Consider the following 66,820-nt stretch of genomic DNA (forward strand, 5'->3'; position numbering starts at 1 on the left):
AAAAAAAAAATCGAGCTCGTTACTCTGAGGCAGTCCAGCGGACGCCATTTGAGAGAATCACGAGAAGTCTTGGGGATCCTGAAAGTGAGCGTGGTAAGTGTAGCGAGTGTCTGAGTGAAAGAAGGACCGGTCTGAGCGAATGCCATGAGATGTGGTGTGTGTGCTTGATAGCTGTGCTAATTGTCTTACTGGGGCGGGGGGGTCTGGTTTTGTATTTTTCTCTACACTCTCTATTTTAACCTTCCTTTCAGGAAGCCTGGGCCAGAATGAGCCATGAGGGGCTTTCTGGGGACCAGGGAATGGAGGTTTGCTCCAGTTTGCCAGGTGTGAGGGAGACAGAGACTAGACAAGTGGGGGAAGAGGGGATTATGTGGTCTTGACCTTAGCAACCTAGCCTGGAACCCTCATTCACAGCCTGCTTGCTGAACCCCCAAGGTCCACCAAGGTACTCTATAGCCTCATGAGTAGCATAGGCCAGACCCCTGGCACACAGCCAGCTCTCCAGGGACATGAATCTTGCTCTGGGGCATGGGAGTAGGACCTGGGTGTTCTGGCCCCTTCTAGGGCTAGAACATAACAAATTCAGCATGTGATTGAAGCAACACCAAGGCCCAACAGTAGCCAACAACTGAAGCCTGTGTTGGCCCCTACTTCACTCGTTTACTTCCTCTCCTCTCCACTTACACCTGGGTTATCTTCAGAAACTCTTCCTGGTTCTACTTGTCAAGGTCCTGTTGATTTCTTTGTGATCAAGCTGCAATTCCTGGATCTCGGGAGATTTTCCAGTGTTCCTATGAAGCCATATTCTCTCACTTTCCAGGCCCTTCCTTGTCATAGACTTGGCTGCTGACAAAGTGCCATCAGTTAGGAGGTTTGGACAACCCAGGCTGGCTCCTACCTCAGCCTCCAAGTAGCTGGGACTGCAGGTGTGCTCCACTGTGTAAGCACTTATCTCTCTCAAAGCTGAATATTGGAAACCCAAGGCCAGGGCACCAGCATGGTCACAGCCTGGCTTACAGATAACTGGCCCCCTCCCTGTCCCCTGTCCTTACACAGCCTTTCCTCAACATATATGCTGAGAGAGAAAAGTTCTCTTCTTCTTACAGACAGCGTAATCCCATCGTACATGACCTCATTTAAACCCTACTAGTCCCTAAAGACCCCACCACTAAATTCCATCATACTGGGGACTAGTGCTTCAGCATAGGAATTTGGGTCAGGGGAACCACACATTCATCCCCTAACAATTTGCTTCTTCTAGATTGGTCTTTCCTAAGGAGGCCCTGAATGGGCTGGTACCTAGGCTATGCCAGGGGATAGGGCATAATGTTGCCCTAGTAGCAGCTGGAGGGAGATTCTTAGCCTAGAGAAAGACCCCTTAAGAAAGAGGCTTGCCCCTCCTCCTAGCCCACAGTAGCCTGCGGTGTCTACAGAAATGGAAATGAAGGTGCTTCCCTCATAGGGTCCTGGGAACGGGTGGCAAGATGAACAGGAAGCTCTCAATGTGGAGCTTGTACCCACAAAAGCCTCAGCAATGGTGCCAGTAGCCCTGGAGAGGCCCCTGAGGCATGCTGTTTCATTTAATCCTCCAAAAAAATGCCACTGAACAGGTCCTTTTCTTCCTCTGTCTTATTTTTATTTATCTGTGGTGCTGGGATGGAACCCAGGTCCTGTGCATACTAGATAAGCACTCTGCCACTGAGCTACAATTCCAGCCTCTGCCCTGTTCCTCATCTTATTTTTAAAGAAACTGAGACAAAGAGACCAAGCAAAGTACTCAAGCCCATATGAAGGAGAAAGAAAAATGAGCTTCAGGCAGTGAATATGGGGGTGACCCTGGACCTCTTCATTCCTGGGACTTCTGGTCATGTGGACGTTCCCAGTCCCTTCCCATTGGTATTTCCCACCTGGATGTAGAGAAGCTCCCCAAAGAGAGTACTCCTCCATACACATGCATACCTTCCTTCCACTGCTCTGCCCCACAGCACAGGGACACAATCATCTGCATTGGGACTCCTGTGAATACACATGGAGAAGCCAGGACCCACACAACAACCACACACAGGAATATGCAAAGTCACAGGACCTCTCCCCTTCTCTCCCATACTCATACTCTTGCCCTCCCAAAAAGCAGGCCTCTCAGAGTTGCAGACTCTGAAATGTGGTGCTGTTCTTGTCCTGGGTCCATTAAAGTCCTGGCCCTTCCTGGGGGAGGGGGTGGGGACAGTTCACTGGGTGAGACTTAGAATCAATAGCTCTTCCCAGCCACATGACCTCATACTATCCTTAGGCCACTGTGAAGGCTCTTTGGAGGGGGACCTCAGCCTTGACCTTGCCTGTGTGCCCTGGAGGGTGGGGGCAAGATGAACTGGAAGTCACTGCTGTTCTTAGATGAGCATGATGAGTGCTTCTGAGTGAGGTGTGTCCTGGGCAGGGCAGGACTCTGGGCTCTTCCTTGGTGCCGTGTTGGCTGCCCCAGCCAAGCTTAACTGACCAGATTCTTCTGCACAGGAGCCAGGGTTCCAGGAAGGGCATGGAGGAGGCAGCAAAGAAGATGAATTTGCAGTCTGGAAGCTTCTTAGCTCCTTGTCAGAGGGACAAGGCAGGGCTCTGAGGCGCTCATGCCGAGTCATTGTTGGGTCACCATTCACTGCCTCTCCTCAGTCTTTCCTTATCACAAACTCCTGCCCAGGTTATCTGTCCTGGGCCTGTCTTTCCCCTTCCCTGAAATGTGTCTGTTTTTCAGGGGGAGAGATGGGGAGAAAGGGGACTGTCTTAGCCCTTTCCCACCACAGTGTGGAGCTTCTAGCTAGGCTCAGAACAGGGATGGACCCAGGCCCAGGCCTGGCTCACCTCCTGAGCAATGGAGGAGGCATCTGTCCAGAAGTCAGGGGTCTTAACGATAGGACAGGATGGGACTGCCAGCCTGAGACACTTGCCCAGGCCTGGTCAGTCCTCATCCTATAGAGCTGGCCCTGCACTCCCTCCTCTCCCTCTTGTCTTTGCCCACTGTATCCATTTATTCTGATTCCAGCCCTTCTGCAGGACTCAGGCTTCCTTCCTGGATGGGCCAATGTTATGTTTGGGAGCCCAGCTATTTTCCCAGGGCTAGGAGACCCTCCTTTCTGGCTGCTGGATGTTTCAGTTTGGATGGAGCAGCCAGTCCCCAGGGAGGGCTTAGAAGCCAGATCAGTTCTTCCTCATAAGGACAGCTCTGGCATCCCAGGAACATCCTGGTGAAAATGCTTTGACAAGCACCCCAGCTATGAGGGGCCTGTTTTTTTGCAGTCACTGACTATGCACTCCTGGAATAACTCTCATAGATAAGTTGCTTAGAGGTGGTGTTGAAAGGCCCCCATAGCTTTGGGACTTCTCTTAGAAAGGTACGGTTGATATTGACAGAGCAGGGGAAGCTAGAGAAGAGTTATGCATCTGTCATAATATCAAAGTACAGCTCGAGCCCCAGCCTTTTCAACCTCCTAGGCCTGCATAAGGTTCCTGGAGTAGTGCCCAGAGACTCCTGAGTATTGCTGAACTTAGGATGCCCTCTGCTGGTGATTACATGAGGTTCAGCTCTTTTGTGTGGAAAAAGCAGCTGTCTCCCCTTTACAGGTCTCTTGGTACCTGTGTCCCTGATGAGGAAGCATCAGTGTAGGCATTCCCTGCAGACCCCAGTATCCTAGGACCCGCTCTTTACACAGCAGTTTATGTACCCCAGTCTCCAGGACTTTGCCCTCCAGCACCACACCAGATTTCTTCAAATGAACACACTGTTTCTTGCATTTTGTGGCTGCCATTATTCAGAAGGCCATCTGCCCTGTGTAGGGGTTGTGTGTAAGTGATGCCAGGTCATGGTCTTAGCATGGTGGCAGGCTTCCTGCCCTCCACTATAGACACCAACAGCTCCTACATAAAATAATTGGCTGTCTTGTGTCAGCAGTCAGGTGAATGTAGTGCTGAGCTTCCTGTGATGATGACATGTAGTCTTCCTGCCTGGGGAGGGGGGCGTCCCAGGGGGTCTGACCCTGGCTGCACAAGCTTCTACTGAGCATGGGACATGGAAGCTGCATGTGCAGTGGAACTCTGCATACAGTATGGTCCCAGTCCACTGTGATGAGGGTAGGGGGCCTCCCTGCCTCTGGGGGAGCAGCTGCATCTCTTGCTGTGGGAGACAATAGCTTTCCATGCACTTTTTTTGTATGCATCTGACCCCAGATCCTTCCTAGATATCATAGTGTCAAGTGGAATCACCCTTTCTGGGAAGTCTTCCTGAAACCAGGTGCTCCCCGAGGCTTGTAGGCTCCTGGGGGCTCCTGAGAGACCATGAGTATACTGCTTGTTTGCTGTGCTGCTGTGGGGTGGCTGTTCTGAGCTTATCTGTGAAACGGGCATGGAGACCTGCAGCATGCTATGAGAATCAAATCAGATAATTTAGGCATTGTGCTTAAACAGCATACACTGGCATGCTCTGTGTCAATCTCTCATTCTGTATCCTCAGCATGGCACAACACCTAATCTACATGAGGTGCCTGACACTGTTTTTGAATGAATCAATGACTTAAATTAGTGTACTTGCTCAGCAACTCCTTGAGCTGTGCAAGTGAGATGTACCATCCCTTGACTTTCAGATGAACTACCAAGGTACAGAATGCCTCAAGACCTGAAGGAGATTTCACATTCCTCTGCTTGTTCTAGGTCTGCCCACTCATGTCACCTACCATGTGCTGCCCACCTGTATTCTCTGTTGACTTGGCTCTTAGGCAACAGGTATCGGGGCAGGTGTCAGAAGTGGGTCCAATCATGGTCCCACAGCTTCCTGAAGCCTTCAGTCCTAGGCCAAGCCCATACCCCCAGCACTGCCCCTTCTCAGAAGTCCTGGACCTATCATCTCCCTACTGATGTGCTATTCAGTTAGTCCCTGGAGTTCCAACCTCTTCTCTTCTATGCCTGAGCCTGGGGCAGTCTTGACAAGAATATCCCCTTATATGACTGGCTTCTTGCCAATTCTGGGTCTCAGGCCACCACCTTAGAGAAGCACTGGTCACCTTTTCTCACAGTAGGTCATTTGCTTGACCCAAGCTGATGGTCATCTCTGCCCCATCCACTGATACTTTTCTATAGGCTGAGCAACTAGGATGGACTTAGAAAAACTGGTTGAAAGAAAAAAAAAGTGAATGGCAGTACCCCATCAGTGAGCCAGCCAGTCAGATGAACAGAGCGTTTTAGAAAGCAGGTCTGTATGTAAATATGGAGGTAGTGAAAACTCCCAAGGGAAGGAGGTTTCCAGAAGGTCTACTGCTCCTCGTGGGCTGGGATGGCCCTCCTTCCCCCTCCACACCTGATCGTCCTGACTTGCCCCCCTGTACCTACCATGCCCACAGCACCGGCAGCTGCTGAAGGACAGCTTCATGGTGGAGCTGGTGGAAGGGGCCCGTAAGCTACGCCACATCTTCCTGTTCACCGACCTGCTTCTCTGCACCAAGCTCAAGAAGCAGAGTGGGGGGTGAGTAACGTTGGCAGTGACAGTGCTCCAGGAGGGTGGGTCTCCAAGGGTCATGAATAACAGTGTGGACAGGCCACTGCTCTTCACTTGTTTCCACCGGGATATGAGACCAGGCTTAAGGTCAAGGTTGTTAGTAACCATTTCTGGAAGTATCAGTGATTTGTCTTCATCTCCTGTAATGAGGGACAAACCTGATTGTGAGTCCTGTGTTGTTGGAAAACAGTCTTATAAATCACCTAAGAAGACTGAGTGTCACGGGGCTGCAGGACTGGGACAGGCTAGCCCTCCCCTGCCCTGAGTAGACCAACACTAGATGATTGATGCTCTTCTGTCTCCAAAGCTGGTGATGATTTCTTGTTTTTCTCAGCATAGGCACACACACAACACTCCCCTTCCCTCCTTCCCTCTGTCTGTCTCTGTCTCCATCCTTCTCTCCTTGTCTCTCTCCCTGTCTCTTTCTCTCTCTCTCTCTCTCTCTCTCTCTCTCTCTCTCTCTGTCTCTTTCTCTCTCTCTCTCTCTCTCTCTCTCTCTCTCTCTCTCTCTCTCTCTCTCTCTGCCTCTCTCTTCCAAAGATTTACCCACAGTACACCAGTTTGGAATGGAGCAAAGATAGTCATATTGGAGCAGACCAGAACTGGGTGGGCTAGCCTACACATTTCTACCAATTTTGTGCAAGTAAATTTAGTCAATCAATTCAGGAGAGCCTCCATTCCCCTATCTGTCAGGTAAAACAATTATTCCAGGTAGATTAGAAGCCCTCAATCCCTGCACCTCTGGACTTCAGTCCTGGTCTGTTACTGGGTGCTCTGCTGTGTTCCTATGTGAGCTGTAGCCATCAGAGTTATGACAGAAAATGAATCAGGCCTCCTCAGACACCTTGAGGCCTGGGGTCACATGAATGGAGTATGTTCCCAGAAGTCCTCAAGGCTGGGGCTGCCACTGTCTGTTGACCACCTTAGCTCAGCCTGTCACATTGTCCTGGTTTGTTTCTCCATTGCTGTGACAAAACATACTGACCACTATCAAGTTGGATAGGAAAGGGTTTATTCAGCTTACATTTCCTGGGTCACAATTCATCAGGGAGCCCAAGGAGCTAGAGCACAGGTCATGGAGGAACACTGCTTACTGGCTTGCTCCCCCTGCCCCTGCTCAGCCTGCTTTCTTATGCAGCACAGGCCCAACTGCCCAGGAGTGGCACCACCCACAGTGGGCTAGGCCCTCCCACATCACTCAACAATCAAGAAGATGCCCCTCAGACATGGCCACAGGCCAGTCCAATAGAGGCAATTCCCCAATTGAGGCTCCCTCAATGCAGATGTGTCAGTTTGACACTAAAGGTATCCAGCACACACGAAATACATGCTGGGTTTTAGGTCAGGTAAACAGCCCGGCTACAGACATAGGGCTCTCTGGCTCTCTAAAGCAGTGATATTAGCAAAGAAAAGTCATCACTTTGTAAATATTTTCCTCCCTCTCCTGCCCAGCAAAACCCAGCAGTATGACTGCAAATGGTACATTCCACTCACGGACCTCAGCTTCCAGATGGTGGATGAGTCAGAGGCAGTACCCAACATCCCCCTGGTGCCAGATGAGGAGCTGGATGCCTTGAAGATCAAGATCTCCCAGATCAAGAGTGATATCCAGAGAGAGAAGGTGCGGCCAGCTGGGAGAGGAAGTGTCAGTCTCTGAGAGGCCAGTAGGCCCTCATGCACAGGCCAAGCAGGTGCTTTCTCCACTGGGCGTCTGGCCCTACAGCTGGTCTCTAGGACCTGCTGGGACCTCTGTGAGCTCTGAGCTCCCAGAGTTCTGTTGTTTTGAGAGCCTCCAACTAAATTTGGGTTCTTAGACCAAAGCCACTAGCAACCTGGTGGAAAATGAGACCTACTGACGATGGTATTCACAGGGTGCTTACCTTGGGGTACTTTTTTACCTGAAAAATAGCTTAATGTCCAGTTGCCTGACCTGTGTCCAGAGACTCTCATATACAAGACTCGTGTGCACTCACAGGTGCCCTGTAGCTCTTTTTCTGACCAGGTTAAAAATCTGCCTGACCATCACTCTGGTATTAGGAGCCCAACCTTGTACCTCTTCTTTCCCATCCCCTCATCCTCTCCCTTGCCTCACCCTAGGGAAAGTCTAGCCTGGGCTAGCCTCTGATTCTTCTCATGGGAGATATAAATTTGATACACCACCACAATAGGAAGCAAGTTGAAAGATTATTACTTACAGATCCTGGGCAAGGATGGTATACTAGGCGGGGAGGGTAGCCCTACGTCCCCAAGTCACAAAGTAGAAATGAAAATTCAGGCAGAGAAAAAGTGTACATGGAGCAACTAGCAGGATTCTTTTGCTTCTGTTTTTTGTTTTGTTTTTTTTAAAGAGACAAGTTTTTGCTAAGTTGCTTAGGCAGTTCTCTTAGACTCAAGCAATCTTCCTGCCTTAGCCTCCTAAGTATTTGGGACTACAGGTGTGTGCCACTTCACCTGGTACAGCTAGCAGTTTATGTTAGGAATAGAGTATAGGTCACTTTGGGTGAACAGGCAAGTGATTGAATGCTCTGTTTAGGGAAAGTGGCTGGAAAAGCAGAGAGCCTGTTCTGCAAGGCAGGAGAGGGACTTGCAGAGGAAGAAAGTACCTGAATGCCTTTAAGTTCTTGCCTCTGGAACTCTGTGGATTCCATGTGGTATCCTCCTGTTATACAGGGGACATGCTGAATCACCTGTCAGGGGTTGGGGAAGGTGTCACATTTAGGCCATAGAAAGCTCAGGACAGTCTAGGATATAGGACTAGAGAGTGCAGCCCCTCTAGCTGCTCTGGACTGTAGGCCCCTGATTCTTTCTGGAGAAATTTTAGAAGGGGTGGAGAGTGAGAATGAGCCCCTAGTTAGTCCAGGCCAGAGTAGGCGCCTGGCATTGCTACAGACAAGTTGCATCATCAGAAGACGCCTCAGTCCAGGGACCCTGTTGAGGTAGACACAACAGGACTGGAATCCTCAGCCCTTACAGCCTTGCCCAGCCCCCCAATATGCATATTTGTGGGCATATAGGACATCCAGCACACCTAGACAAGGAAGACCTAAAACTAGGATAGACATTAGGTCATTTATTCATGGCCTCTGTGGTAGAGTATTTCTGAATGTATTACTTTTGTTGCTCTGACAAAATACCATGGCCAAAAGTGACAGAAGAGGTTTGTGTGGGGTTTTTTGTTTGTTTTGTTTTTTGTTATTGTGTTGGGGTGTTTTTGTTTTGTTTTGAAGACAGGGTTTTACTCTTTATCCCTGGCTGCTTGCCTAGAACTCACTGTGTAGACTAGACTGGCCTTGAACTCACAGAGATCTACCTACTTCTGCCTCTCAATAACTGAGACTAAGGGTGTGTGCTACCTTTCCTGGTAAGATACCATATCTTGATCTGCACACTTGAAGCAAAGACAGTAAAGTAGAAGTGGGGAGAGGCTATGAACTCTCAAAAAGCCAACCCCTAGTGACATACCTCCAGCAAGGCTGCACCTCCTGAAGATTCCATAACCTCCCTAAACAGCACAACCAGTTGGGGACCAAGTATTCAAATACGTGAGTCTATAGGAGGCTCGTCTCATTTAAACCACCACAGGCCCCAAGCAGAACCACTGCTGAATCCTCAGGGCTGCTAGGCCCTACTTACGACTGTTCCCTTCCCACATTATGCCCTTCACAGGAATTGGGGCCTGTGGTCCTAACTTATGAGAGGCAGCATAGTCCTCTTCAAAGAGCATAGTGGCTTCAGTAAGGCTCTGCACAATCCAGGACAGATAGGGTTTTTTCTGACCAGATCCTGGTGATATTTATTTGATTTTACTAGGACCCCCCCCCTCCCTTCTCAAACATCCCTGGGGCCTCATGCTGAATGTGCCCAGGTCAGAAAACAGGTAAGAAGTCCCCTAGGTCCCAGCAACCCCTGAACATTATCCAGGTTTGGAAAAGCTAAAGGCTTCTCCTCTGACCTTATAAGAAGAACTGATTCTTTCAGGGATGGCTTCATAAGCACATCCCCAGTTTATGCTGGGCCTTAATCCCAAGGAAAAGTGTTAACATCCTCAAAAGACCACCAGCAACAGCTGACCAAGGTCCTGGGCTATGCTGAGCAGACAGATGGGATTTCTACCCTCCAAGCCTGGCAAGGGGGACAGTTGGCCACAGCTGAGGGGGAACAGGTGGCACTAGCCCCAGGTGGAAAGGCAAGACCATTCTTTCTCTGCAGAGGGCGAACAAGGGCAGCAAGGCCATGGAGAGGCTGAGGAAAAAGCTGTCAGAGCAGGAATCCTTGCTGCTGCTGATGTCCCCCAGCATGGCCTTCAGGGTGCACAGCCGCAACGGCAAGGTGAGTGCCTGCGGTCCTCTGACTCACCCTGCAGATGTTCCCAGCCTGGGATGGACCCTTGATGAGCCAGCTGTAGTCCAGTCTCTGCCATCTGTTGTTTCCAGCTCTTGTATGCCTTTGGAACTACAGTCCTTTTGCTCTGGGGAGCATCCCTATGCCAAGAGAGATCTGTGCAGCAAAGCGCGTACAGACACACATCCCTGGGACTGGTGCTTTGGTGTAGTCCACACTTGAGTGGCAGCTGACACAGCTCCTACAGCTGGAAAGTGGCAAGGTCTCCAGGGAGGTAATAGGGCAGACAGCCTTACTAGATTTTACAGATGTGACCCCAGGTACCGGAGTGCTGCCTGGGAACCTCCAGGGCTAGAGGCATTCTCTTCTGGTCTTGCTCTTGATACCTTCTGCCTGGGCAGGGAAAGCAGTTGACAGGCTTTGTGGAACCTTGTCTCTCAGTCCTAGCATGGACTTACGCAGGAGGTTGGGTTGCCATCAGCCCTCGCCTTGAAGTCCTCCCTGTCCTTAAGCTGCAGCACTCCCTGCCAGTGTCATTCCCCGACCCAGGCATTTTGTGAGGTTTATGCTAGAGGCAAGCCCACACTGTGCTCAGACACCATGGCCCAAAGTACAGCAGAGTGTGCAGGAAGCAGTGAGCTGGTGGGGGACGTTGTGCTTCTCAGGCTGTGCCCCCAGGGTTTTCCGGGTGCTGGCTCAGCCAGGGTGGAGATAACTGTGGTATGCTCTTCTTTTCACCCATCGCAGAGCTACACATTCCTGATTTCCTCTGACTATGAGCGAGCTGAATGGAGAGAAAATATTCGAGAGCAGCAGAAGAAGTGTGAGTGACCTCTACACTCAGAGCTGGGCCAAGTCAAGGCTGGAGGAACATTTTGTGGACAATTCTTAATGTTCTGAGTCTTGTCTCCCTCCTTCCTCTGCTCTACTCTTCTTTTAACCAAGGATTTCAAAATGCAGTGTGCAGGCCTACCTAATTCAGCAAATGCCCTGGTCAGGAGCTCTCTATCCCCTTTGTGCCCTCCCACCCATCCTGCCCTTTACTCTTCCCCTGAGATTCCTTCCCCCAGTCCTTCCCAAATTCCTTATCTTTACTGACTGTTCCTTAGATCTGTTCACACACCCTCCACCTCGCTGATCCATCCAGGTCAAGCCTTTCTTGCATAATCTCCAGTCTTCTTGGGCCTCCCCCATTCACCTGCTATCATGTGATCCCCTGAGGCTCTGTTCTGCTACCCTTCACCCCAAGCAGGCACTGATGCCAAAAGAACCTTTGGCTGGACCCATCTAGCCAGTCGTACTGTGCTTGCCCACTGTCCTACACCTGGTCCACTTCTCAAGACAAGACGCTTAATCCTCACTGGAATGGCCCCTTTCTTCTCTAGGCACGTCCCTCAATTAGTGACTTTTTCCTTCTCTGGAACTACAAGCTGCACCCCTGGTCCTGGTACAGTGTTAGGGGCAGAAAGGCAGTCTTTATCCCAGGTCTGGGGACTGCAGCTCCCCAGCTCCCCATTGGCCTACTTATAAAACTATGTCCCCGAGGCCTGGTAACTCCATGGTGACAGACCTACTCTTATTGAAGCAGGAGTTTTGGTTCATTTTCTGCAGATCCAGCTGGGGGCTCTGCATGCCTCTGCCCCATTCCTAGCTACTCTCTCTCAGGCTCATCATCCATACTTAGGCTGAGCTAAGCTGACCATATCTTCCCTTTCAGTGCTACAGTGACCTGAGGGAGACCAAGAGGCTCTTGCCAGGGCTTATGTCCCAGGGCTTTCTGCCCTAACATGGGGATCCAAAACAAACCATCCAGTGTGGCATCTGTCCTTGCTCAGTGTACTCAGAAATAAGCCCCTTTTCTTCACCTGGCAGAGAGACATAGACCCACCTTAGCAGAATAAAGGGCAGAGCTACACTGGTATCTATCTGGAGAGACCTCCCCAGGAAATGCTTCCAGGCTGCCTTGTCATATTCAAACCTGCCCTGTGGGGCTCTGCTAGGTAGCAGGGACTGAGATGCTTCTCACCCGGTGGCCTAGGCTCTCCAGGGCCTTACCTTGCTCACCTGCCATACCAGCATTTCACTTGGAGCCATCAGGTCCCAGTTGGCCCTACCCCCATGTGTTGTAAGGGTCTGGTGGGAGGGTCATTGTGGAATGATCTGTTCCCATACCTTTTCTACTCCCTCAGGTTTCAAAAGCTTCTCTTTGACCTCTGTGGAGCTGCAAATGCTGACAAACTCGTGTGTAAAACTTCAGACCGTTCACCACATTCCACTGACCATCAACAAAGAAGGTGAGGCTGACCTCCCAGGCATCGAGCTGAGGGCTGATACTTCTTGTGAACAGGATCTTCATGGCTGTGAATTTTCCTTCAGAAGAAATACATGTGCTTGTTGTCTTCTCTAGAATGTTCAGAATCTGTTAGGAGCAGTTTTTCCCTGGTATTTACTAATGGGCAGTTGCAGAACCTAACCTATGGCTTTTGTCCCTAGTCATGAGGCCTGTGACAGCCAGTCAGACCATCAGTACACGATATGGTCCCATGGTTGACACTTTGAGTCATACCAAGTTTTGTGTTCATGGTTGTGAACCTGAACTCACATACATAAGCATGTGGTTAAACACATGAGCTTGTGCATAAATGCACAAGTACACTTACTCCACCTACATTCCACATCACCCCAGCCCCCTCTCCTTTCTTTGGAACTTGGCTTCCGTCTTGGTCATTGGTTTGCCCGTGTTTTGAACCCAGCTAGATCCTAAGATCCCAAACACAGAATCCAGAGTGGGTGCATAGTTTGTGCCACTGCCTTGCCCAGGGCTGGGTTGATGCTGAAGCAGAATCAGCCAATCACCTTGCCTACTTCTCCTGGTAGAACAGAAATTTACCTGTTTGTTCTCTTGCATAGATGATGAGTCTCCTGGGCTCTACGGCTTTCTGAATGTTATCGTCCACTCAGCAACTGGGTTTAAGCAGAGTTCAAGTAAGTGGCTTAGGGAAGAAAGTGGTGGGCCCTGAGACTAAGTTTTAACTGGGAAGGACTGTCAGGTGGGGTGTAGGCAGCCCAGGGAAGTTGTCCAAATGGCCACCTTTGGCTACTGGCCTCTGGTGCTTTGAGATGTCGTGCTGGTGAGACTGTTTTCTCTGCTCTTTTCCATGCTGGTCTCAAATTCTGCAAGGTAGTGAGCTGCCCCCTGCCAGCAGGACTTTTCATTGCAGAGTCTGGAGTTTGAGTCTGAAAGCCTGATAGCAGCAGGGTGCCAGAGAACCTCCCTGGAGCTATGGGCCACACACCCCTTAAGCCCCTCTGCACAGTAGATTTGGCTGTTGTCCTGAGCCAGATAGGTGATCCCCCTTCCACCCCCAGCTAGCTGCTCAAGCTGTCAGAGAACAAAGGTTGGCCACAGTGCAGTTTTACTGACATCCCAGCCTGGCTTCTCCTCTGCAGGTTTTAGGCCCATAGTAAAGGACAGACATTGTTCTGACCCTTCCCACAATTGCTACAGAACAAGAGACCTTCAGCAAGTCATGGGATGGGAGAAAATGATTTGTAATATATATGACAAGGGACTTGTCTAGACTATCAGAGCATTCTTACAACTAAATACCACCAAGAAGACAGTACAATTTAAAAAATGAGGGCTAGAGAGATAGAGATTGGCACAGTGGTTAAGAGCACTGACTGCTCTTGCAGAGGATCCAGGTTCAATTCCCAGTACCCTCATGATGGCTATGAACTGTCCATAACTCTAGTTCCAGGAGAATCCAACACCCTCTTATGACTTCGAGGCATTGCATGACACGGGTGCACTCACATACATGCAGGCAATGTACTCATACACAATAATAGAAATAATAAAATATATTTTTTTAAAATTTAAAAAATGAGTAGTGAGCCAGGCGTGGTGGTGCATGCCTTTAGTCCCAGCCCTTAGGAGGCAGAGACAGGAGGATCTCTGTGAAATCAAGGCTAGCTTGGTCTATATAGGGAGTTCCAGGGCAGCTGGGACCCTGTCTCAAAAAAGGGGGCAAGGCGGTGGGCTTGATGAGATGGCTCAGCAGTAGAAGTGTATCCCCAGGAGGCAGAGGCAGGTGGACCTCTGTGAGTTCAAGGCCACCCTGGTCTACATAGCGAGTTCCAGGCCAGCTGAACCTACAGGGAGACCCTGTCTCAAAAAAAAAGACAAAAAATATGTGTCCTGTGCGAGTCTGATGAACTAAATTCAGAATCCACAGTGGAGGAAGAGCACCAACTCCCAGAAGTTGTCCTCTGACCTTTGAAAAGATGCTTGTCATATTAGAACAATGAGAATTCAAATTGCATTGAAATATATGTTCATGGGCTGGATGGATAGCACAGCCGTTAAAGGCTAACAACCAAAAACATGAAATATATGTTCATGTCCTCTAGATCACTGATGATCAAAAAGATACACAGTAGGACTGAAGACGTAGCTCAGTGGTAGAGCCCTTGCCTGGCATGCACATCAAGGCCCTAAGTTCAAACCCCAATGCCGTTAAACAAAAGAAAAGTTGAACTGTAACAAATGTTGGTGAAGACATGGAAAAACAGGACACTCACATATCCCTATACCGCATATGTAGATGTTGCATGGCTCAGCCACCCCAGAAAACGTTGCACAGACTTTTTTGTTTGGTGCTGGGAATTAAACTCAGGGCTTTGTGCATGCTAAGCACATGTTGTCACTGAGGTACACCCCCATTGCACAGTTCTGTACTAAGTGAAATAAACTTCCCTTTATATATCCCACCAATCCCACTCTTAAGTATTCACTTTAGCGAAATTAAAACATCTGTCTACATAAAATCTAGTTCAGATACAATGTGGCACATCCATGCAGCAACCCATAAAAAAGCAATGAGCTGCTGATGGAGGCAGCAACTTAGTTGAACATAAAGTAAAAATACTGAACAAAGAAAACAAGATGCAGAAAACTACATGTTGTGTCATTCCATGTATGCTAAATTTGTAGAAAAGGCAAAAGATGGGGTCAGACAACCTATTTGAGGTGCGAGGGTAAAGGTAAGAATGAGACTTGGTTGCAGTTGGACCCAAGGAGAGCTTTCGAGGTGAAGGCAGTTTTCTGAAATGATTGTGCTGTTTGTACAAGTGTTTTAATTTATCAGAAATCATCAAGCAAAGCTGGACATGATACACACCTGTAATCCCAACATTCAGGAGGCAGGAGGCTTGTGAATTCTAGAAGATACTGGGCTATAAAGTGAGTTCTAGGGCAGCCTGGGCTGTAGAGTGAGGTCCTGTCTTGAAAAAAAGCAAAAAAAGAAATCATCAAAACATATAAAATAGTTGCAGTAGATAAGTTGTGTGGAACCTCCAAAGCTATCATGTCTGTTGTTCCCAAACCCTTCTTTCTTTGGCTGCCCTGTTATGTTGGTTTTTCCTGATTATATTAGTTTCTTATCTTCTTACTGTGACAAATACTTCAATAAAAGCAACTTAAGAAAGAAAGGCTTGACTCAGTTCCAGGCTGTAGTCCATTGTGACAGGGAAGTCATGGCAGTGGGAACTTGAGACAGTTGGTTGCCTTGCATCCCCAGTCAGGAAGCAGAGGGAGATGAGTGCTTGTGCTCAGCTCACTTTCTTCTTCATTCAGCCCGTGGAATAGTATCACCTGCATTTAGAGTGGGTCTTCCCACCTCTGTTAACCTCATCTAAATAATCCTCCATAGACATGGCCAGAGATTTGTTTCTATGGTAAATCTAATCACCACCAACTTGACAATCAAAATGAGCTATCATAGTTCAGCCAGGCATGGTGGCGCACGCCTTTAATCCCAGCACTTGGGAGGCAGAGACAAGTAGATATCTATGAGTTCAAGGCCAGCCTGGTCTACCTAGTGAGTTCCAGGACAGCTGGAACCCTGTCTCAAAAAGACCAAAAAAAAAAAAAAAAAAAAAAAAAAAAAAAAAGAAAAAGAAAGAGCTATCACAGTTCTACCCCTTGTCAACTAGCCACCCAAATATATCACTTTTAATCCATAAACTTCTACCCATTTTTCCCATGGGCTCATGATTGTCTCAAATGTAAAATATATCTAGTCCAATTTCAAAAGTCCCCATAGTCTTTAGCAACTTAAACCCTGCTTAAAAGTCCCAAGTCTCATTCAAGACTCAAGGCAATCTCTTTAACTGTGAGCTCCTATAAAATAAAAAACAAGTTATATATCTTGGCACAAAATAAACATTCTCATACCAAAAGGGGAGAATGGAGGCATAGCAAAGATTGTTAGAACCAAGGCAACACTGAAATCCAGCAGGGAAAACACTAAGTCCTGCAGCTCTATGTCTAGCATCTAGAGTTTGTGATGGAACTGGCTGAGCTCCAAAGGGATTGGAGAGCTTCTCCCCTCCAGCTCTCTCACCTGCAGCACACAGCCTCTCTCTTGAGTCAGCACCATTCTATAACTGCAGCTTTCCTTGGTGAATGTCCTGTGGTCCAGGAATCTCCAGCATCCTGAGTCCCCACTGCAACTTAGGCTTTACCTTCGTAGCTTTACCTATTGGCTTCTCAGGGCTTCCTCGAAGGGACTTCAACCCCAGCACATGTTGCCTGGCCTCAGTGACTCTCTGAAACCATCATGCAAGATTCTATAACCTCCTCAATCTTGGGTCTTTCATACCTACAAAACCAGTAGCATTTGGATATTGGTGTCGAGTTCTGCTGCCAACTTGAAGGAACCTGGCTCCTTGGATCATAGTTGCCAGACCTTCTGCCGGACCCTTGGGGAAACACTTCCCTAAGCAGTTGCTTCCCAGGAATGGGAAACCCCTTCAGTAACCTTTTCAATAGAGGCTCTTTCCTTTCAAATGAATTTGCATTTTCGCATTGGAGACTGATAGATGAGGCCTTGCCCTCAGGGCAACTTTCCTATTGTCCCAGGATACAGCATATAAGGTTTCTCTTTAACAAGTACATTTTGTTTTTTTACCATGGGCTTTGGCTGCAACTTTAAACTTGCTCAAATTCTTTTCTTCAACAAAACACATTTTTTTTTGTCTGAATAAGTAACAGTAAGGGATAGATAGCCATGCCACAGTCTGAATGTCATCTTTCCTTGAAATTTCCTCTGCAAAACAAATTATTCATACTTACTTAAATTCTCAGGACATGGGCAAAATATAGCCAGATTATTTGCCAGAATGTAACTGAATGGCCTCTAGTTCCTGATAGAGTCCCTGTTCCCCTCTGAAACCTCAGGAGCTAGGCCTCCACTGTGCAGAAATCTCTTGGTCTTCTGGTATTCCAGATTCCCATCTTCAGAATTGTCCATTAAGCTCTGCTCTCAGCATTTGAGGGTATTTCTAACCCAGAGTTCCAAACTCTCTTCCATGTTCGTCTCAGAACCAAAGGCATAGGAGTCACATGGTCACGTCTATCAGAGCAACAGCCCCACTTTCAGGACCCTTTTCCTGTAAATTGCTCCGCTTGTTGCTGTGATAAAAGCCCAACAAAGGTCATTTAAAGAAGGAAGGGTTAATTTTGGCTCACAGTTTCAGGGTGCAGTTTATCATGGTGGGAAAGTCACAGCCTCAGGAGCTCGAGGCAGCTGGTTACTTGGCATCCATAGTTAGGAAGCAGAGGGAGATTAATGCTTATGCTCAGCTTTCTGCTTTTAGTTCAGCCCATGAAATGGTACCACCCACATTTAGGGTGGGTCATACCATTTCAAACTAATTTAGATAATCTCTCACAGAGGTTTGTTTCCAAGGGATTCTAAATCCTATCAAGTTGATAAGATTAACCACAGGGGTGTTCCATAAGGACCTTCTTTCTGGCCACACCTACCCCCTGGACCCACACATCAATATGCAGATGACACCTCTCCATCTCTGTCTCACCTCTCCTGGTCTCTCACATCACATTCCCATCTGATGTCTTACTCTCTAAACTTCGCTTCCCCAGACCAGACTTAGCACCTGTTCCACTATCCTGTCCCCTGGCCCTGTCAATCAGATGTTTGCTCCCATCGAGGTACTTTATTATGTCGGGCTACATTCTTCTTGGTCCTTGGCATTGGCCTCCCTTATTCCTCATCCAGAGTTCTTCTAAAATGTAAAACTCAACCCCATCATTTACCACTTACAGCTGGCAGATTGCATACACATCCCAAATGATGGCCCCCCTCTTCTCTTCCTGTACCCCACACTGGCCTGGACTCCCTGTGCCTTAGCTCTTTGCCTGGTGAAATTCATATCAGGATCTACTTGGGTCCATAGGAGCTACCTCTTGTCACTCCCAGAATAGGAGACCTTTGCTGTAGCTTCACTGTACAGCACAGCACTCACCCCAGGTTGAGTGCCATGCTCACCACTCTCCTGCCCACTCAACATAGGGGCCTTAGCAGAGGATGGCTAAGTGATACAGAAGTGGGTGGGTGGTAGGTCCTGTTTCCCAGCTCCATAGGCAGTGCAGACAGGGACATTGCATGAGGTGCTGGTATTCACACCAGCCACTGTTTGGGTTCTTTAACACCTGCTTGTATGAAAAGACTGATGATGATGATATATCTGTGTGTGTGTGTTTGTGTGTGTGTGTGTGTATGGTGGTCACCATCTTCCTGTCACCATCCCACAGATCTGTACTGCACCCTAGAGGTGGATTCCTTTGGATATTTTGTGAATAAAGCAAAGACTCGAGTCTACAGGGACACAACTGAGCCAAACTGGAATGAGGTGAGGGGCCTGCTTCCGTCAGGATGTTTTCCACAGAATCTAAACCTCCAGGGGCTCTCCAAGGGCTTCCCCCGAAAAGCCACGCTACTGCCAACATTCCTGGAATCTCCTAGAAGTTGCTGGGGAGGAGAGCGTATGACACAGCCAAGAGATTTTATCTCCATGTTCTTGAGAAACTTACCCTCCCCACCCCCCACCCTGGAACAGAGAAGTAGCCTATTTTGAAAAGAATGCTTTAAAAGGCTTTTTGTCCTGCCATTGTCACATCCTAGTGTTTAGTTGGTAGGTTTCCATTTCGTTTTTCCTCAGAAGCTGAAAGGAGCTCCTGTGATTATTCTGGTACCAGAACTCTGGGATCCTGCCAATGGGGATTGTAGGCCTAGCTCCCTAGGCCTCACTGGTCTGAAGGGTCCTGTTTGTGGATCTTCAGGTATTAGGTGTGTGGAATCTGTTGGCTGTACTTCCTGACTTTGGAGAACTGTTGTCTGCCTCATTTTTGACCCTAAACCTTTGGAGTGGCGTGATGGCAAAGAGGCGTGAAGTTCATAGGCCCTTATGGTGCCCCTTCTGACCTCTGCAGTTGCCACAGCCCTCAAGAAACTTCTTCCTGGTGGTGCAAGTGAAGCAGCCAGGCTGCAGAGCTGCCTTCTACCCCTTGCCTTGCCAAAGAGTAAACCCAGAGCCAACAGGCAGCTTGGTCTACCTTGGTCATGTGGGTAGTTGTGACTTTGGGACCAAAATCCCAGATTTTGCTACATAGCTCTTCTGTCATTAGACATGCTGCCTCAGTAGCACAAGGATTCACGTAACCCAGTAGTTACCGCTCTGGACTTCCCAGTACAGTAGGCCAAATGTAAGTTATGATGGTAGCAAGGTGGAGGGGGTTGTCTAAACCATATGGCCTGTATCTGCAATCTCAGCACATGGGAGGCAGAGGCAGAATTGTCTGGGGTTCAAGACCAACCTGGTCCGTATAGTAAGTACCAAGCCAGCTGGACCTCAAAAAAACACACGAGGACCCATTGTAGGAGGCTTTGCAGAGAGCATGAGGGCGGTGACCCCATAGAGGCATCAAAAAGGGACTTTAGGTGGGCTGCAAAAGGTTCAGGTGGGAGTCATCAGCCACAGATCCAGGGAAGTATGAAGGCCTGGAGGGTCCAGGTCACTTCCTGTGCATATAGATCATCAAGGGGATTCACTCTTGACACATCCTCCCCCAAATAGCTGCTCCACTTACCTCCATTCCCCCCCCCACCAGGACCCATGCATGCCCAAGCATTGGTGGAAAATGCAAAATTCCTAGCAAGCACCATAGGGATGGTAGAGGGGCAAGTTAACACCATACTCAACAGCAGCGAAGCCCAGGGGACCATTGCAAGTCCTTCTGTCTGGCCCCTCCATGGATTACTTTTTTAAAAATAGAATTTATTGAGGTCTGGAGAGATGGCTCAGTGGTTAAGAGCACTTGCTGCTCTTGTAGAGGACCCAGGTTTGGTTCCCAGCACCCACATGGTGCTAACAGCCATTCGTAACTGCAATTCCAGGGGACCCAACACCCTCTCTGGCCTCCATGGGCACCAGGCATACATATACATACAGACAAGCACTCATATACATAAAAAATTAAATAAACCTAAAAAACTGGAAGTTATTTTAAATTTTGCATTATTTTATGGAGCTAGAGATTGAAGCCAGGGCCTTGCACATGCTATGACTATACACTGATTTATACTGCTAGTTTCAATTTTATTTTCCAGAGGAATTTTAGGTTCATGGCAGGATTAAGGGAAAGGACAGATTCCCATACACCCTCCCTACTATTAAAATCTTGTGTGACATTTTACAATCAGTAAATGTGTATCAACACATCATCAGTTGATTTTCACAAATCAATAATGGCATGTGTCTTCATAACAGTACCATCCAGAATACTTTCACTGCCCTAAAAATGAACCCACATTATAGGACATTGCCACCCAAAGTCATAGACTATCTGTATCTTTAACAAGCACTCTTGAGAGTCTGATACCAATGGTGCTGAGACCACTCTTTGGCAATGCTGGCTTACCAAGTTTAAATTAAGTTTGAGAGGGATTCAGAGCTTCCAGAAGTATTCAGGCAGAGTTACCGTGTAGTGACAGTGTTGTCCATAGAGAATGCTCCTGAAGGTCCCTGGATCAAGTGAGGAGAGTTGTGCAAGGCACAGGTCATTCTAGGGCAGTAGGGGCACCATTGTTGGTGAGTCATGGTTCAGACATGATGTTGAACTACCTGTTTATTTGTGGGCACTTTCTTTCTTTTGGGACCACAGGAGTTTGAGATAGAGCTGGAAGGCTCCCAGACTCTGCGGATACTGTGCTATGAAAAGTGTTACAACAAAATGAAGATTGCCAAGGAGGACGGCGAGAGTGCAGACAGGCTCATGGGGAAAGGCCAAGTCCAGGTGAGACTGCCTGGATGCTCCATGATCTTTCCCATGTAAGACTGCTGAGATGGCCTGGTTCTTGGGATGGGGTGGAGAGCCATGGGAAGCCTGGGCCAGCACCCTCATGAGTCCGTCTCCTCTGACTGTTGTATTTCATCCTGTTCTCCCTCCCATCCCCCAATTTCTGATAAACTTGTTCTTACAGCTGGGGCCTCAGAACCTCCATGGATACAATAGCCCCAAATCATAGTAGGTAGTGCCCTAGGCTGTAATTGGTAGTTATGGCAGCATCTCTTTTTGGAACAGTAGGAGTCCTACCCAGAGTCAACTCATCTCCCTTCTGGGATATAGATCCATCCTCCAGCTGCATACCTGAACAGGGTGCACGTGGGTCCCCCTCCTGGTATAGGAGAGCCATGGGAATGTGCCCATACAGGACCAGTGCGGGTTTTCCAGCCTGGAAATATCGCCAGAGTTTACTAATTCTAGGCAGACAGGAAGTAGCACTACCTGCCCTCATGACTCTGCCCAACAGTTCTACAGTGGTAGCTAGGAAAAAATCCGTTTGCAGTCGGGTGTAGTAGCACACACCTGTGATCACTCTGGGGGCTGAGGCAGGAGGATCTCGTGTTAGAGGCCAGTCTGAACTACATAGAGAAATCCAGTCTTAAAGAGGGAGTAGGGGGAGTCCCAGTATATATATGTATATATATTCCTTTTAGTGTATCTTTTTTTTTTTTTAAACTACATCGTAGAACATCTTCCATCTTGTTCATGGTCTTTTGTTTCTGCTGCTAGGCTATATACTCCAGATGAGCTGGACTGCAAGCTTCCAGGCAATTCTCCTGCCTCTCATTTTACTGTCCTTATGATGTATTTTATTAGACATAGCTCAGCCACTTGCATCTGGCCTCCTCCTGACCTGGAGGTGGGTCAGGTTTGGGGTATTGTGTTCCATTGCCTAGACCTTCCATCTTTGTGTAAGGCCACTAGGGGAAGAAGAAGGTTTGTCATCCTAGACCCCTATGAAAGCATAGGGTACACCCAAAAGCACCACCTTCCTTCCCCAGAAGCAGGAAGTAAAAATCACCTTGTGTTTTCCCTGAGTAATTTATGGCTTTGTGAGGAGAACCCATATTCCCCTCTCTCAGATTAGCAAGATCTTGCCCCGGCCTCGCCAGAGTCCTAGAATGTGCAGGCTACTAGCAGGTTTTCACTGTGGAAACTCCCTAGGGAACTCAGGGGCTTGGGGCCTTCTGGGACTCCCATACATTGAGAGTGGGCCTGAAAGCAAGTATGTTTCTCTGTTTCCTGCCCATGCCCCACCATGTAGCCTTTACCCTTCCTACCTTTGTATGGAGCCAGCCACATAGATTGACTGTATTCCCCTTGGACACCAAGGCAGTTCATAATATCCCATGTTACTAGTGTTGGTCTTTTTAAAGAACCAAGGTATTTTCACATCTACCAAGTAATAGTTATAGTTTGAATGATAGCCATAGTTAGGCCCTTGGTTGTGTGTCACATGGGTCCATTTTTCTGTACTATAACAAAATACCTGAAACATTACCTTTTTTTTTTTTAAGAGCTTTATTTATTTCAGTTTTGGTGGCTGAAAAGTCCACAATGGAGCAGCAGCCCATGGGTTCAGTCTCTGGTAAGGGTCTTCTCGGTTGAGAAGGCCATTGTAGTAGTAGTTCCGTGGAAAGATGAGATTTCATCTTGAAACAGGAAGCCAGGGAGAGTTTGGGGATCAGGCTTGATCTTACAACAATTTGACCTCACTAGAACTCAAGAGTCCCATGAGAACGTCTGTAATCCCTCCCAGAAGCAGCTCTTCAGTGACGTCAGGACCTTCCACTAGGCCCCGCTTCTGAAAGCTCCCACCATCTCAAGATTATCACTGAGGGCCTAAACTATGGCTACCATTCCTACTTTATGCACATAGGAACAAAATGTTTCTTGATGCATTTGCTTTTTTTTCAGATGGCCTGAGTGCCGTGCATCAGTCCAGGAAAAAGAAGAGAAAACCCAGAGCTGGAGGATAGTGAAGGCAGTAAAAACAGATCCTATTCAGGATAATTCCAATATGAAAGAGAGACCTTTGTATAGAACAGGGCTCAACTCCAGATACAGCGTAAAGTGGGAATTTACAACCAAGGAACAGGGTGAGAGTCAATGAATGGAAGATTACTAAGAGGAAATGTGAGGAGGGAGGATTCTGGCTAGACCAGCCTAATAGGATTCTTGCTGAAGGTAGGCCAGTTGAGCAGACATTACCTGGAGGAAGGTGGGAGATAGGGGCCTGATCAGATATCAAGGGTAGTGTTGCACACTTGTAGTAGTTCAAGCGCTTGGGAGGTAGAGACAAGAAATTCTGGAGTTCAGTTCTGACTACATACTGAATTTGAGACCAGCCTGGCCTTCATGAAATACTGTCTCAACAAAACTTGGAGCTGAATGAGATGGAGGCTAGCTCAGTTGGTAAAATGCTTGCCTTACAAACATGAGGACCTGAGTTCGATCTCCAGAACCCACATTTAAAAAAAATAAAAAGGGTCAATGAGATGGCTCAGTGGGTAAAGGCCCTTGCTACCAAGCCTAAAGATAGTTCAATCCTCAGGTCCAACATGGTGCAAGGAGAAAACTGACTCCTCCAAGTTATCCTCTGACCTCCACACACATGCTATGGAATGTGTGTATATATACTGGGTCTGGTGGTGCACATTTTTAGTCCTAGCATTCATGAGACAGAAGCAGTGGCAGGCAGACCTCTGTGAGATTGAGGCCAGTCTAGTCTATATAGGGAGTTCAGGTCAGCTGGGGCTACAGGGAGACCCTGTCAAAAAACAAAGCCCAGTGTCAGCTCAGTGCTGGAGAGGTTGATACAGGCAGGTTTCTAGGGTTCACTTGTCTAACCAGTCCAGCCTACTTGACAAGTTCTAGGCCAGTGGGAAATCCTGGCTCAAAAAAATGAAGAACAGCTGGGCGTGGTGGCGCACACCTTTAATCCCAGCACTCGGGAGGCAGAGGCAGGTGGATCTCTGTGAGTTCGAGGCCAGCCTGGTCTATATAGTGAGTTCCAGGACAGCTGGGGCTACAGGGAGACCCTGTCTCAAAAAGACCAAAAAAAAAAAAAAAATTGAAGATAGACAGCACCTGAGGAATAGCACCTGAGGTTGGCCTCTGGCCTCCAACACATGTGAACACACATACACACACACACACACACACACACACACACACACACACACACAAACACCCCTCCCCCAAAATATATCAGGATAGAAGTTTCTAATAAGACTGATCAGGTTTCTTGTTCAAACTGGGCTCTTGAGAGCATGCCCAGGGATGAGGCTCCATTGAATAGAGATCAGAGACTGTTTAGAGCTTAGTAAAGACAATCTTTGTCAGTTCCCTGGCCTTACCGTGCTGTGTGTGATCCAAGTGAGTCATTGCTACTCACCCCTGCCCAGCTTTGTTTTCTTACCTATAAGTTGGAGTGGGGGGACATAATGCAGTTTACACTCAGTGATGTGTCACTATCACTATTAGTGAAGAGGCAGTGGAAACAGCCAGATCCTGCTCTGAGCCCTGGGTACTGCTTTGGTCTCCAAGATGAATGGCCTCTGGAGCCTCATTAAACAGGAAGGAACCAGAGTGCCCTGTGAAGGGCTTGGTTGACTCATGTCGCCTACACAGTGCCTGGTCTGGCTCCTGGAGATCCAGGCTCCTAGCAACAAGGACTTGTTTGTGGGATCCCAGGAGGAAGGAAGCTGTAGGAGGAGCAGTGATGTTGATGATGCCCTGACACCCCCGTGTGGCTTCTTTCTCCTGCCTCCTGGCTTTTTCTCTCCTATAGATACCATTTTCTGGGTGGGATATACCTGGAAGAGGCATCCATGACTTGTTGGAGACAGCCTTCCTGAGCCTAGGCTTTCCCATTGACATCAGTGCTGACAGTGCTTGCTATGTGGGGTGTGTACCAAGCTGTCTGCTTCCAGCTACTGGGAGTCAATGGGGATGGTATAGCCTATGGCCATATACCTTTGTTAGGCATTACTGTGAGATGAGGCCATTACTGCCAAGGGCAAGAAGGCACAGTACCATGAAGTGTCCAAGGGAGGACAAGAAGTCCAGACCCAGCCAGGAGAGCAGGGCCCAAGGGAGGGACCAGGAGGAAAACTGAGTCTCTAGTGATGTTTCTCATATACATCTCCAGGCAGGAGGTGCCACCCACTTCGGGGTTTGAGGTCCTGACTCAGTATGCTTTTGCTTTTCTAAATGGTGCTGATAAACACAGTTTGGGAACCACAACCTGAGTCTTTGGTTTCTACTCCTACTCTTCAAATGACTGTCCCAGTTGAACTGTCAGATCCCCACTTTTCTTCCTGCAAGGTGGGAGCTCCATAAGAGAAAAATGGAGGGATCCTTTTTCCTGAACCTAGGAGGCATGAGAGCCATAGCCAGAGAGGCAGAGGGATGTGGTAGCCCTGACTGAGGACACAGATACCAGGATGGCACCAACTGTTCAGGGCGTCACTGGCAAAGAAAAAGTGAGCCCTTGCATGTAGGTCGGGACACAAGGCCTTCAGCAGTGCCCTTTCCGAAGGTGGCCCTAAGTGTGACCCACCCAGCAAAGACCTCATGCACAAGAGCCTGTTGTGCTGCCTTCATGACGGAGAAACTACTCTCCAGGCCCCAGGACTCCATAACAAGAAGACATTTATCTCAAAGCTTTGTAGTTCTCAGTGCAGAGAGCCCCGAAAAGGTAATTGCAGATGTGCCAAAAGCCAGGGCAGGCCCTGCTGCAGTTATCACAGGCTCCGACGGCACTGATGGCAAGGCAAGGTCAGCATTGAGAGACCTCAGGGAAGGAAACACTGGGTGTGTCTTCAGGAAGAGTTCTCAAGGTGAAGACATGTATACCCCAAGACCAGCAAGAGCACAGGATTTGTAGGGGTGCATGATGCATAGTGTATCTGGGAGGATGCTAGTCTGTAGCTTGGTGGGTGTGGGCAGGGCAGGGCCAGGGCCTGAAGGCACTGTCTGGTGCCCTATACATCCTAGGCTAGGATCGGCCCAAAGGAAATTACTAGAATCAGCAAAGCCCAAGACTCTTAGAGCCTTGTCACTGTTCATAATTTCCCCTGCCCTCTTTCCTTCTCTTAGTTAGGTCATAGAAATTTGTTTTTTCCTGTTTCTCCTTCCTTCTGTGCCTTTTTATTTATTTTATTTATTTAGTTTTTTGGTCTCCCTGTAGCCCCAGCTGGCCTGGAACTCACGATGCAGACCAGGCTGGCCTCAATCTCATAGAGATCCATCTACCCCTGCCTCCTGAGTGCTGGGATTAAAGGCATGCGCTACCATGCCCTGCTTCCTCTTGTACCATTTCTCCTATTTCGCATGTCCTGCTGGGCTTATGACTCAAGTGCCAACAGGGACATCAGGCTCATCTGGATTTTGTCCTTAGAGATCTGTCTATTCTGAACATTTCACATACCGATAGAATCGTACCAGAAGTGGTCTTTTATGACTGGTAATGTTTTTAAGAGTCATCCACTTGGTAATATCAATAGTTGCTAAAAACTGTGAGCACATGCTCATAGTCTATGTGAACAGTTGTTTTCCAGTCTTAGGTAGAAGAGGCTCCAAGTCCCATTCAATACCTGTCCCAGTTGGGCTTAGGCTTTCCCAGCTTGCCTTTCCCCAGCTTGTCCTGCAGTGTGCCTACTAGACAGTTTTCTAGGAAAACGGTCCACCAGACCCACTGAACACAACTGTTCTTCCAAGGCCCCTGCCTAGTCCAACCCCAAGGAGACAGCAGTGATAAAGACTGTCCTTCTGAGGTCACTGAGTGTGAGCAGCCAAATGTTGCCTGCCCAGTACCTGTGCAGAGCAAGCACATGCCCCACTGAGACCTTACAACCCAGAGAGGGCCCCTCAGTGGTACCCCAGTGTTTTAGCTTTTCCCTTGACTGCTGTTTCCCAGCCTCCCCTCAGTCATCGGTATTTTTCAAATCCCAGTCTCTTGTTTGTTTATCTCTCTGATGCTTTAAATAACTGCACATGAGAGTGTGCCAGCTTTGAATGCTGTTTGGGGTATAGTCCAACCTTCCTCGTCCTGCTGTTCTTTGTGCAGCTTCTACCCTGCTAAGCACACGCCGTTCTTTGAGGCAGAGCTAGTTTCAGGATAGCCTTTCTTGCTTGATCCACCTATTTAAGGATGCTGTGAGGGTTCAGTGCCCAGAGACCAAGTTAAGCTACAGATAGGGGCCTAATGGAGCGCTGACATGGCAGCATCAGCTCTAGGTGGGAGTAGGTAGCTGTCTGTGCTTGAGAGTGGACAATGTCTAGAACTCTGTACAGGGCCGCTCATTGCTCAGACAGCTTGCCTGCAGGGAGCAGGATCCATAGGCAGGGTGTCCTCTGCCCTGATTCCATTGTATATGCATGAGATTTGGAAGTACCAGCAGTCCTCAAAGCAGTTTTCAGGGCATTAAAAGCCTGAAGTGTACTGGCCAGTCACATACATGTTACTCAGTGTCTCCAAATTTGGACCACAGGAAACCAGCCACTTAGAAAGGAAGCTTAAGAGGAGACTGTGACATATTGGAATTCCCGTAACCAATAGGCTTGGGAGCAGGGAGGCTGTTTTTCCCATACACTGACAACAAAGTGGAATGTAAGGGTGATGGGAAACTGTGACCTTGGCTGGCCTAACTGTAGGGCGGAGCTTCCCTGGAAGCCTGTTCAAAAGGAGGCAGAGGCCAGGAGCTCACCACTGTTTTGCTATCCAGCCCTACAAGCCTCTTGCTATCTGACCCCCAGCACCATGCAGGGCCTCCTTCGGTATTTCCACCCCAGCCGGGCAGGCGGGAGCCGGATAACCTCTGCTGAAAAGCACCTGTGTGCCCGAGGTACTGCCCTGTGGACCCACATCCGATGTCTGGTGTGCAAGGGCAAGGTGGGCCAGTGAGTGGACTTTGGGCTCTGGGTGGGCTGGGAGCTGGGGGGGACCCTATCACCCAGATGTCTCAGATGACTGCTTTCCCACACCCTACTGCTAGCCCAGTCTTGACTGTTTGTCTGTGGCTTTTGCTGATTCTGGGTTTTTGAGGGAGGAGTTTATTACTGTCTTTGGAGGGAAAGAGGTTTGTCTTGCTCAATTTGTTTCTGAAGAAGGGGGGACATGATGCCCCATTCCTTGGACATGTAGGACATAGGTGGGCCCTGGAATCCCTACAGGGAAAAACCTCCTCAGACAACTGAGAAGGCAAGTAAGGGAGCTGTCCAATACCATAGACTCCCACCCTGAAAGGAGCTTAGTTCTTTGTAGGAAAAGCCCAGGAAAGTGGTATTCTTTATTTCTTATTTCTTTGGGTGCTAAAGATAAAAACTAGGGTCTAGTGGGTGCCAGGAAGAGCTCTATCATGGAGCCATACCTCTAGTCCTAGATAGTAGGTTTTGTTGTCGGTGGTAGTGGTGGTGGTGAACAAGGACACCCTCCCCTCAACCCCAGGTACTTATTCATCAGACCTAGCTGGTAGTCTTTTTGAAGTCTGTGATAATGAGTGCTCATCAGAAAGGGGAGGCAGAGCCTTCACCTACAGGGACAGCATGTGGTATCCATGAAGACTTGATTTAGATGACATTAAATGATAGTTTCCTATAGACCACCTGCTAGACAGTGTTCTATAGAGGCCAGAATTAGAGGGACTGCAGTAAGGCTGCCTTCTGCCCCTCAACTATGTGTTTAGGTGAGGTTCAGTATCCTTCTGGGCTTGACTAAGCCATAAGACTGACTTGACCAGAAGCCTCTCTTGACACATGCCAAACCACAACACAGGGGGAAAACAGGATTGGCTCTTGGATGTCGTGCCTCTAATAGTCACTACTGAAATGGGTCTTTATACTACCTGCTTACACTCCACTGAGCATCTTGCAGCACTTCTGACAAAGGGAATTAAAACTTTAGGCCACATCTGGGGTGAGCGGTATGAAGGGAGGTTCATGGCCTTGAGCTACCACACACTTACACTGTTAGGAAGCCCTGAGGTTCCAGGGCTTTCTAACAGGCCCTCTCCCTTCTGTGGCTACTCCTGGCCTCTGGATAGAGGTGCTGGCCACAGTGGGACTGCTTCCCATGTAGGCTATGATGGCCATTACCAGAACAGGGCCTCTGAACAGACCCAAGGGCCTCTTTTAATCATCCCTCTCTTTGCTTTCAGCTGGACCCCCAGACCCTGCAGAACAGAGACTGGCAACGGACTGTCATTGCCATGAATGGGGTATGTGCCTACAGGGCTCTCTTTGTGCCCATTTCCCACAAAAAGTTAGAGTGACTCCAGTTCTTTCCAAAACGAGTCAGAAGAAGGCTAAGCCTGAGACAGTGTCTGGAGAGGGGAGAGGCCCCCAGAGCAGTGTAGACAGGAACAAGGAAAACCACCAGAGCAAGAGTGTTGTGTGCAGGGCTGAGGAGAGACATCCCCCTGCCCCCCCCCCAAGAAGGAAGGAATCCTCCCGGTTTGGTGGTTGAAACAATCCCCAGCCAGACTGTGCACACCCTCTTGTGGTTCTAGAGGCCCAGAGGTCATCCCACAAAAACTGAGAGCCTTAGTCTTCAGCTACCTTGGGGCAATTTATAGAGGTTGATTGTTATCCAAAATGCTGAGGACCAGAAGCAGTTTTGGAGTGATTTTTGGGGGGGGGGTGGGGAGGTTATTTCCTTTTTTTTCCTCCTTCTGATTTTGAAATGTTTGTATATCCATAGGCAATCTTGGATATGAGACCCAAATATAAACACACAATTCACTAGTATTTAATATATACCTTATATGTATTTTTAACTCATTAACAGGAGGTCAGTCAGGTATGGAATTCTCCACATGCAGTGTCAGGTTGGCTTCCAATTTCTGAGAACTTTTAGATCATTTCAGACTTCTGATTTCCAGATTAGGATGCTTGGCCTGCTTGTTCTGTTATTGTGATGTTTCATTTGGAGTATTTGAGGGTTTTTGTTTATTTGTTTTGCGTTTAATGCTGGGGGATTGAATCTAGAACCTTGTACATACTAAGCATGTGTGCTACCACTGAGCTACACCCCATTCCCACCTACTTATTTTTTTTAACTTTTATTTAAGAAGAAAGTGAAACCATGAGGTTGTGGGAAGAGACTCTGGGCAAACTAGTCCTTGTCCAGTCTTCACCATTCCTGATTCTTAACTGGCTAGTCCAGGGGCTTCCTCTCCCTTACTCTGGAACATTGATCTGTCTGTCCTGTGGGTAGAAAGGTTTGTTGGGATCCCCGCTGAGACCTCAGGCTTTGAGAACCAGAGGGAGAAAGGTCTATGCCCTTTCTTTCTACTGCAGGTTGAAGTAAAACTTTCAGTCAAGTTCACAAGCAGAGAGTTCAGCTTGAAGAGAATGCCTTCCCGCAAACAGACAGGGGTCTTCGGGGTCAAGATTGCCGTGGTCACAAAGTGAGTCAGAGGGTGTGGGCTTGTTCACTGAGAGCATTCTGCAGGCATTTCCAAGGGAAGGAGCAGGTCTGTTCCCTTCTCCCAGTGCATAGCCCTGGTGGCTTTGTGGAGAGGTGTCCCTGCTCCGCTCCGGGGAGCACTGTGCTTGTTTAGCCACCTTCCGTGTTTATTGCAAAACCAGCTCTGGAATATCCTTACCTCCTTCCTTTGGCAACAACGGACTGGCTGCTGCCTGACTCCAGGAATTGCCCAAGTGCAGGGCTTGCTTCTCTCACTTAGAATTTATTATGATCCCAGGTTCCTGGTGAATGAATCCAACCCCTGCCCTTTTGTCATAAGTCTGTTGCTAGGAGAAGCCTGTTTGTTGGTTTGAGGGTAATTCTTGGAGATACAGGCCACTTCCTCACAGATTCCATTCCGTTCCCAGGATGGAGTCATACTGTGCCCACCACCACCACCACACCGCCCAGATTGTCTGGGATGAGGTGTATGTCATTCAACACCCAGACTTCCCCACTTGTGCAAACACCACTGCTGTCCCACAGCACTTTGGGGAGGAGGACACCACCCTCACCTCTCCCATATAACCATGTGAGAGGGGCTTGGGAAAGGACTTCACTGTGCTGAGTCCAGCTCTAAGTAAAGCTAAGTTCAGGCCTCCACATAGCACTGGCTCTTTCTGTGTTTAAAGTATTCTGGATCCAAAGTTCTACCAGGAGGGTCTGGGATTATCTGTTGGTACAATTCAGAAGAGAAAAGCAAGGCTGGAGAGGTGGCTCAGCAGTTAAAAAGCACTGGCTGTGCTCTTATAGAAGCCGGCGGGGGTTGGTTCCCAGGACCCTCCTAGGGGCTAACAACCATTCATAACTCCAGTTCCAGGGGTCCTGATGCTCTCTTCTGGCCCCTGAGCATTGCAAGCATGTGGTGCACTTACTTGCAGGAAAACACTCATACACATAAAATCTTTAAAATATTTTTTAAGGCAGAGAAAAGCATTTAGAATGGCAAGGTGCTTGGATAACCCTAAAGAGTTGAACACTCAGCAGATGCACAGTGCCTGATTTCCATAGGGCTTATCTCTAGAGCATCAAGGACTTCACTGCATAGCAGCCAGGTAGCTGGTCAAGATCCTATCCCATCTCCCGTCTTAGAGGCACAACTGCCTTTCAGGACGCTACACAGCTTTCTGTTACTTCACAGCCTGGTATCTTTTTTACCTGTACTTCCTATGACAGCTTCACCTAGAAAAGCCTCCTAGGTTGAGGATACAGCTAGAGTACTTGCCCAGCATATGTAAGGTATATCTGCGTTCTCTTCAACACTATAGAGGGAAAAAAAGTTTCTTGACCTTTTACAGAGGATCATGTGCAATTTGAAAGGTAATTGGCTGGTTCAGGCTCTTAGAAAGTCCCTGATAAAAATGTACGCATCGCTACCTATGAGATCACAGCAGGAAAGAAATCATGCCCAAGGTTATACGTGTAGCCCCCACCCTGCACACCTTTCTCACACACATCTCCAGGTATACAAAGAGCTGACAGGGCGCTGAGGACAGTTTCTCTCCCCACTACAGGAGAGAGAGGTCCAAAGTACCTTACATTGTGCGCCAGTGTGTGGAGGAGATTGAGCGCCGGGGCATGGAGGAGGTGGGCATCTACCGAGTATCTGGAGTGGCCACGGACATCCAGGCACTGAAGGCAGCTTTTGACGTCAGTGAGTATTGCCCAGGCAGTGTGGGATGGAGGTGGCTGGTAGCATCCATGTTGAGACTTCCAGAGAGCCTGTCACATCATTCTCGTTACCTTTTCCTTATTGTTTTATTATTTATGAATACAAGGTGAAAGCTGGACATGAAAGCATGAAAAAGCCTATAATCTAGCACTCAAGAGTATAAGGCAGGAGGATTGTAAGTTTGAGTCCAGCCTGGTCTACATAGTACATACCAGGCCAGCCTTAGCTACATAGTGAGACCCTATGTCAGATAGATACATGATAGATAATAGATAGACAGATGGGGCTGGAAAGATGACTCAGCTGTTAAGAGAACTGGTGGCTCTTGCAGAAGACCCAGGTTTAGGTCCCAGCACCCACGTGGCTAACAAACATCTGAAACTCCAGTTCCAGGGGACGTGACACCCTTATTCTGACCTCTGTGGGCATTGTACAACACAGGTACATTTACACACATGCCGGCAAAACACTCATACACATAAGAAAAAAGGATAATTAGATAGCACGTCTGTAATCCCAGCACTCATGAGACAGAGACAGAGAATTGATACAAGTTCAAGGCTCGCCAGGGTGAGATCCTGTCTCAAAATACAATAATAATAATAAAAATAAAGATGAAGCCAGGCGTGGTGGCACACGCCTTTAATCCCAGCACTTGGGAGGCAGAGGCAGGTGGATATCTGTGAGTTTAAGGCCAGCCTGGTCTACATAGTGAGTTATAGGACAGCTGGGGCTACAGGGAGACCCTGTCTCAAAAAGACCAAAAATAAATAAATAAAGATGAGACATAGTGTGAACTGGGCATGCTGATATCCACCTATATTACCAGCTTCTCAGGAGACAAAAGGATCACTTGAGACCAGGAGTTCAGGTGCTGCCTCAAACATTGCACGCCTCAAAAGAAAAAGAAGAGTATTTACTTCTCTTTCAGAGGACCCACTTCAATTCCCAGTACGCATGTGACAACTCAAAGCTGTGTGTAACTCCAGTTCCAGGGCCCAACACCTTTTAGCCTCTATGGGTTGCACCCATGCAGGCAGACACACATTAAACAAACAAATAAATCTTTTTTTAAAAAAAAATCTTCTATCTTCTGGCCATAGCCATCAGGCTGGACCTTGGGATTCTGTAGGCCTTGACCTGATACCCTGGGGCGGACAGGAGATGCTAAATCCCAATGTAGTTTGACAGTGGCCCACCTCAGGATGATGTGGGACAGTAGGCACAGATTTGACCCAATTCCTACTGATGCTGTGGTGCTTCTGCCTCACAAACTGCAGGAGGACAGAACTGCCCCAATATTCCAAGCAAGGACCCTGAGACTCACAAAGGGGCCTTACCCAACATCCTCAAAGAGTAAGGAGTCATCAGAAGCAGGACTCAGCAAGACTTTGTTCCTGCAGTCTTCCCACCACCCACCCTCACCTGGAGTTGTCAAGGGCCCAGCACCCCTGGGTGAGCCCTGCTGTCTCTCCAGTACCTCTGGACAACCAGAGTGGGCCTGCCCTGTGGTGCAGAGAACCAATGGCTACTTGAATCCAAAGAAAAGCACCAGTGTGAACACTAAAATGACTCAAATCATCCCAGTGCCTTCATGTTAGTAGAAGATGTTGCCACCTGGGCAGTTGCTATGTATAGAACAGAGCTGCCCAATTCCTACTCAGCTCTATGACCTCACCACCTTCTCCTGCCCAGGCCCATCTGGCTTTGCAGCTGGGTTGCTTCTCATGGAGCAGGCAGAGGTGTGGGGATACATTTGTTTCCCCAACAACCCTGCCCCAGACTCAGAACCACACAGATGCTTGGGAGGAAGAAGACAAACTGTGCAAAAGGGCTGGACCGACACAGTGGTCAACATGGTAGGGACTGCATTAGTCCAGTCCTGGAATCCACATAGAGGCTCCATTTTCATGCTCTTTCCAGATAACAAGGATGTATCAGTGATGATGAGCGAGATGGATGTGAACGCCATTGCTGGCACACTGAAGCTCTACTTCCGTGAGCTGCCTGAGCCCCTCTTCACTGATGAGTTCTACCCTAACTTCGCTGAGGGCATTGGTGAGCACTGAAGGCCTCAACCTTGTGGGAGGCATTTCCCTACCTGTTCTCCTGTCCACTGGCACCTTAGGAGGGGGAATCGGAGCTGTTTACCTTTGCCATGGTCCACATTTCAACCCACCTAAGAAAAGTAGCTGTGCAGGGTGGGGGATAAGAGCCAAGCCCATTCTCACGGAGAGGTAATCAGCCTGTATCATCATGGCTGTGTCTAGATATGGGGCCCTGAAGGCCACAGCCCTCCTTTCTTAGAGCAGGGCTGAGTGAATGGCTTCTCAAGCCAGGGAGAACCCTATATCCCTCTAACACTATGTCCTGGCCCAGTCAAGCAGAGAGTCAAGCCCAGCCTTGACCCTTAGTCAACCTGGAGGATGATGCCCGAAGCAAGCCCTAGCACATGAGGAAAATACAGACTTCACCTCCCCCTTAGGATAGCCCAGCCTATGGGGCCCATTCACCAGAGGACCTGGTCTCTCAAGCCTGAAAGTGCCCTCGAGGGACACATGATAATAAGGGAAGCTCTTAGAGGTGGGGGTGGGGCCTAGTGCCTTCAACACTCTTTGCCCCATCTCTAGCTGCTTCCTTCCATACCTGGGCTCTTCCTTGGTACCTGCAGCAGCAGAAAGAGGCCCTGAGTATAGTTCTACCCATAAGCAATTACTCTCAAGAGCCTGCTGTATAGGTACCCCAGGTGCAAATGCCCCTTTGAGATGAGAGAAGACTTTTTGGATGTCTCACATGCCACATCGGCATCTGCCACAGGGTCCTCAGTGGTACTAGAGGGTTGTTAGTGCTGTGTGAGCCTGGACTCCCCAGCATCTTCCAGTACATGCCCTGAGTGTTTCATCTGACCATCTTCTGGAGAAGTCTCCAGCTTGTGCTATGATCCTGGGAACTAAAGTTCCTCCTCTGTAGCTCTTTCAGACCCTGTTGCAAAGGAGAGCTGCATGCTCAACTTGTTGCTGTCCCTCCCGGAAGCCAACCTGCTGACCTTCCTTTTCCTTCTGGACCACTTGAAAAGGTAGCCTCTATTCTCCCATGCATCCCAGGACCCCAGGAAGCTGGGTAGGGATGTCCTCTGGTACCAAGGGCCTTTTCTTCTTGCTTGGCCTACAGTTAACACCCATTCTGGAGACTACTAAAGTTATTGCCATCCTCCCTTCCTCTGCTTTAAGCAAATACAAGACGCTTCAGCCACAGCCAGAAGTACACTTGAACTTGTCCTTCACCCCCCAAATCATGGCCTGGAGCTGCCCCAGCTGCCCATTGGCCTCAAGTTCTTTTTATCTCGTGCTCCTCAAACTTGAGTGCATTCTGCTTTTAGCACAACGAGAGCTAAGGTCTCTCCTTCCCCAGGTGACTATTCTGTAGACTGCACATGGCAGAAAGGGGTAATGCCTGTCATGATATGCCATGGGGACTCCAGGTGGACAGTGTCTTCACTTCTATCCCGATTGTGATGTTGAAATTATACCCTCTGCTCTGACTTTCCACAGGGTGGCTGAAAAGGAGACGGTGAACAAGATGTCCCTACACAACCTCGCCACAGTCTTTGGCCCCACGCTACTTCGACCCTCAGAAAAGGAAAGCAAGCTCCCTGCCAACCCCAGCCAGCCCATCACCATGACTGACAGCTGGTCCCTGGAGGTCATGTCCCAGGTATAGGAGACAAACGCTAGTCACCTGACTTAAAAGAGGTGACCTCTGCTTACCCTGCCCTGAGTCTTGCCAGTCATTCATACCTCCAGTGCAGAGGTTTTGGTGGAGAGAGCCCGAGCCCAGACCACTGAGAGGGCCAGGGAGGGGCCTGGCCACTTTGCTTTTCCCTCTGTACCTGGCCAGGCTTCACAGGACACCTGGCTCAACCCACCGGATAATCCTTCAGGTGCACCTTGCCTGGATCTTAAAATAACCCCAAGTCATGTATAGTCAAGACTCCACCTAATCCAATGAAGTGAGGGACTCCTCAGCACCTGAGCCCATCCGTGAGCTTGAGCCAAGATGGGCTTCCCACCCACAGCCTAGAGCACCCCTCTGACTTGCTTACCTCTTCTCCCGGGGCAGGTCCAAGTGTTGCTGTACTTCCTGCAGCTGGAGGCCATCCCTGCCCCAGACAGCAAGAGACAGAGCATCCTGTTTTCCACTGAAGTCTAAAGGCCTAGCATCATCTCAAGAGGCCAAGAGAACGACTTGGAAACCTGTGACTAAAGGGTCCATTCGCAGAGTGGGAATGGAACCTTCCTCTATAACTGGGCCATTCTCAAGCTCTGGGCCATCTGCCAAGAGACAAGTACCCAAAGCAAAAGGCCAATGGCCTACACAGATCATTCCAGATGTGTCTGCAAGCCCCAGGCTGGCCTCGGACTGTGCTTTTTGCTTTTGCCACCAGAGGGCACCCCAAGCCAGCCCGACTTCTGCTGGCCTGCCTGCAAGGAAAAGAGGTGGTTAGCAGGAGTGGTTTTTATTAACTTAATTTATCATAGTTTAAAAAATTTCAAGCCGGGAGTGGTGGCGTACACCTGTAGTCCCAGCACTTGGGAGGCAGAGGCAGGTGGATCTCTGTGAATTCAAGGCCAGCCTGGTCTACATGGTGAGTTCCAGGACAGCTGGGGCTACAGGGAGACCCTGCTTCAAAAAGACAAAAAAAAAAAAAAAAAAAAAAAAATTTCTACTGGGTCACTTGTCCTGATGCACCCTCTTTGGGGAATACGCCACCAGATTCCCTCACTATTGTGTCTTGAATAAACGCTGCTGCTTCGTACAGTGGGGGCCACAGCCATGTCCCTGTGTGGGTGGGAACATTTGGATTTCCCTGACTTAGAAATTCTGCTCTATTTGTAACAGGGTTTGAGAAGCTAAGTCAACACTGTAGCATCCTGACTCTATTTGCTGCTTGCTTTTTCTTTCTAAAAGGATTTCTGTGCAGAAATAGGTCTGTTTCCTGCTGTTTGCCCCTTGCTTTGTTTTTGCTGTTTGTACACTTTTCAGGAGGCCACTCCATCTGCAGCTCAGATGTGTCCAGGGACCAGACACCAAGGGAAAGGAGGCCCAGGTCATGCACCTTACAGTTCCTTCCCCAGGGAGAGTGACCATCGATTCTGACTGCCTACTTGGCACTAGTTCTCCCTTTTGACTTACAAAGGCTGTGACTTCTCTGGCCTGCCTCTGCTCTCCTGTCCCTTGCTGCCCCACACACAGATCGCTTCCTTTCCTTGCTCTCAACTGAACAGATTTAGTTAACTTTTGTAGAAGTTTCTGCTCTGAAGCAGCAGGTTGCCAGTGACTTGTTTTAAAACTTTGATCCGAAATAGCTTTTTGATACTTGAATATTTTTAAGTTTTATACATAGTTTCTAATTTTTTTCCTAACAGATTCAGATACCTACTAAGATACTAGAATGTATGCCGCGGACAGTGTGTGTCCCGGGATCATTTTGTCTTCCTTCAGAAGCCAGCTCTGTTTTCATTTGGAGTCATTTCTGATGGTTCTGGAGCATCAGAAACATGGAGGTTAGGAAAGCCAGGCCTGGGAATGGGAGCGCCTACTAAAGGCAGATAGAAAGGTAGGTCCAGCTGCCATCCTCCCACCCCATGCTTCCTGCCCCTCAGTGAGAGCCAGGGTAGTCTCTGTAACTCTCCCCGGCCACCCAGCTTAGTGAAAAAAGAGCGTGGGAACCACCAAGTATTTTGAAGAAGGAAATCCATAAATAGTTGCATCACTTTTTTAAAAAGAGGGTCTTGGACTCTCAAACTTGGGAGACTGAGAAAGAAAGATTGCCATGAGTTCAAGATCGGCCTGGGCAATGTAGTAAATGCCAGGCTAGCCAGGGCTACAATGTGAGGGACTTGGAATAGGCAGGGAGATGGAATAAAGGAAACTGATAGGTTTTGTTCCTGAGCTGGTCCTCTAGAAAGGGATACCACTAAGCAGCAGAAGAAAGAAGGGCATGGCTCAGAAGAAAATGTAGATTGTCATATGCAGACTCCTGTACCTGCTCAGATACTCCAAGGGAGGTGGATATGTCTACGTACAGCACCTGCCAAGCCCATGGCACATGGTGATCCCTGACAGCCAGGGCCATGGACTTCCCCCAGGTCTGTTCTTAAACCTTCCCAAGGCGTTGAGCAGAAAACAAAAGCCCCTTGAGGGTGTCTTTCTGCATACAGTGTTTTTTAATTGGCCTTTTTTTCTGAGAGCAGAGCTACCCTGTGGGTGGTGAGAGCAGAAGCAGCCTCTGCCCTTGCATGTTTCTGGGCCCAGTGGGTACCTCTGGCTTAGCTGCCCATCCCTCTCCATCTCAGTGGCTCTCCAGCCCTCTGAGGGGAACACACTTAGAAAAGCCAAACTCAGCCCTTATTTCAGTTCCCTGTGTTGTCTCTTGATTTATATCTGTCGCCTTGAAACTGGAAAGCAATATATCGATGTGCCAATTTGCATTCTCTTACCCACCTCCTTCCTCATTTCACTTTTCTTTATATGGGTTGTGTGTTGTTTAATGATGGAATGCCTGCTCTTTTCTTGTGTAGTTGTAAATGTGCTCCTCCACCACCAAGCCATGGTGGCAGTGGTGACTTTGGAGCTAGGCCTGCCTCTGTTACCCTGTCTCACACCTTGCAGGCCTGTGGGTTGGCAAAGCCAGTGTGAGGCTGGAAAATGTATGGTGTTTCTTGGAGTTTGGTGACTCAGCTTTCCCTCTGCAAAGAGGGTGATAGCCCAGAATCTAGTGGGACTGCCCATCAGGTGTGGCCATTGGACTCTAAAGCACAAAGTGATGCTTTCTTGCCTTGCAACCTGGGTTCTGAGCACAGTGGGCTTGGTTTCCTGGTGGTATCCTGGCCTCCCCAGTTGGTAGCTGCCCTCTTAGCTGCAATCCTGCTTTTGAGCTCAGCTGTCTGTACTCCATCCCCGTGTGCAGGAAGGACCACGGACACTTTAATTAAAGTCTCCTGAGGCTACTTCTGTTTGTGGTGGTTTCTGGATTAAGAAGAGAAATGGTGGTCAGTGACTCTACATTAAACCCCTGCTCTTGTGAGGCTTGGCAAAGTTAGAAGCAGCAGGCACAGAGAGGGACCAGGGGTACAGAAGCCTCTCTGTTCACTCAGGCTATAGAGGGGGAGGGGTCAGCATGCATTGCGGTGAGAAAGCCTGGTCTGATGGGGTCTGGTACCCACAGGTAGGTACCAGCTAAGCAGCTTCAATATATGGAGCAGCAGCTGAGCCCCCAGGCATGGGGTAGTCTATTTTGATCAAGGACTATGGCCTTAGCTAAGGGGGAAGAAGAAAAGTCATCTGGGAAATGTCCTGACCCTACAGGTGGGACAGATGGTGAAAGGGCAGCTGGCCAGTCTTGCTTGCTTTCCTGGGACTAGGAGCACACACAGCATAGGCCCTAGTTCTCACCTCTGGACATACCCCTGGTGTAAATGCCCTTAGCCTGGCAAGTGGGATGGCAAGTGGTAGGGTGGCTGGACCCTACCTCCCAATGGCATGCAGAGGAGGTGGATGTCCTTAGTTGCCTCTGGCCATTCCCTCAGAAGCCTGCCCAGGTTACAGGGAAGCTGCGTCTGTTAGAAACAGGCATGTGACATGGGTTCTGCCTAGATGGTGGTGGCATGGGAAGAGCCCAGCCATATCCATTCAGCCATCACATTTTTTTTTGACAGTGCCTGCATCAAGTCACCCTGAGGAAGGCCCACTGACAAAAACAGCAAGTGGCCAGGGGGGTGGTCAAAGGGTGGGAGAGTGAGCCCAGAGACTTCCTGTAAACCCGGGGAGGTGGCCTGCCCCCAATACAGCTTCCCAGTGTGCCTCCAGTTTGCAGGCTGCCTGGAGTATCATGTGACTGTTGCTATTTCAGTGACAATGCAAGGCTATAGAGGCGTTAGAGAGACAGCTGATGAGCACCTCCCTGCGCCCAGAGTAGCCCTTCAGTGACCCACTGGTGACCTGATGGAGACTGCACTGAAGGTTCAATAAGGCTGTACCTTCACCCCCACTCCACACGCATGTAGATTGACACTGGATCCTACGCTTCCCAGAAAGCTGTTTGTACAATGACCATGAGAGGCTTGCACTCGTACTTGGCAACATGTCCAGACCCTAGAAGTTAATTGGTAGTCTTTTTCTTTATCTGCCTAGCTCTGTTTGGAAAACTTACACACACACACACACACACACACACACACACACACACACACACAGCCTCTTTGCATGAGGCTAGTGCTATGACCTAGAGGCAGGATACTATGCTGTTTCTTCAAATCTGAGGTTATTAACACTTCAAGATCCCTCAGAGGCCTAATCCAACCTCTCTACTTAATAGGAAGATGGAATGCCCCACAGAGCCTGCCTGTGAGCAGAGACTGGGTCTGTCTTGACTCCCTGTCCCCAAGCATGCCACCTTTTTGCTAAATGAGACCTCAACTACCAGCATTCTTGGACACAATAGCATTTTATCCATGTGAACCCTCAGGCTGAGAATTCTGGCATCATGCCCTATACAAATAAAGAGAAGGCCAAGATTTCATATAGACATCTCAAAAAGACTTTTATAACTCCCCCACCCCAATGCCCTGGTTGCCTTAAAAGGAAGCATTCACAAGGTCTGATGATGGGCTGTTACAAATAGTTCTGGAAAGATAAACAGAAAAAGAATGAGAGGGTGACAAACTGCTCTTGAAGAGGCCCAAATGGTCTCCTCTGGAGCAGTGCCCATGGGCCAGCATGCAGAACTGGGACTGGAGCAGAGTCGGTTCTAGCAGGGGCCAAGGAAAGAGGGCCTATTGGCCTGAGTGGGGTGTTGTCTTCGACCCATCTGGCCTAACTTGAGTGGGAGAGAGCTGCCAAGCCATAGGTCAACTACCAGGCAGAGCTCTGCATCACCCCAGTTCTTACAGAAAGGCCAGCCAGGGATGTGACCATGACAGTCATGCACAGAAATGGGTCCTTGAAGACAAGCATTCCTCCCAAATGACCAAATTGAAAACAGGACCAGCTGCTTGGGGAAAAATGGTGTCAAGACCTAAACCCAGCTACTGATGATTTCAGAGTGGTAATGCATTCCAAGAAAGGCCCCAGAAATTTCTCTTAGCCACTCTTCCAACTATAGGAGTCTACATTTCTCTCCTATGTATGGAACTGGGAAGGGGCTATCTAGAAACTCCCCTGGCACTTTCAGTTCCTGTTAAACCATATCTTCTTCATTCTAGCCAAAGGAAGGGTCTCAGGAATTGAGTCAAAGCAAGTTCAGTTCCTGAGTAGCTTCTGGTTCAGCAACCAGCAGAGGAGGCCTTGGGGCGACAGGTGTGAGTCAGCCACTGAGATGTAGGCACGTCCCCAGGGCCTCAAGTGATCATGGACAGATGGTTGTCCAAAGCCCATGCCACACTGCAGGGGGCTAGCTTGGGAAATCCAGGCCCATCTAGAGAGAGGCATGTGCTACAACTAATTTAAAATATACCTACAGCTAGATGTGCTACATGCCTAAAACTGAACAGTTAGGAGGTAGAGGCAAGAAGGCCACAAGTTGGAGGCCAACCTCAGCTACAGAGCAGGATTTTGTCTCTCTATATATGAAAATATGCTTACATTTAAGGATGGCGCAGCAAGTAAAGGCACTTGATGCCAAGCCTGATGACTTGAGTTCAATCCCTGGGACCCTGTTCCCTCCGATTGCTGTGACAAAATACTCTGACCAATACCAACTTGGGGAGGAAAGGGTTTATTTGGCTTACATCTCCCAGGTCACAATTTATCAGGGAGCCTAAGGTAGGAACTCGGGGAGGAATCTGGAGGCAGGAGCTGGAGCACATGCCATGGGGGAATGCACTGCTTACTGACTTGCTCCTCTGGCCCATGCTCAGCCTGCTTTCTTATACAATACAGAACAACCTGCCCAGGGGTGGCACCGCCCACAGTGAGCTGGGCCCTCCCATATCACTCAAAAATCAAGAAAATACCCCACAGACATGGCCACAGGCCAGTCCAATGGAGGCAATTCTCTAATTGAGGCTCCCTCTACCCAGGTGTGTCAAGTTGACAACCAAAGCTATCCAGCACAGACCCACATGGTGGAAGGAGAGAATTGACTCCTGCAGGCTGCTCTCTGACCTCCACATGCAATCTATGGCACACACACAAATAAATAAAATGTAATTTTTAAAATGAGAACGTTCTGAACTGGGTGTGGTGGCACACACCTTAAAACCCAGCACTCGAGAGGCAGAGCCAGGTGGATCTCTGAATTTGAGGCCAGCCTGGCCTACATAGTGAGTTCCAGGCTAAACAGTGCTACTTGGTGAGACCCTGTCTCAAAAGGGGGTGGGAGGAGGAGAGAGGGAGAGAACATTCTGGGGTATGGTCTTATTCAAGACAAATTGATAGGCCTTTATATTTTTTTAATTTTCTTTTTACATTAAAATTTCTTATTTATTTAATAACCACATAATTAGAAGAAGCCTTTCATTACAACAGTACTGACATATTCAATAGCAATTCCCAGAGCTAAGATACATCTCTTTCAAAATTGCCTGTATAAGTTTTTTTATGTGCATGAATGTTTTGCCTGCATGTATGTAAGTATATCACGTGTGTGTGTGTAATGTCTGTAGAGGCCAGAAGAGGGCATTGGATCCCCTGGAACTGGAGTTACAGATGGTTGTTAGCTGCCATGTGGGTGCTGGGAGTCAAACTTGGGTCCTCTCTAAGAGCATCCAGTGCTCTTAACCACTGAGCCATTTCTCCAGCCCTCTTTTTACATTTTTTTAATTTATTGTGTGTGCACATGCATACCTTGGCACACATGTGGAGATCAGAGGACAACTTGCAGGAGTAGGTTCACGCCTTCCTCAATGAAAACATTTAAAATGTTGGGAGTGGTAATCATAAGGTATCTGGAAAAAGCCAAGACCTCTCAAATCTTTGTGTTCCCCATTAGATAAACACTTCTGGCTACACATGGTAGCTCATACCTGTAATCCCAGCATTTGGGAGTCTGAGGCAGGAGCATTGCCACAAGTTTGAGGACAACCTGGGCTGCAGAACAAGACCTGACTCAAAAGCACAAAAACAGACTTTTAAAAAAACACTCCTGAGCTATTTGTAAGCTGGCTTCTTCCAGGTGGTGAGGCCAAGAAGACTGCATGGGCTCCCATATCTACCAAGCAGACCGGCCTCTGTCCTCTGCCCTCCCAGGCCACCTTGCTCAAAAGTCCACCTACTGACCCATGTTTTTGGTTTTCTTCTGGAACTGGTCTTACTGTATAGCCTGGTTGGCCTTGAACTCACTACATAGCCCAGGCTGGCTTTGGAGCTCTGCATCTTCCTACCTCAGCCTCCCCAGTACTGCCAGTACTCGGATTACAGATGTACACCTCCACACCTAGCCTAACTGAAGATTTCTTAATCCGTAATGAAGTGACTTCTAACTGGGAAAGAAGGTTGTCTGTAGCCATTGGAGCTGACAGCCATGTGATGATGGCTCCAGATACCCAGACCTAAGACACATGCCTGTCCAACTAGAACAAAACCTCACGGCAACCATTTCCTCTGATTTGTCTTGTGAACACATATCTATGTTCAGACAGAATAAGGGAGAGAGACTCTTAAGTGCCTACAAAGGGCTGGATTGTACCCCCAATTATGTTCACTGAAACCTCAAAATGTGCCCTTGTTTGGAACAAATGCCTTTGCAACTGTAATTAAGATAAAGTTCTCGAGATGCTGGATCAAGGAGACTTGTCATCTACTGTAACATATCTTCATAAAAGACAGAAAAGGAGAAAACATAACAAACACTGCTCATAGACTTGGAAATCCAGCCATCAGGAGGCTGAGGCAGGAGGATCATCAAGGGTACTGTGGCTTATACAGCAGGTTTTCGGCTATCTTAGGCTGTCTAGTGAGATCCTATTTTTAAAAACAAACGAGAAGACATGAAGATGGAGGCAAAAATTACATGTCAAGTATTGCCAAGGTTGAAGCAGCACCATGACTGAAGAGAGAGGCCTGGACTGGAATCCCTCAGCCTCCAGAAGAAAACCACCCAGCCAGAAGATTAATTTAGCACTTCTGAGTTCCAGACCCTTAGAGAAGAAACTTCGTGTTGAGCCCCACAGTTTGAGGTAAGTTTCTAAGGCAGCCACAGGAAACTAATATTGTCACAGAATTAGGAAGTCAAGATACATCTGTCAGCTCCAGGGAAAGGCCTAAAGGGCAGGAGTAGAAGCCAAGGAGACACAGAGGTCACCTGGTAGAGGTGTAGCACAGCACTTGGGCAGAGGGCTTGACGAACTCATCTGAAGGCTTGGCTGCTCTCTGCCAACCCCTTTCCCACCACCATCCCTGCTCATAAAGTTCCTAAGAAAGTGGGGAGGTGCCTTCTGTTATGTCCTCATTCACTTCTTCCTGTCCACCTGCACGTGCCCATACCCTTCCTAGCCTTAGACCCACCTCAACCTGCACAGCCCTCCAGTGTGGTTGGAATCTGTCATCTTTGCCTCACAGACACATTCAGCTAATTTCTGGCCCTCAGCATGAAAAGGTTGGTATGACTCAGTGATGTAATACTTGCCTAAGGTGCATGGTGACCTGGGCTCTATCACTAGCACGAGAGAGAGAGAGAGAGAGAGAGAGAGAGAGAGAGAGAGAGAGAGAGAGAGAAAGAGAGAGAGAGAGAACAAAAGGGAAGAGAGAGAGAGAGAGAGGCAGGGAGGAGAGAGCACTATCTGGGCTTCTGTTCCCTCAGAATTTGGAATCAGTAAATTTACCTTGAAAAGGGAGGTGTGTGTGTGTGTGTGTGTGTGTGTGTGTGTGTGTGTGTGTCTCAAGGAGCATAATTAGGGTTGCTTACAGGAGCATTGGCAATTTACAAATGGCTACATCACTATAGAAAGGTCTCTCTCCAGCCAAGCAAGCGTCCTTTAATTGCCTGTAGGTCCTCAAGGGAAGGGAAGGGGGTCTCATGAGCCCCTCCCCTCCAGCAATCATTAACTGCCTATAACTCCCACCTCCATGAAAGGATGTTAACAGGCCCAATCTTGTGCAGGATGTGCACAGATAATTCTTATGAGTTCATGAATGTAGTGGCTATGTCACGTTAGGAAGATGGTATTCTACAACGTTCTACCCTTTCCAGCTACTACATCCTATTCACCCAGTCTTCCTTAATGTTCTCTGAGCCTTGGAGAGGATGATATTGATATCCCATTTCTGGCTGAACATTCGACAGTTACTAATTCTCAGTATTTTGATTATGAGTCTCTACAGTTTTCATGGCCCACTACAAAAAGAAGATTCTCTGGCCAAAATTGACAGCAGCACTAACGTGCAGGCATAAACATAAACATTTAGAAGGAAATTTGATGAGCACAATATATACATTTAACAAAATAGCAGTACTGTCAGGTGTGGTAGTGCACACCTTTAGTCCCAGCACTCAGGAGGCAGAGGCAGATGGATCTCTGGGAGTTCAAAGTCAATTTTGTCTACATAATGAGTTCCATGTCAGTCAGAGCTAAATAGTGAGACGGTCTTGAAAAAGACAAAAAGCCCAGTAGTAAACTTTGCCACTAGTCCTATGACCTCCCCCAGCCACAGGGTTTTGACCAGATTATTTACCAGATGAAATCCAATCAGAAAGTGGTTAGTTACCCCTAACTATTCCATCAGTGGGCACATCGTGCCTGACAGGTCAGTAGTGTAGTATGCAGTGTCCACAGCTGAGTAAGACTGTTGATGGTCCCCAACCCCCCCCCCCCGCCCAGCAGCCTGTATAGCACCTCACAGTACTATGGAAGCTAACCAATAGGGAAGCAGCTTTCTGTGCACTTCCAGACTGATTTCTCCATGCCCTGAACCAACGCATGTGGTATCTTTAGTAACAGGGTTTTGGCATCTAGTTCTGGTGGGCAATCAAGAGCAGTGGCAATAGCCTATAGTGTTTTGGGTGCCTTTGGGACCTCCTTGACAAATGACTTGCTGGGAGATAGCCCACATCTGTCACTGGGATTTTAGTTTAATAACTTACGGCTTCTGGGAGCAGCTTATTCACCTACACAAAGTACTTCTGTTTAAACTTTTTAAAAAATATTTTATTTTTTTGTGTATGAGTGTACTGCCTGCATGTATATAAGTGCACCTGTGTCATGCAATGCCTGAAGAGGTCAGAAGAGGGCATCAGATCCCTTGGAACTGGAGTTACGGACGGTTGTTAGCTGCCATGTTGGGGCTGGGAATTGAACCTGGGTCCTCTGCAAGAGCAGTCAGTGCAGTTACTCGCTGAACCATCTCTCCAGTCCAATGTTTATAAACGTTTTAAAAAAATCTTTAATTAACTTATAAAGTAGCAGGTTTTCTTACTTTACTTACATGCTTAGTTTTGGTTGATCCTCCCCTACACTCCTTTTTCTCATTATCTCCCTGCCCCTATCCGACTTAAACTTTTCCATCCCCACCATTCACCTTCCACTTTCCTATCACCTCTCACTATCCTCTCACCCAAGCAAAGCCACTTCTTTTTCTTATGGGCCTTTCTAGTTTCCTGGCCTCTACACATGCTCACTCCCACATAAATATCCCTATATGAAAGTTAGAAACTGAGACACACATATGAGAAACAACATTTGGTGTGTCTCTTTCGGATCCTAGGTTGCCTCACTTAACATAATATATCCATTTTCATTGATTTTCCTGAAAATATGATTTAATTTTTATTTATAGATGAATAAAATTGTATCATGTATATGTACATTTTCATTATCCATTCAACAGTTATGAACATTTATCCTGATCCTATTTCCTTGCTATTTTAAATAGAACAGAAATGAATATGGATGTGCAAATATCTCTGTGCAAGGATCGAGAGTCCTTTGGATATATGTCCAGGAGTGGAATAGCTGTGTCACGTGGCGGTTCAATTTTTAGCGTTTTGAGAAGCCGACACAGGGATTTCCAGAGTGGCCGCACTAGTGTGCATTCCAACAGTGAAGAAGGTTCCTCTTTCCCGCATCCTTTGTCATCCTTTGTCCTCTGTCATCTTGATGATAAGCATTCTAACTGGAGTGAGATCTAGCCTCAAAGTAATCTTCATTTTCATTTTCCTGCTGACCCAGGATACTAAACACTTTTAAGAATATTCATTGGCCATTTATACTTCTTCTTTTGAGAACTCTGTTCAGCTCAATATCTCAGCTTCTAATTTTTTATTCCTTGAAAATTTCAAACGATGGCTTTTTATCATACTACTCCAAAATAGCCTACTTTTTAATTGTGTTAATTTTCTTATTAGTTTTTTAGTTCTTTGTATGTTGTTAATATTCACCCTCTGTCAGATGTAGAGCTGGCAAAGATTTTTCTCACATTCCGTAGTATACCTCTTGACTTTATTGTTTCCTTTGCTGTACATAAACCATTGAATTTCATGAAATCTCATTTGCCAATTGTTGAGCTTAATTGCTGAGTGGTTGGAGTACTATTTTAAACGTTCTTGGAGTATGGAAGTGTACACCAGCACTTGGGAGACAGACAGGCAAATCTCTGTGAGATCAAGGCCAGCATGGTCTACATAGGGAGTTCCAGGCCAATGGGGGCTACAGGAGGCTCTCTCTCTCTCTCTCTCTCTCTCTCTCTCTGAAAAAAACAACAACAAAAGCACATTCTACTCAACAGCCTATGGAAGTCATTCTAAGATAAACCACATACTGGGACACAAAAGACACCTCATCAAATACAAAAAATTTGAAATGATTGTATGTACTCTATTAGACCACAATGCAATAAAGCTTAAAATCAATAGCAAAAGAAGCTCTAGTAACTACATGACCTTGTGGAATTTAAACAACACAATCCTGAATGATGAATGGGTCAAAGAAGAAATCAAGAAAGAAATAAAACTTCCTGGAACTAAATGAAAATGGTTAACACAACACAACAAAAACCTCTGGAACACATTAAAAGCAGTCCTAGGAGGGAAGTTTATAGCCCTAAGCGCCTGTCTTAAAAACATCAGAAACAGCACAAACAAATGACTTACTGGTAAAATTCAAGATTTTAGAAATGCGAGAACAAATCAAACCCAAGCCTAGCAGACAAGAAGAAATAGTAAAAAATCAGGGAAGAAAGAAATGAAATAGAAACAAAGAAACAACACCAAAAAAAAAAAAATTCAATGAATCTAAGACCTGGTTCTTCAAAAAAATAAATAAGATAGACTCTTAGCCCACCTAACCAAAAGGAAGAAAGAACAAATACAAATCAGAGATGAAAGGGGAAACGTCACAAAAGACACCAGAAAGATCCAGAACATCATAAGGGAATACTTTAAAAACCTATACTTTATTAAATTAGAAAATCTAAAAGAAATGAATGAATTTCTAAACTCAGTGGAACTACCAAAGCTAAACCAAGAAGAGATCAACAACTTAAACAGGCCCACAACAAATAAGGAAATTGAAACAGTAATACAAAGCCTCAGACTACAAAAAGCCCAGGCACAAATGGATTCACAGCAGAATTTTACCAGATCTACAACCAATACTACTTAAATTATTCAAAAAGATAGAAACAGGAAGAACTTCCAAACTCCTCTGAAGCCAGTATTATGCTAATACCAAAACAAGGTAAAGACAACAAAAAGGAAAAACTATATCCCTAAGGAGCATAATTGTAAAAATTCTCAACAAAATACCCACAAATCACATACAGACACACATCAAAAAGATCATCTACTATGATCAAGTTGGTTTTAGTCCAGAGATGCAGGGATGGTTCAATACACATAAGTCAATAAACAAAAGAAATCATAAATGGACTTAAAGTCACATTATTGCCTCAATAGATGCAAAAAAAAGACCTTTAACAAAATCCCACATTCATTCATGGCAAAAGTTCTAGAGGTAATTGAACTGGAGGGGACATACATCAACATAATTAAACTTATATACAACAAACCCAGAGCCAACATCATTCTAAATGGAGAAAAACTGGAAGCATTCCCATTAAAATCAGGAACCGGACAGGGTGCCTGTACTCCTTTGCTTGAAACTCTAGCTAGAGAAATAAGAGAAGGAAATCAAAGGGACACTAATTGGAAAAGAAGAGGTCAAATTACCCCTATTTGCAGATGATATATTATACATAAGAGATCCCAAAAATTCCACCACAAAACTTCTAGAAATGATCAACACTCAGTAAAGTGGCAGGATACAAAATCAATTTACAAAAATCAGTAGCCTTTCTGTAAACCAATAACAAGCATTCAGAGAAAATGTTCATGGAAATGATCCCATTTACAATAGCCTCAAAAAATATCTAGGAATAAACTTAACCAAAAACATTAAAAACCTGTTCAATAAAAACTTTAAATCTTTGAAAAAAGAGATTGAGAAAGACACCAGGAGATGGAAAGGCTTCCTGTACTCATGGGTTGATAGAATTAATATTATGAAAATGGCCATCCTACCAAAAGCAATTTATAGATTCAATTCAATGCCAATCAAAATCCCCATGACATTCTTCAAATAAGTAGGAAAATCCAAAAATTCATGTGGAATCACAAAAGATCACAGATAGCTAAAGCAATCCTGAACACACAGAGCAATGCGGAGGGGATTACCATACCAGACTATATTACAGAGCCATAGTCATAAAAATAGCATGGAATTGGCACAAAAATAGGCATGTAGAACAATGGAACAAAAGAGAAGACCCAAACATGAATGCACACAATTTCAGCCACCTGATATTTGATAAAGTTGCCGAGAACACACTGAAGGAATGACAGCATTTTCAATAAATGATGCTGGCAAAACTAAATCACCATGTATAGAAGAACATAATGGACCCATATCGCTCTCCCTACTCAAAAGTCAACTCCAAATGGATTAAAGACCTCAATATGAAACATAAAACTCTGAAACTGTTAGAAGAAAACATAGGCAGTATCCTACAAGGTATAGGTTCAGGAAAGGACATTCTAAATTGACATCACTTGCTCAGGAATTAAGGTCAACAATTGACAAATTGGACCTCATTAAAGTAAAAAGCTTTTGTACAGCAAAGGAAACAACCAATTGAGTGAAGAGGAAACCCATAGAGTGGGAGAAAATCTTTACCAGCTATACATCTGACAAATGAATAATATCCAGAATATACAAAGAACTCAAAAAACAGTCAAGAAAGAAAATGAACCAGTTAAAAACTGGGCTATAGATCTGAATATAGAGGTCTCAAAGGAAGAAATAAAAAATGGCTTTAAAAAATACCTTTAAAAGTGTTCAACATTCTTAGTAAAATGCAAATCAAAACTACTTTAGGATTTCATCTTACCCCAGTCAGAATGGCTAGGACCAAGAGAACAAATGACACTAAACACTGGCATGGATGCAGGGAAAGGGAAACCCTCATTCACTACTGGTGTAAGTTCAAACTGGTACAACAGTAATACCAAGCCAGAGGCATGGAGGAATGCCACATAGTGATAGGCAAATCAAGAGTCCTTTATTATCTGGTGGTCAGAAAGGGAGTTAATACCCAAAAGAACTCTCGACCCCAAGGAGAAGCAGGACCGGGTTTATAAAGCTTAAAACCACAATTACATCTTACCAGGAGCAAAGCCAATAACCATAGTTACATCAGATCACCATATCTACACCAGACCAGGGGCAGGTCAGTTAGCAAAGGGGTTTTCAGTTAGCAAAAAAATTCGATTAGGAAAAAACAAGTTCCTCAGTCTTGCAGAAACAATGGGCTCTGTGGAGACGCAGGTATAGCTGGGTGGGAGGACATGCTACCTGGCTTCTTGTGAGTTTCCCAGAATTATAGAAACTGCCCACATAAGATCTTCTACCTGGCAGGCTGCAGTGGATATGGCTGGACAAAAACAAAGGATAAAGCAAAAGTCAGCTAGAGCAAAGTGGAGTTTGCCATTTCAGCAACCACTGTGGAAATCAGTGTGGAGAACTTATAAAAACTAAAAGTGAGCCGGGTGTGGTGGTGCACACCTGTAGTCCCAGCATTCCGGGGGTTCTGTGAGTTCAAGGCCAGTCTGGTCTACATAGTGAGTTCCAGGACAGCTGAAGCTACAGGGAGACCCTGCTTCAAAAAGACAAAAAAAAAAAAAAAACAACTAACTAAAAGTGAATCTAACATCTGATCTGGTTATACCATGTTTTGGCATATACTCAAAAGACTCATCCTACTGCAGAGATACTTGCTCAGTCATGATTTTTGCTGCTCTTTTCACAATAGCTAAGAAGTGGAAACAAACTAAATGTCCCTTAACTGACAAACGAACAACGAAAATGTGGTATATACACAATGGAATTCTACTCAGCAGTAAAGAAAAGTGAAATCATAAAATTTGCAGGTAAATGGATGTAACTAGAAACTGTTATACTAAGTGAAGCAACACAGGCCCAGAAAAATAAGTAACATATGCTTTATCTTTGGATCATAGCTCCAAATCCTTAAATGTGAGTACATACCCTAATGTGACCACAGGAGCCAGGAAAATGAAAAAGAGCCATGGAGGTAAAGGGAAAGAAGGAACTTTAGAGAGGAAGATAGTAGGAGACAGATGTTACCAAGGGGGGGAAATGGGGAAAATGGGGTACTTAACTGGAGAGAGAAGGAGGATCATACAGGGGGAGAGAGAGGAGAGGTAACACTTAAGTGGTGTGAAAAACCAGAGGGAAATGTATTAGTTTAAAATCTGAAAAATACACTGTGTGTGTGTGTGTGTGTGTGTGTGTGTGTGTGTGTGTGTGTGTGTGGCTAAAGGCTATATAACAAAACAAAACAAAACAAACAAACAAACAAAAAATACAGTACCAGGCAGGAGCAACCTCTGTTCCAGTTGTTGGTCAGGGTAGTCTAAGAGACTCCAAAAATAACACAGGCTATTGCCATAGCCCTTGACTGCCTCACAGAACTTGAAACTAAGACCCTATTGCTGAAGGCAGAACATACTTTGGACACAGGACTTGGAACAATCAAGCTGGAACTGACCTGGAAACCTCCTCCCTGAAGACTAGCTCCAATAGTATCAGAGGATACTGTGCAAGTTGCCAAGGGAGAAAATCAGTCAATGGCCCTGTAGGTGTAAAGCCTAATAAACACAATGAATGACCCAGCAAACTATCTATATTGGTACAGTGGTGGCACTTTTATCTCCGGGGTAATCAACAGCTGCCAAAATAGACTTAAGGCCCCCTCAATGGGACAGAACTCATGTGTGGTACTGTTAACATAGTAAAATACACATGGCTGGAAGGATCATTGATCCTAGAGAAAAACCTACTTTGTCACATCCCTAGACCATTGTAATTTGTTACTGTATTCAAAATATGTGTCCTTATATTTACAGACAAGTGTACCTCTCACTCCTCATCAAAGAAACTTCTTTTTTGCAACAAAGTTCCATATCTGGTCAAATGCAGAGAATAAGCGTCTGTGAGCTGCCCATCCCTAAGTAACATATCTACAATCCAACCTTTATGCCTAAGGCTCAAGGAACACAGCAGAACAGGGGGCAGAAAGAATATTACTGCATCTCTCAGTTCTCACCAGCGAAGCTTCCTCATGCAGCAGATGGTGACTAACCCAGAAAGCCACAACTGGCCAGTGTGCAGAGAATAAGAGACTGCAGAGGGCTTCTCCTTGAACAGGAAACTTTTACCAAACCTCTGCCCTCCAAGGCTCAGATGGCCATAGGGAAACAGAGTTTTTCCAGACAGCTGGGAAGTTACTCTTACGAATTTACAGCAATGATAACAGCATGCACAGGACCCAGCAAGCTCAAACTGAACAGAACTCTAGCAGAGAAGTGGGGAAATGGGTAAGAAGCCCCATCCTTAGCTGAGGAACTATTGGCAACTGATAACTACTAGAAGAGGGAGAGTTGGTTTTCTTTTTTAAAATATTTTACTTTGGGGGCTGGAGAGATGGTTCAGCGGTTAAGAGCACTGACTGCTCTTGCAGAGGACCTGGGTTCAAGTTCCAGCACCCACATGGCGGCTATGAACCATCCTTAACTCCAGTTCCAGGGGAATCTGAAGCCCTCTTCTGACCTCCGCAGCATTACATGACACGGGTGCACTCACATACATGCAGGCAATACACTCATACACATAAAATAGAGGATTCCAAACACAAAGCTCCCCGCTCCACCTCCCCGCCAGCCTTTCCAATGATGTCAGGATATATTACTCTTCCAAGCCTCAATGTATAACATGAACATTGCTCTGTAAAGAAACTCTCCAAAGCTTTGGTTTCCAGATTTTTACTATTTTTAAATATTTTATTATTTTTATTTTATGTGAATGACTGTATTACCTGCATATATGTAAGTGTACCTGTGTCATGCTTGCCCACTGAGGTCAGAAGAGAGTCTCAGATCCCCTGGAACTAGAGTTATGGATAGTTGTTAGCTACCACAGGCACCTGCACACAGGTGCAACACACACACACACACACACACACACACACATTAGAATTTAAACTTAAAAAAATAGCAGACTCCTCATCTATGCCATGTCTTGAAGTATATTCCCTACTTTTTCTTCCAGCAGTTTCATAGTTTCAGATTTTATGTAAAGGGCTTCGACCCATTTGTAGCTGATTTTTATTCAGGGTAGAAGATATGAATCTAGGGACAGCTGATGAGACAGTTCAGCAGGTAAAGGTACTTGCTGCCAAGCCTGGTAACCTGAGTTCCATCCCTGGCACCCACATGGTGGAAGGAGAGAACTTACTCATACAAGCTGTCCTCTGGCCTTCACATGTATATGGTGTCATGTGCACACACACACACACACACACACACACACACTAAATAACAATGCTTTTTAAAAAAGAATCTAGTTTCATTCTTCTACATATAGAAATCCAGTTTTTCCAGCAATACTTGTTAAAGATTGTTTTTCTTATCTCTGTAAAGAATGGCATTGGAATGACATTTTATTGGGGAGTTTGGATAAATATAGATTGTCGGTGTCCTTTGTTCTTGGGTTAGGATCCTGAGTGCTGTTCCTTTATTAACTCTGGCAAATAAATGAAATGTCTTTTCTAAAGAGGGTAGGGTTAATACCAGGCCAGTAATTAGGACTCATCAAGGTTTTCTGTTAGTTTTGCTTCTCCTGGTTTCCAAACAAGGGACCTGGTTCTTCTAGTAGTTTGAGATACATATCTTTAGTTCTTAGGGCATAGGAATTGATCCATAATCAACAATATCCTCTCAGCCACAGGAGGTTCCTAAGTTCCTTTTTTATCAAGGATAGAGAAAAGCCAACAAGGCCTTCAGTTCTTTCTGGGCCCCAGTCTCGTTTGGCTTTAGCTAATTAGATGTCCCAAGTATTTAACCTCCTTTTCTACAAATTGCAATTTTCCTTTTGGAAATTCTCAGACCTTGACCTCCAAGGAAACTGATAAAACTAATGGTTGTATTCATTATTTTACTTTGGTGATCTTCTGAAAAAAGCAAATCATCTACATAGTCAAGTAGATATATGGGTGGGGGAGACTAAATTTGTCTAAAATTTGTTTAAGAGTCTAGCCAAAAGTATTAGGTGTATCAATGAAGACTGGAGGCTTCAAAACAGTCCACCTGTATCGGTGCTTCCTTCCCAAATGGATGTCCTCAAATTCAAAGGCAAAAACCACTGTTGTCTGTTGCCTAGAGGGCAGACCCAAACATCACAGATCTTTAAGATCTATTGCGTTAGTTCTTTTCTGTTTCTGTGATAAAACACCATGACAAAGGCAACTTTTAGAAGGAAGAGGGTTTTTTTTTTTTTGACTTGTGTTTGCAGAGGGAGAGTCCATCAAGGTGGGGAAGTTTGGCTGGAATAGAAAGTTGAGCGTTCCCATCTTCAACTGCAAACAGAGCAGAGAGAGCACTGCAAGTGGGGCAAGGTTATGAACTCAAAGCCCACATCCAGTGACACACTATCTCCAGTAAGGCTGCCCTTCTAAAGTTTCCTTGACCTCTCAAACGGCACCACCAACTAGGAACAAAGTGTTCAAATACCTCTCTATTACTTCCAGAGTAGACTATTAACTGTGGAAGCAACTACCTTCGCTGGATATACAGCAGGTAAATGTCATTCTGGCTAACAACAGTGGGGTTTTTTGATAATTCAAAAAAATTTACATTTATTTATTTAGTGAGTGTATATGTGTGTGTATGCACATGCATACAGGCATGTACCCCAGCATTTGTACATGTGGAGGTCAGAGGACAACTTGTGGGAGCCAGTTCTCTCTTTCCATCATGTGAGTTCTGGGGTCATTAGCTCACTCAGGTCATCAGGTTTGGCAGGAAGTACACACTGACACAGGCCCTCAATAACCTTTGGAGTTTGTTTCTGCCCTGACCTGAGCAGTAATTCTCAAATCCCTCTATGGCACTTTCTTGACTTGCTTCAGCTTGGTTGGGCTCAGTGCTATGTGTATGAGGAGCAAGGGGGAGTCCTTGGCTTCAGAAACATGCTCAGTGCTCCACGGTGCCAGTGAGTCAGGGAGAGGAGGTTGTAAGTGGTCGCTTGGTAGTTTCCACGGATCTCAGCTGGTCCAGACATACCTTTTCCACTTGTGTTCCTTCAGAGATGACATTTGTGAGGGGAAACACCTCGTGGGTGGTTTCCACTGTACTCACTGGGTGCAGCTTGGTTTGTCCGAGTGCTGATTTGTGCCAATTCACAACAGTATCCACCTGCTTCCCCTAGACATCTTGCCTAGTTTAATTAAGTTCATTTATAGATTTTGTCTCTTGAGGGAAAAGAGATGATTGTATATTAACTGTTTTCTTTCACCAAGTGTCATGACTGAGACTTCTAATCCACCATTGTCCCTGGAAATCTAAACTTAATTCCCCAAAGGAACAATTTTTTAAACATTTTATTTATTATTTTTATTTTTTTATGTGCATGTTATGCCTGCGTGTAGGTAAGTGCACCGGTGTTGTGCAATGCCAGCGGAGGACAGAAGAGGCTGTTGGATCCCCTGGAACTAGAGTTATGGACAGTCTTTGGGTCCCATGGGGGTGCTGGGTTTCGAATGGGGTTTTTTTTTTTTTTTTTTTTTTTGAGACGGAGTCTCCCTGTAGCCCCAGCTCTCCTGGAACTCACTATGTAGACCAGGCTGGCCTTGAACTCACAGAGATCCACCTGCCTCTGCCTCCCAAGTGCTGGGATTAAAGGCTTGTGCCATCACGCCCAGCTTTTTTCTTTAATTTTTGCAAAAACTTTATTGGGAATTTCATACATGTACATAAGGTGTTTTGATCAAACCCATGCCCACTCCCTCCCTTCCAACATTCCCATTGTGACTAGTAGGGGCTGTTTTGGAAAGTCTTAACCCATGTACTTGCACCATGCGGTTGTTTCAACTTTCCAGGGGTGAGGATTGCACACAGTGTATGCTTGGAAGTGTCCACGTGGTGAGCCATGGGCATGGAGGGTCCACCTCCTCGCTCCCTCTCCTCTTGCACGGCTCCTGGGCCCCAGTACATCCCACTGGGGCATTTAGGTACAGGCCCTGCTGATCCTTCCTGCTTACTGGAAAGACAGGCATGAAAAGTGACTCGGGGAGGGGGCACCTCTGCTGGTCCCTGTGGTAAACAGTAAGCAGGAATCACAGGACAGTCAGTCACATTCATTTCCCCTTGTCTCTAAGGGGAGAAGAAAATCCTTGAATCATAAATGGGAGATGTGAAAGAGAAGTAAAGGCACAAGTAATTAGCATTACAAGTTCTAGACAGGGAACTAGAAAAAAGTCAGAACAGGGTAATTTTCAAATGTTCATATGAGAGTCCATTGGAGTTTCTTGACAAGGCCTTCTAAAAGCATCCCTCTATTGGGTTCTTCCTCATTTTTCTTTTGTCTTCCAAGGCTAGACCAGTTGGCTGGGAAGAGTTGCTGGATAATCAGGTGAGGGTCCAGTGACCCTGCTTGGCACTCCTTTAATGAATGAGCTCAACCATCAACAAGCCCAATTGTAACTATGTTCAGTGATCAGGCTCAGCCGAAGACTTAATGATGGTAGTTATTTCATGCAGAGGGAATGCTGTATAGCATCATCTTATTAAGAACAGTCAGTGTTCTTAACCACTGAGCCATCTCTCCAGCCCCAGGAACAAGTTTTAAGAGATAACTGGGGGACTGGAGATGCATCTCAGTGGTAAGGCACTTGCCTACCATGCGTAAGGCCTTGGAGAAAGGAAAAAGAGGACTGCTTATGTTGAGAATCATTATTCAAGAATAACATATGGATGCATGGGGCGCCTTAAGGTGGATCAGAGTTCCTGGAGTTCCTTGCTCAAATGCAAGGAGGCTACTCCAGCTTGGGGAAACTGTAGACAGCATTCAGAGACCAAGGTTGAGTTCCACCTCTTGATGGATCTCTCTGAGTCTCTCTTTCCCCACATGTGAAATTAGAATGAAGCTGAAGATCTTCTACACGCAAGCTGATCAATACACTTGAAAGCTCTGGGGACACTAGAATGCCCCTGGGCCACCCCTCTTTTCCCATATCTCCACCATGATGCATATATAGTTGGTTTCCTGTGGCCCCATTTGTGTGTATGGTCCTCAGGTACATTGGTCATTTTTCTGTCACTGTAACAAATCTCTGAGATAATTAAATTATGAGAAGAAATGTTTCATTTTCGCTCACAGTTTCAGAGACTTCAGTTCATGATCATTTTGCCTGTTGCTTTGAACATGTAGTGAGGCAGCACGTCACAGTGAGAACACATGGCAGAAGAGAGTCTGTGTCATAAGCCAGGGAGCAAAAATAGAAGAAAAAGAATCCCCTTGGAAGATATGTCTGCAATAACTTGCGAATCTCCCGCCAGGTCCTACCTCTTAAAAGATCCAACACTTACAGCTGGGCACAGTGGGATACACCTTTAGAAGATTATAGAGTCAAAGCCTGGCCTCTGGTAACCATCACAAGCCAGGCTCAGCCACCCATACCCAATACACCAATTTAAAAGGGGGTCTAGTTACCCTCCGAGGTCCATCTTTAGGGGTCTTGATATGAGGTTTATGCTTAAATAGATGTTGGGTGTCCTAGTTTGCTTTCCTGTTGCTGTGATAAACACCATGATCAAAAACAACTTGGAGAGAAAATGGTTTATTTGGCTTACAGCTTGTGGCTCATCATCCAGGCAGGCACTAAAGACAGGAACCTGGAGGCAGGAATTAAAACAGAGACCATGGAGGAATGCTGCTTACTGGCTTGCTTCCCCTGGTTTGCTCAGCTACATTTCTTATACAACCCCGAATGGCACCCCCCCTACACACACACTATAGGTTGGTCCCTCCTACATCAATTAACAATTAAGAAAATGCCCCACAGAGGTGGTCACAGGCCATGATCTGATGGAGGAAATTCCTCAACTGCAATTTCATCTTCCCAGGTATATGCCTAGGTTTGTGTCAAATTGACAAAAACTCACCTGCACAGAGGACAAGAGTTATGCATATATAAGCAGTCCTGTCTAAGTGCGGTCCTACTCATCGCTGAATCATCATTGTCTGGGCGTAGTCTCTTCTGTAAGGTTTTCTGACAAGGTTGTCAGAATTGTCTTTTCCTTAGAGAGGAGTTCCTCTTCAGGATGGTATTACATTTCATCCTTTTCTTTCTCCCAGCATGAGATTCCTCTGCAAGTTTCAACTTCTTAGAGGCCCCCATTTTAATAGTCTGATAGCTAAAGGAAGGGATTCCTGCTAGGGGGATTATGGTACAACTCAGGAAGAGCCAGAGGGAAGAAATGCACAGAGCAAAGAATTAGGGGGTGGCATAGAGCTTCCACACTCTCTTGGGACAAGCTACCCTCCAGTGTTCATTCACTACCCAGAAGCTCTCCCAACCTACGTTTTAAAGTTTTAAAGGAGACTTCATTCCATAGGCATGACTGATTAAGTCACTGACCTAATGGCTAGTAACTCAAACTTTAGCCCTTTTCCCTGTCATGGAGGTCCAGAGGTTGAGCTGAAAGTTCCAACCCTCTACCACATGGTTGCCCCCCCCACCCCCGCAACCAGTCCCCATCCTGAACTATTCAGGATTCCCCAGACACCAGTGATCTCATTAGCAAAAAAAAAAAAAAAAAAAAAAAAAAAAAGTAACAGTGCTGGGGGTTTTTATGTGCCAGGAATTGGGATGAGGATACATACATGTATATTACATGTTTCAATAGCACAGCAGAGTTGAATAGAGTGGAATCAGGAGCTGAAAAGGATTATTGCCTTTCACAGATGGGAACCTAGATACAGAGAAAGGACGAAAGTCTTGTTTCCTGACCCTTTCTATGAGGCTCTGCCTTCAGGATGTTGACAACACACATGCAGTCATACATTAGTAACATCATTATAGTATATTAGCTATGTATTTGCTGTGTGCAAAGTACTTTGAAGCATGATATGCAAGGGGCGCATAAGAGAGTAGACACTGTTTAATCCCCCATTGCCCTCCACTGGTCTAGGTGTATTATCATTGTTTACAGGAATATTAGAAATAAAATCCAAGGTCCAAGGACCCCATCAATACCACACAAAGAACACGTGGACAAACCGAAAGTAACTCACCAAGGCAGATTTTACTTTTTCAAAAGGGTGTGTTGAATGGTCAGTCAGTTCTAGCACAGGACCCAGAAGTTTGGTAGGCCTTTATCCCTAACAAGAGTACTGTGTCTTTTTTCCCATTGGCTGGGGTCAGACCTCATAATCTATCCTGGTTGGCTAGTTTAAAAGAATCAGTGTGAAGGGAGAAGACCTCCACTGCCCCAGGCCATCAGGTTCAGGAATGCATCAGGGCCTTCCTTAAACAAAAGTCTTATAGGTGTAGTGGAATTAAAAGATTAAAATTCCTTGTCATAAACCAAGTTTTGAGTTTTACAGCATTTGAAAGGAAAGACTAATATTCAATGTTTCTTACAGGAAGAACCACAGTTATGAAGAAATCAAGGCGCATACTCAACGTCACACAGCTAGTGGTGGTCCCAGTGGGGGCTTGAACTTGACTCTGGGGAATCACAGGATGCACACTGACTCACCACTCTCTTCCTCTATGGCCTCAGTTTCCTTGGCTGTGAGATGATAGTATCTGGCTATTATTAGACCCTTGGGATCTTTGGCATAAAAGTGATAGAAATGAGATTGAGCAAAGTGTTCAGAGAATACGGGTAGAGCCTCAGTGGGAGCTTCACCTCCCCAGCTAAAAAGCTAGTACCTACAGGCGAGGCTGCTCCTAGAGCAAAGGGAGAAGCAGGTCTTTATTAGTTTCCTGGGATAGGTTAACAGTAATCATCATCTTGCCAGAAGGCTTCAGGTGCTCAGAAACAGGAGCATGTGGTAAAAACTTGAGGTCTTTAGATATCTAAACTTCCGCAGCTGCACCTAAGTCCCAGAAAAGCAACCTAGGCAACTGCTATCATAACCCAGTCAGAAGTGTTCCCTACACCACAAAGCTGGTGGAAAAATAATGGATTACCCAACTGTGTGACTTCTGAAATTAGTGATCCTTAAGTCAAGGAAGAGAAAGTAAAGCTAGGTTTGTTTAGGCTTTCTGTTGGTAACACAAAGGTTGCTGATCTCTTTCAAGCCATGAAGGAGGGTAAATATACGGGACTGGGTTGTTTTCCTTTCTGTGCCTCTTCTAGACAGCATCCAGCTAACTGGCATCCCAACAAGCCACCCCAGTTTCAGGTCATGAAGGCTGGGTTCATGGGCCAAGTGGACTTGTAGAAAGCAAACAGCTCGTGCCTATACACAGACACCTCCTCCTTTGACTGAAAGTTGTACATTTCCCAGAACCCACAGCTCCACTGTCTCTTGGGGAAGCATGTCAGGAATCCAAGCTCAGTGTCCTGGCACTCAGATCTGATCTCTTGCTAATGGTGTGGAACAGTTGTTTTTTGACTAAAACTTGGCCTGAAGCCCCCACTGGTTCTAGTTCCTCTAGCCATCAATGCAAGTGGAGGCAGCTGGACACAAGAGCCTCAGTCAGCAATGGGGTGGACCTGAGGGTATGCTACTTAGAGAGAACAGAGGTTCCACAGAGCTTAGTCCATTTCAGGGATGAGAGGTAGGACAGGGTGATCGAGGCCTGATGGGAGAGGAGAGGTCAACTTCTGAGGTTAGAGTGCTCTCAGTCCATGAGTGGAGATAAGCAGTATCCAAAACGCTGATGTTTGCATGCTGAGCCCTGGAAGGGGTTCACACATCAATAGATAGATGACTGTTGCTCAGGTAGTGAGCCACCTGCTTCCTTAGGGCTGGGTCCTTCCTGAAGGTTTCCTTTTGGCTCATGGCCCATAGGTTCCCAAATTGCTTGCTGTGCCTGTAGCTCTTGGGAGCTGAGAAGGATGAACAAGGACTGGGGAGTAAGGTGTGGGTGAGGCTGATGGGACATCTTAGATGTCAGCACTGAGGCCCAGCCTCAGAGTACTGTGGAATTTGGATGACTCTGTGCCCCACCTTCCCATCACTCAACCCCCTCTATCTCATCATAACTCAGAGACTTCCCAACATTTCTAACCTATTTGCCTTCTCTTCCTTGATCTTTTCCACGGTATCCTTTGCCCCTGATGTGCTCTCTCTTATGAAACATTCCTTCCCCAGAATCTCAGTGGTTACAAGTTAGCATCAATCTCTCCTTGCTGAGACCAGGTTTTGGTTCTGCCCCAGACAGAGGAGTCCTTAGAGCCTGGGGACTTGGTCAAGGTCAACACTGCCCTCTCTCTCCCAGCCCTGGGTTTAAGCTCTGGCCCTGAGTTCTAACCTGGCTGCTGCTCAAGAGATATCTTCTCAACAACCTTTTGTTTAATGTGTATAAAGTCCTGGGTTTGATGCCCAGCAAAACAAAGATACTATACTGGCTAAGTAAAAGTGTGTTTGTATGAATTTTTTTTGGAGCTGAGGACTGAACCTGGGGCCTTGCGCTTGCTAGGCACGTGCTCTGCCACTGAGCTAAATCCCAACCCCGTGTATGAGTTTAAAAAAATTATTTTTATTGAATTTTTGTGCATTTCATACAATGCATCTTAATCATATTTAGACCCCCTTCCCTTTCTGCACCCCCTGTATAGCCCGTCCACTGGATTTCATGCATTCTGTCATATATGTTAAGGCCTATCTGTTTCTGTGCCCAGATGTCCCTCGGTGTGAATTCATCTACTGGAGCCTGTTCAGGCTATCTAGTGTCACTCCCTCAGAGCACCAACTCTCCGTCTCCCAGCAGTGATCAGCTGCCAATCGTTCCTAGCTAAGGTCAGGCTTCCTGCCCATTTGCCCATTCCTATGCTTGGTTTTGTCAGGTTTGAGTTTGCATGGGTCTTGTGTGTGTTGTCATCATTGCTGTAAATGCATATGATGAAGTTCCCAGAAGCCTGGAAAACTCTGTTTCCTTGTGGTCGTCCACTACCCCTGGCTCTTACAATCTTTCTGTTCCCTCTTCCACAGTGGTCCCTGAACTCTGGGTGGGTGAGTTCATATGAGTGTTTTAAATTAAATTTTAGTTTAGCATATAAAGGAATGGGCTTCATACATACACATCATTATATTTTGCTCTCATTTGTTTCTCTTCCCGCTGGTCTCCCCTGTGCCCCTTCCTCTACCTGGTTCATTTTCTTCCCCCAGTTAGTCTCCTTTTCTAATTTCTTAGCAGATGTGGTCTATTGCCCCTGCCCCCCGTTTCCTGCCTCCCTTAAGATTTATTCTCCTCTCATGATCTCTGATCTCTTTTCTAGTTTATGATCTACGCAGCACATAAATATATACACACACATATATATAAATACACACACACACACATATATATATATATATTTTAAATCTAGGCCCCACATGTAAGTGAAAACATGTAGTATTTGTCTTTCTGAGTCTGCCGTATTTTATTTAATGCAATTCTTTCCAGTTCCATCCATTTTCTGCAAATGTCATGCGTTTTATCTTTCTTCCTGTCCTGTTTAAAAGAGATTCTATTTTTATTTACTTTTTTTCAATACTGTACTGGGGATTGAACCTAGGACCTCATGCATGTGAGGCAAGAGCTGTGCCACTGAGCTCCAATCTTTAACCTTTCTTTTTCTTTTTTGAGACAGGTTCCCAAGTAGCCTAGGTTAGGCTTGAACTCACTATCTAGCTGAGAATGACCTTGAACTCTTGATCCTCCTGCCTCTACCTTCTAAGTGCTAAGAGTACAGATATATGCTACCATACCCAACTTGTGTTTTAATTTTTCTTTCTTTCCTCGCCCCCCCCCCCTTTTTTGAGACAGGATTTCCTGTAGTCCAAGCTGGCCTGGAACTCGCTATGTAAACCAGGCTAGTCTCAATCTCACAGAGATCTGCTTGCCTCTACCTCCTGAGTTTTGGTATTAAAGGCATGTTTAATACCACCGCACCCACATGTTTTCATTTTTCTATGTGGCTGCATAAAATTACATTGAGTATATGTGTCATATTTTCTTTATCCACTCATCAGTTGATGGACATCTAAGTGATTGCATTTTCTGGCTTTTGTGAATAATGCAGCAATAAACACAGATGCAAGTTTCAGGGTCTGAGGAAATGGCCCAGTGGGTAAATTGGTTGCCCTGTGAGCAAGGATCTGAGTTTGAATCTTCAAAGCCCACATAAAGCTAAGCATGGTAGCATGTGTTTGTAATCCCAGTGCCAAGATGGGAGGCAAAGGCAGAAATCCTGGAAGCTCACGGGGCAACTAGCCTGGTGTATACAGTAGTGAAACAAGGCAGAAGGTAAGAACCGACACTGAGGTTGTCCTCTGACCTCCATATGTGTGCTATGGCACACACACACTCCCATATTCATACACACATGTGCGCACATTATACATGTATACAAAGACTTTTAAAAATTAAGTAAATAAGATATTCAAGTATTTCTGTGGTATGTTAACTTTAAGTCCTTCAGCTATACATATGAGTGGTGTATCTGGGTTTCATAGCAGTTCTGAGACAGGATAGAAAGATGGAAAATTTGGCAGATATGTGAAGGGAAAGGAGCCCCTCACCCAGGAATGTGATTGAAGCCTCTTGCCAGCAGTGAAGCAAGAATTCCAGCACAATTAACAGCTGCTAAAGGCTGTTCTCTCTTCCTAGCTACAAACCTACAATTTTCTAGGAATCTCACCACAAGCCTCACTTGCAGGAAAATGACCTGTACTAAACCCTTTGTGCCCCCCTAACAGCTTTTTATTTTGCCTTTTTCAGATTAGAACTTCATTCAAGGTACCCCTGGTGCCACTGTACTTAATCTCACTTATCAAAAGAAAGAGAAAAGGTGGGGGGAAGGTTCTTTGCAACTTTTTGAGATGTTAACCTGAGAGTCATCAAAATGATGCACATGACTAATGCTAAGACAATTAATTTAAACTCTCTTGAGAAGCTTGTATGCACTTAGCTGTATTTTACTTTCCCCTACTCTCCCTTGGAAAACACATAGCCACATTTGGGTATGTCACGCTTTCTTTCTAATCATATCTCTTTCTCTTAACCTTCATGCTTAAGCCTATATTAAAATATCTTTAATAATATCTCCACTCCTGCTTCAAATAATCTATGCCTGAAATCTTTCACTGTGCTGAAGCTAGGACTCTCAGTTTGGTTTAAGTCTGGGTGGCTGAAAGAGGGGATCTCCTCAGGATGCTGAGAATGACAGTGTTACTACTGACGGTTTCAGTTTTAGGGTCTGTTTGTATAGAAATCTCCTTACTGATTTTCATGGTGGTTCTCCCACTAGCAGTAAAGAGGAGCTCCTTTTTCTCTATATCTTTGCCAGTATTTGCTGTTTGTTTTCTTGATGATAGCCATTCTAACGGTAAAATGGAACCTCAAAGCAACTTTGATTTGCATTTCTCTGCAGGTAAGGATGTTGAACACTTTTTAAATTATTTGTTAGCCATACGTAAGTTTTCTTTTTGAGAATTGTCTATTCAGTTGACTAACTCATTTATCGATTGAATGATCTGGGTTTCGGTGTTTGATTTGCAGCTCTTTATATATCCTGTTTATTAATCGCCTGTCTGATAGGTAGTTGGCAAAATTTTTATGCCACTCTGTATTTCTATTCTAGTGGTTATTTCCTTTGCTATGCTGAAGTCTTTTAATTTTATATAGTTCTGTTAGTTAATTCTTGGGATTATTTCCTGTGTGACTGGGTTTTTTTCAGAAAATACTTTCCTATCCCTATGTCCTGAAGTTTCTGGTTTCCTCTATCAGTTTTACAGTTTCAGCTCTAACATTACGATCTATATCCATTTTGAATTAATTTTTTTTTTCAGAATGAGAGCTATATAATTTCATTCTTCTGCAGGTGGGAATCCATTTTTCCCAGCATCATTTGTTGAATAGACTGTCTTTTCTCCAGGGGGTGCTTTTGATGCCTTTGTCAAAAATTATGTAGTCTGGGGCTGGAGAGATAGCTCAGCAGTTAAGAGCCCTAGCTGTACTTGGAGAGGACCTAAGTTCAGTTCCCAGAATTCACATCAGGTGGCTGCCAATCACCTGTAACTCCTACTCCAGGGGATCTGATGCCCTCTTCTGGCCTCTGTGGGCACCTGTACTTATGTGCAGCACACACACACACACACACACACACACACACACACACACAATTTGAAACTAATAAAATCATTTCTTGAGACAAAAAAAAAATCTTTTAAAAAAATTAGGTGAACTAGGGGCCAGAGAGTTGGTTCAGCAGTTAAGAGCACTGACTGCTTTTGCAGAGGACCTGAGTTCAGTTCCCCAGCATTTGTATTTGACTAACAACTGTCCATCATTCCAATTCCAGGAGATCTGATGTCCTATTCTGGCCTCCACGGGCATTGCATGACATGGGTGCACTTACAAGCATGCAGGAAGAACACTCATATATATGTGATATATGTGTGTGTGTATAATAAAAATATGAGATATAATAAAAATAAAATTTAAAAAAAATTTAAATTAGATGGACTATAGCTATATGGGTTTATTTTACTTTCTTTTGGTCTACATGAATGCTTTCATGCCAGTGCCAGGCCATTTTGTTACTATGGATCTGTAATATAATTTGAGATCAGGTATTGTGATACCTCCAGCATTACTCTCTGCTAAAGGTACCTTTTGCTATTTGGATCTTTTGTGTTTCCATGTGAATTTTAGGATTTCATTTTTACTAGTGCTATGAAGAAGAACATTTGGCTTTTGAATCTGTAGATCACTCTTGCTAAATTTCTGTTTCCATAATTTTAATTGTGTCAATCCAGAAGCATGGGAGATCTTTCCACCTTTTAGTGTCTTCTTCAATTTCTTTCTTTAATGGTTTAAAGTTTTCATTGTACATGTATTTTACCTCCTTGACTAGATTTATTCCTAGTTTTTTAAAACTATTGTGCATTGTATTTTCCTTACAATTTCTCAGCTACTGATTTTCTTTTTTAGCATTTGTTATTAATTTTTTTGTGATTTTCATACAATTTGATTGTATCTAGATCCCCTTCCCTATCTGCACCTCCTCTATGCCCTTGC

General features: G+C 46.2%; 1 protein-coding gene across 1 annotated transcript; it reads left to right on the top strand.

Moving 5' to 3' along the window:
- Positions 1–6,988: 6,988 nt before the first annotated feature.
- On the top strand, positions 6,989–39,244 carry LOC103736271 (breakpoint cluster region protein; the record flags this gene model as incomplete). Its single annotated transcript, XM_008835758.2, is given in 14 exon segments — positions 6,989–7,157; positions 9,746–9,865; positions 10,625–10,700; positions 12,067–12,171; positions 12,788–12,862; positions 18,498–18,595; positions 20,907–21,038; positions 29,252–29,311; positions 30,393–30,502; positions 32,076–32,215; positions 34,157–34,291; positions 35,204–35,309; positions 35,785–35,947; positions 36,353–39,244. Coding segments are annotated over 14 exon segments (1,579 nt in total), but the record flags the coding sequence as incomplete, so codon positions are not given.
- Between the last annotated feature and the right edge of the window lie 27,576 nt (positions 39,245–66,820).

This window comes from Nannospalax galili, unplaced genomic scaffold (assembly GCF_000622305.1).
Source record: "Nannospalax galili isolate Female #2095 unplaced genomic scaffold, S.galili_v1.0 scaffold658, whole genome shotgun sequence".
Taxonomy (NCBI): domain Eukaryota; kingdom Metazoa; phylum Chordata; class Mammalia; order Rodentia; family Spalacidae; genus Nannospalax; species Nannospalax galili.